This window comes from Bufo bufo, chromosome 2 (assembly GCF_905171765.1).
Source record: "Bufo bufo chromosome 2, aBufBuf1.1, whole genome shotgun sequence".
NCBI lineage: Eukaryota > Metazoa > Chordata > Amphibia > Anura > Bufonidae > Bufo > Bufo bufo.
In genome coordinates, this window is record NC_053390.1 from 772419688 (window position 1) to 772491776 (window position 72089).

General features: G+C 45.2%; 1 protein-coding gene across 1 annotated transcript; it reads left to right on the forward strand.

Moving 5' to 3' along the window:
* The first annotated feature begins 549 nt into the window (after nt 1–549).
* On the forward strand, nt 550–34415 carry HS3ST1 (heparan sulfate-glucosamine 3-sulfotransferase 1). The gene is made up of 2 exons (XM_040419099.1): nt 550–851; nt 32613–34415. Exon 2 carries the CDS (start codon nt 32727–32729, stop codon nt 33642–33644), a length of 918 nt encoding a protein of 305 aa, XP_040275033.1. The 5' UTR covers nt 550–851; nt 32613–32726; the 3' UTR covers nt 33645–34415.
* The last annotated feature ends 37674 nt before the right edge of the window (nt 34416–72089 follow it).

Here is a 72089-nt window from a genome sequence, read left to right on the forward strand (position 1 = left end):
CTTACACTGTATGCTCTTAGATGTGACAATTATCTTAGGTTTTCCTATCGCCCACCTTTGATGGCGCTGTGCCCACCGCTGAGCAGCTGCCAAGGCTTAGAGGGAACACTGGTGGTGGTGCCAGAGAAAGGACCCACCTTGGATGCCAAACACCATAGGCATACCACTGGGTAGATAGACAGGCAGACATGGTATGTATCACAGCCCTTTTGCACAGTTCTCGGTCTTTGTCAGCGCACTCGGAGCTTTGTACCTCTATAACTACCCCTGTCATTCTATATATACATAGCCTTTCTACATGACTGATAACTTGTAGTATCACAAGACGCAGGGTGTGAACGCTCATCATCCGCTCCCCCGCACGCAGGTGTAGTCCTGCCTTTGTGCTCCCGCTGCTGCGGTGCGCGTATACCCCGCACACTACGGTAGTAGAGGAGGCTACAGCCGGGAGCACCCCGCAGAGGTACAACACTAGTGCTGAGTGCGGGGCAGGCAGCAGGCAGCGGGCAGCGGGCAGAAGTCAGCAAGCAGGAAGGCAGCAGTCAGTCAGCAAGCAGGAAGGCAGCAGTCAGTCAGCAAGCAGGCAGCACATGAGCTGAAGACTGCACTCCCTCAGTCACCGGCCACTGTCACCTGGGCGCATTGTATCAGCGGCACTCCCGGCAGGAGGGGGCGGGGCGGCCTCCTGAGGTGCGGGGCTGACAGGATGGGCGGGGAGACCTGCGCACGTCACACAGCCCGGACCTAGAAGAGGGCGCACGTCTGCTCGTGACAAGGGCACCTGCATGAGGTGCCAGGAGAGGTGCCAGCCATGAGCACAGCCCCGGTGTAGACGGCTCCCAGCACACCAGGTAAGTTCTCGGAGTAACTTTCCGGCTCACTGGAGACATACAGTACACCTACAGCCAGGGCTAGCTATGTGGCTGCTGCAGAACATCTTTGTAGAGCTTTTTACATGGGACTCCACTTAATTCAGGCAATCTATCTATCTATCTATCTATCTCATATCTGTCTATCTATCTATCTATCTATCTATCTATCTATCTATCTATCTATCTATTATCTATGTGTTATCTATCTATCTATCTATCTTACATATACAGACACATTGATATACCATAGACCTGGGGTCTCCTGCATTCCAGCTGCTGTAGAACTACAACTCCCAGCATGCAGACATGCTGGTCTGTTCTTCTAACTCCCACAGAAGTGATTGGCGTGGAGTGCGGGAGGTTGCTGAGCGCTGCCATCATCTCTTATAATGACTGGACATGAATTCTATAAATCCATTGAAGTTTTATTATTGGCTCTTTATTGCACGTTTTTCTGTTTGGAAATGTATAATTGTGTAATAGTTCTGTGTGTGACGGATGAGTCAGTGACCTGGATGCACACGCCACATACCGACGGCTGCCGATGATCATTTTGCTTATGGAGCTCTCAGCCAGTACGTTATATCGTTTATTATCCAGCACTTCTAGTTTCTTACGCCTTTTCTTATGTCCTGCTGTATTAATACAGTAAATCTGACAGCCGCAGCCCCAGTGGTTGACAGCTGCTGCGTCCTTACTGTGTGAACGATACATTTATTGGCTGTATGGCTTTTATTATGGCTGGTCACTTTCCAGGACTGACGGATCAGTGGACTAATCCCACCGCTGACAGAGGCATGGGGTGTGAGGTCTGCCATCCCTACAGCAGGAGGGGAATGGGGTGTGAGGTCTGCCATCCCTACAGCAGGAGGGGAATGGGGTGTGAGGTCTGCCATCCCTACAGCAGGAGGGGAATGGGGTGTGAGGTCTGCCATCCCTACCGCAGGCGGGGAATGGGGTGTGAGGTCTGCCATCCCTACAGCAGGCGGGGGGGGAATGGGGTGTGAGGTCTGCCATCCCTACAGCAGGAGGGGAATGGGGTGTGAGGTCTGCCATCCCTACAGCAGGAGGGGAATGGGGTGTGAGGTCTGCCATCCCTACAGCAGGAGGGGAATGGGGTGTGAGGTCTGCCATCCCTACAGCAGGAGGGGAATGGGGTGTGAGGTCTGCCATCCCTACAGCAGGCGGGGGGGGGGGGGGGAATGGGGTGTGAGGTCTGCCATCCCTACAGCAGGCGGGGAATGGGGCGTGAGGTCTGCCATCCCTACAGCAGGCGGGGAATGGGGCGTGAGGTCTGCCATCCCTACAGCAGGCGGGGAATGGGGTGTGAGGTCTGCCATCCCTACAGCAGGCGGGGAATGGGGCGTGAGGTCTGCCATCCCTACAGCAGGCGGGGAATGGGGCGTGAGGTCTGCCATCCCTACAGCAGGCGGGGAATGGGGCGTGAGGTCTGCCATCCCTACAGCAGGAGGGGAATGGGGCGTGAGGTCTGCCATCCCTACAGCAGGCGGGGAATGGGGTGTGAGGTCTGCCATCCCTACAGCAGGCGGGGAATGGGGCGTGAGGTCTGCCATCCCTACAGCAGGAGGGGAATGGGGTGTGAGGTCTGCCATCCCTACAGCAGGCGGGGAATGGGGTGTGAGGTCTGCCATCCCTACAGCAGGCGGGGAATGGGGTGTGAGGTCTGCCATCCCTACAGCAGGCGGGGAATGGGGTGTGAGGTCTGCCATCCCTACAGCAGGCGGGGAATGGGGTGTGAGGTCTGCCATCCCTACAGCAGGAGGGGAATGGGGTGTGAGGTCTGCCATCCCTACCGCAGGCGGGGAATGGGGTGTGAGGTCTGCCATCCCTACAGCAGGCGGGGGGGGAATGGGGTGTGAGGTCTGCCATCCCTACAGCAGGAGGGGAATGGGGTGTGAGGTCTGCCATCCCTACAGCAGGAGGGGAATGGGGTGTGAGGTCTGCCATCCCTACAGCAGGAGGGGAATGGGGTGTGAGGTCTGCCATCCCTACAGCAGGAGGGGAATGGGGTGTGAGGTCTGCCATCCCTACAGCAGGCGGGGGGGGGGGGGGAATGGGGTGTGAGGTCTGCCATCCCTACAGCAGGCGGGGAATGGGGCGTGAGGTCTGCCATCCCTACAGCAGGCGGGGAATGGGGCGTGAGGTCTGCCATCCCTACAGCAGGCGGGGAATGGGGTGTGAGGTCTGCCATCCCTACAGCAGGCGGGGAATGGGGCGTGAGGTCTGCCATCCCTACAGCAGGCGGGGAATGGGGCGTGAGGTCTGCCATCCCTACAGCAGGCGGGGAATGGGGCGTGAGGTCTGCCATCCCTACAGCAGGAGGGGAATGGGGCGTGAGGTCTGCCATCCCTACAGCAGGCGGGGAATGGGGTGTGAGGTCTGCCATCCCTACAGCAGGCGGGGAATGGGGCGTGAGGTCTGCCATCCCTACAGCAGGAGGGGAATGGGGTGTGAGGTCTGCCATCCCTACAGCAGGCGGGGAATGGGGTGTGAGGTCTGCCATCCCTACAGCAGGCGGGGAATGGGGTGTGAGGTCTGCCATCCCTACAGCAGGCGGGGAATGGGGTGTGAGGTCTGCCATCCCTACAGCAGGCGGGGAATGGGGTGTGAGGTCTGCCATCCCTACAGCAGGCGGGGAATGGGGTGTGAGGTCTGCCATCCCTACAGCAGGCGGGGAATGGGGCGTGAGGTCTGCCATCCCTACAGCAGGCGGGGAATTGGGTGTGAGGTCTGCCATCCCTACAGCAGGCGGGGAATGGGGTGTGAGGTCTGCCATCCCTACAGCAGGCGGGGAATGGGGTGTGAGGTCTGCCATCCCTACAGCAGGCGGGGAATGGGGTGTGAGGTCTGCCAATCCCTACAGCAGGCGGGGAATGGGGTGTGAGGTCTGCCATCCCTACAGCAGGCGGGGAATGGGGTGTGAGGTCTGCCATCCCTACAGCAGGCGGGGAATGGGGTGTGAGGTCTGCCAATCCCTACAGCAGGCGGGGAACTTCTAAGGCAGATTAGGACTTTTAACTAACTTTTAACCAACCCTGTTAAGTAAAGAGGGTTCCTCACCAAATGCATTTATAGCATAGCCAAGGGGCATCTCTTCTGGGACCTCCGCTCATCGGGAGAGCGGGTACACCTTGACCTCCTGCATGGATTGAGTGGAGAGGTGCCAGTGCATGCCCATAGCAAACCATGCCAAGCCTATAGGGGGTAACGGAAAGAGGTGGGCATCAAGTGCAGCCAAGTGAAAGGGACACTGATCTGGAGGAAGGTAGAAAGCCTAATGACTTATCGTTAACCCATTCTTGAAGGGTAAATGCACGTTAGGAGGGAGGTAGATTCTCTAAAATTGTACCAAAATGGCCAATAAAGGGGTCGTGACTTGTGTTCCGTCGCCTGTCATTTTCCCAGGTGAATATTTGATAGATATGAGAGATAGATATATAGATATGAGGTAGATAGATAATAAATGGGTAGATATGAGGGAGATAGATAGATAGATATGAGAGATGGATAGAGAAGGTGAAACATATGATCATTAGGGATTTGTCTGCTGGAAACATCACTAATTATAAGAATGGGGGTCCTTGAGTCCTGTGTATGATTGGAGGGGTGTTCTCCATGAGTTATCACTGCTCCATTTACACAATGGACTTGCAGACCCCTGTTCTCATGATCGTTGGGGGTACCAGTGATCACACGTTTATTAACTATTATCGTCTAATAGGGGACACATGTTCATGAGAAAACAAATTTAGATGATTCTGTCTGCCTGGTACCACCACTAGATGGAGCTAACGGCATATGGGTATACATTGGGGGAGATTTATCAAACTGGTGTAAAGTAGAACTGGTTTAGTTGCCCATAGCAACCAATCAGATTCCACCTTTCATTTTCACAGCTTCTTTGGAAAATAAAAGGATCAATCTGATTGGTTGCTGTGGGAAATTAAGCCATTTCTACTTCACACTAGTTTGATAAATGACCCCCATTGACTTCAATAATATCACAACATGCAGTAAATGTATAAGCGCCCCCTAGTGGCAGCTGCAAGAAGTATCATTTGTCTCCATGCAGGAGTTTTGTAGCTCAACCTTTTTCTAAAGATTGAAATTAAAATTTTATCAGCCCAGAATGTGAAGCCTAAAACATGGTGTTACAATGTGGAGATGATCCTCATTAAGCCATAGAGTCCTTCCACTATGCTGCCCATTACCGTGCTGAGTGTATGGGGCACCGAGGTCTGTGTCATGTATGGTCCAGCAGATTTTGGGAACATTGGGTCTCCACCAGCCACGGTTCATTTTAGGAGTTTTTTTTTCCCTGCAGTTGGCTGTTCATTTACTTTATGGGACTTATCATTTAGCACAAACACATGGCGGTTAATATGCAACTGTGCAAAAGTTGTAAAAAAGCGTTCGCCCTTGTGTGAGTAAATCTGCTATCATTCATCATGAGCGGACCTTTGCTCTGCCAACAAGAATCCAGCCTGTGAGGCCATTAGAACGAAGAGGAGCTGCTAATGTATGGAAGTGTTTCTGGAGGCTCTGAGAACTGAAGATGTGGAGGTAGGACCGTCCTCTCCGCCATGTTTTACATACAGTCCTATCTCTGGGCAGCACGTTAGAGAGCAGGAGGAGCTGAGCAGACGGATATACTGTACAGTTTTGTGGGAAACATTTCAGGATAACTCGCCCGCCTCCAGCAATAGTATGGCAAGATGAACGAGCAAGTGGATTGTTTTTCTTTAATTACCCACAAGTCACAAAAGATGCCGAAAGTGCTCCCCGTTTACATCACGTCGGATTATCTTGGACGATACCGCTTGCAGCACTTTAACAGTTAATTCTTAAAGGGGCTATCCCATCTTAGACAATGGGGGCATATCGCTAGGATATGCCCCCATTGTCTGATAGGTGCGGGTCACACCTCTAGGACCCGCACCTACAAGGAGAAAGGAACCGGGGAAAGTTGTGGCTGAAGGACCCCGGCTTTCCCATTTCCCAGCTCACCACCAGGCGCAGCTTCCCGCCTCTCCCATTGAAGTGAATGGGAGCGCACCGCTCCCGTTCTCCTTGTAGGTGCAGGTCCCAGAGGTGGGACCCGCACCTATCAGACAATGGGGACATATTCTAGCGATATGCCCCCATTGTCTAAGATGGGATAACTCCTTTAACTGGGCCTGAAGACTGGCATCAAAGTGGGCAGACGGACACTTTTCACTGATCTGAATAAGTAACTGGTGTTTTTAAGGGGTTAAATGAAATCGGACCACTGATTTCGCACTGCCAACATACAGAGGGTGATGTCCAGCATCAGATACAGTGGAGTTCAGCCTGGCCCGAACAGGTTCTGGGCATGAAAACTGGCATCAAAGTGGGCAGAAGGACTTATTGGAGGCGGGCTACTTTTTTCGTAGGCCACCCTGTATTTTATTCATTTGGATCTCTGGTTATTATGCATTTAGGAGTCCAGTGGGTGGTCCTACTTCGTGATTGACAGTTTTCCCTACACGACCGGCAAACAGATTAGGACTGCCCAGTGGACTCCTAAACCTTTAAATCGATGAATTACAAATTACAATGAATCATTTTTCAAAAAACGATATGTCCATCTGCTCAGCTCCTCCTGCTCCATAACATGCTGCACATGCAACGTTCAGAATCCCTTTAAGCCGATCATGCAGCAGAAAAAGAGTGATTAAGACCATTTCTTGTTGGCCATTGGCCACTTTTCGCTGGCCGAACAGGCGTGACAGATGCCAAACAATGGCAATATCGGCGGTTGTCCGGTGCTGTAGCTCAAAAGTCGTTCGTGCCAAATGACCTCTGCGTTGCCGGATACACGTAGCCTTACAGACTATTACATTGCCATGACTAGAAGCGATGACCATTGATAAGTTGTCGATTTATTAACTCACGCCATTGTCATCCAAAATGTGAACGGTCACAGACCAACCCTTGAAGAACAAGTCGTTGCGAAACCGCCCGTTCAGCCTGGCTATAATGGCTGCTGTAGAGTTCTGCTCCGCTCAGCTTCGTCGTAGCCGTCTTTGTGGTCCGCAAAACAAAACACTGATATCGGCTGCCTTTTTTGCAGGGCCACAGAATGGGCTTCTGGATGTGGACAGCACGGGTCTGCTGTCCGCGATGAATGTATCCGCATCTGATCTGCCAAAAATGTGCCGCGTGCATGAGGCCTTAGTGTCTGGCTATTGTTCCGTACTACTATTCTGTTACTGTACTGCTCCTCTATAATACTTCTCACTACTCCAGACATGTAAAGCTTTAGGCTACTTTCACACTAGCGTTTTCAATTCCGCAATTGCGATCCGTCATAGGATCTGAATAGCGGGGAAAACGCTTCAGTTTTGTCCCCATTCATTGTCAATGAGGACAAAACTGAACTGAACGAAACCGGAGCGCACCAGAATGCATTCCGTTTGATTGCGTCCCATGCAAGCAGCGTTTTTTCTGTCCGCGATGTGGTGCGGAGCAAGACTGATCCGTCCTTACACACAATGTAAGTCCATGGGGACGGATCCGTTTTTCTCTGACACAATCGAAAACTGATCCGTCCCCCATTGACTTTCAATGGTGTTCATGACGGATCCGTCATGGCTATAGAAGACATAATACAACCGGATCCGTTCATGACGGATCCAGTCGGTTGTATTCTTGCAGGCATCCTCAAACTGCGGCCCTTCAGCTGTTGCAACCATTTTTATAATGGCAGTCTATGGTGTCGCACTGCAACATACTGCGACGCAACAGTCGCAGAAAATCCATTCGAGATGGATTTTTCTGCGACTGTTGCGTCGCAGTCGCAGCATGTCGCATGTTGCAGTGCGACGCCATAGACTGACACAAATGTCGTCGTGTAGACGTAGACTTACTCAATAACGCTTCCAGCAAGTAAACTTGCCCAGTGTGGTTTGCATACATTGTACCCTGGCTCATGTAGGCATCGCAAGCCCTGCGCTTGTAGGGATGCTGGGGGTTGGAATGCATGTGACATTCCTACATTGACAGCATTCCTGATGGGGGTTGCTGCATTTATTGCCTTTTTTCTTTTCTATTATTTTTTCTTTTTTTTTGCCCAGAAAGCTCTCCATAGCAGACTATTTCACTGATTATTGTTGATTGCAATATTTTTTTTGTAGCTTGTCTTGTTTTACATCGTTTGTGGTACTTATCAGATTTCCGTTTTGCATGAGGATGGAAATAGGATTATTATTGTTAGCTGACAGGACATGGAAGTCGTACCTCCGCCGCCGTAAGATCTGTTTCTACTTAGCCGATTACAGCAAGCTCTGCCTACATGCGAGCCGTCTGTATCATTAGATGCTGAGGTTTAGGGTCCTCGCTGTCAATCTGCAGCAGCTGGTTAAGGGGTTGACGGCCCTTTTGGATTGCATGGGTCCCCTGAATAAAGTTGACGTAGATGGGGGCAGGGGGTCTCATCAGCAGTGGACAGCAGCTTTATGTGCTGTAATAGGAGACTATATTACATTACTGTACCTCCTTTGAAGAGAACTGGCACCCATTGATTTCTATATTTGCTGATATCCCTCCAAACAAAAGACCCCACTCTGGTCATGCGTGACAAGCTATATGTCTCATCAAAAAAGTGGCGAGATGCTTACACTCAATAAGAAAAAATAAAAACATACAGGATGACCTATTTTAATTTTATTTATTTTTTTTAATCTCTCCTCGACATGCCTTACCATGGATTTCACCATCTGTATTGCTTGCATTAAAACCAGCACAGACCTAAAAACTTGTGTCCATCATAGATTAAATGATGGATCCTGCTTCTTGTCTTGGAGTAGAACATTGTCTTATTCTTACAACTGGAAATAGTTAATTTTTTATTATTAAAGGTGCCCATACATCTTCACTTGGCCCATACACATACATCTATCATCCAGCCTGGGCCCCTGTGATAAATCTGGTGCAGGTCTAGACACTAGCGGCAGGGGAGTCCGGCGGCGGAACAGGCTGTCGGATCCGTCCTGCCTCTAGTTCACGTGTGCCCCCGGACTGCCGCTCCGTCCCCCTTGACTAGCTCTACATGAGTGTACAAGTATGTATTCTGAATGGGGAGAGAGGAGAAAACCGCTGAAGGACACTTCTGGCGGTGGTTTATTGAAAGAGAGAGCCAAAGGATTGGGTGAAAAAATTCAATTTTCCCAACCCTTCTCTTTCCAGGGGAGAATCGTTGGTCCCCCTTTTACAATACTGCATTGGCCAGTCCTGACCAAATCGCTATGTTCAGCTGACAGTACAACTAATGTATATGGGGACCGTAAGACACAGAGGACCCTTCGGTGCTGGGAACCAGAAGAGGACACGAAGAAGAAGTGGATCTTTTTTTTAAATTTTTTTATTTCAGCAATGATTAACAACCCGTTTCAGAGGATAAAACCCCCTTCTGTAGGGTCAGACTGGCCAGAGAGGCTACCAGAGGCTTCTAAAAGATTTCCCCCTCTTTCCAATCTCTTCTTATGATGCTGGTTGGAGATTTTGCTGTCGGAGATCCCTCGCAGACATCAAACTGTTCTCTGAAGCCTCGGAGCACAGTGTACATCCTGCACAATGAAATAACCTCGGCTGAAAATTGGAAATGTATTTGCAGAACATCCATTTCATAGTGTGGGAAATGGAAAAGAAAACTGTAACAGGCTAGAGCACAAATCAATAACTGTACTTTACAAGTAGCATCTTTGTGCTTGTGTAATGTAAGACCTCTTGTCTACGGTGACCTTCAAACACGACCCACCGCGGCGGCAGTGCAGCTCAGTGCAGAGTGCAACGTTGGAAGCTACGAGACAATGGCGGTTTTAGTCGTATCGGCTCCTGATTCAGTTTTGGCAATGAAGCAAGGACAAATTACCGTATGTGGCTGAAGTAACTTTCAGATTTATTTTAGATTCAGTACCAACTAGGGAGTACAGCAAATCTCAAAACCCTGGTATACGGGGGCTTCAAGCCCTGGTTAAGCCTGATTCCCACATCCGTGTCCGTGCTCAAATCCGTGAGCAGGTGGTCAGTGATGCATCCGTGTTGGGTCCGCATGTCTGTTTTTTGCTGTCCGTGTTTCACTAACACTGAACAGCTGAAAAATAATTTTAAAGCATCTCTTCCTAATTTCCTGTGAAGCACGGATACAACACGGATGGCATCCGTGGTTTTTACGGAGCCATAGACTATAATGGACGTGATGGATCCGTGAACACGGACAAAATAGAGCGTGCATCCGTGCTGAAAACACGGACCGTGCTAAAACACTGATGTCTGAGAACACATATGTGGAGAACACATATAGCACACGTCCGTGGAACACTGAGGTGTGAATGAGGCTTAAGTAAAGTACAAGTTCCCTGTTGGAAATACTGACTAGATAGAAGTGCCATAAAGACATCTGTACATTTTGGTTTTTAGGGTGTCCATTTCCTTCTGATGTTACATTTTTGACTAGCAGGTGGCTAAGGATACTTTAACACTTGCGTTTTTCTTTTCTGGGTTTGAGTTCCGTCCTAGGGGCTCAATACCGGAAAAGAACTGATCAGTTTTATCCCCATGCATTCTGAATGGAGAGCAATCTGTTCAGGATGCATCAGGATGTCTTCAGTTCAGTCTTTTTGACTGATCAGGACAGAAAGAAAACCGCAGCATGCTACGGTTTTATCTCCGGCCAAAAAAACTGAAGACTTGCCTGAATGTATTTTTTTCCATAGGAATGTATTAGTGCCAGATCCGGTATTCATGAACAAAATAAATGCCGGATCCGTTTTTTCCGGATGACACCGGAAAGACGGATCCGGCATTTAAATGCATTTGTAAGACTGATCAGGATCCTGACTTGACTAGTGTTGAGCGAACTTGTGTTTTAAGTTCGGCGTCTAAAGTTCGGGTTATCGAAGTATCCCGTTATGGATTCCGCTACCACGGACCATAATGGAATTTAGAATCCATAACGGGATACTTCGATAACCCGAACTTTAGACGCCGAACTTAAAACACAAGTTCGCTCAACACTAGTTTTGACGGCTCAGACAGGCAGTTTTGGCGACGGAACTGCTTGCCGGATCACTCTGCCGCAAGTGTGAAAGTAGCCTAAGGGGTAGGGTATATCCAAAGGAGAGGCTACACATTATTTGCCTCCTATTGCAGACAATAGTGGGGAGGCTCTTTCTGCAGCCAGTTGTCTTAGGCTTCGTTCACACAGTCAGTGTTCGGTCAGTGATTTCCATCAGTGATTGTGAGCCAAAACCAGGTTCGGCTCTAAACAAAGAACAGGAGCAGATCCTTCCCTTATACCTTATGTCTGTGGAGGCTCTAATCCTGGTTTTGGCTCACAATCACTGATGGAAAACACTGACCGAAAACTGACTGTGTGAATGAGGCATTACAGCCAGAGGGCCAGACAGTGAGGAGAGGTAAAGCTGATCTACTATATAGAAGAATCCTCCATATGTTTCTCAGTTTTGATAGTATTTTTATGTATTTTATTTTTATTTATTTTTTGTCGATCCCTGTTTTGGGGACTTGAAGTTATGATTTCCGCTTGGGTAAATTTCTATCTGGATAAAGCGGTAATATGTAGACTAGCTTTCTGAGCAGATCTCAGTGTGGTGAAGCTATAGTACATGGAGCGTATGATATGTAGATGCTAGGACACATCTCTGCCCTCAGCATGTCTAGCCCTGTCAGTCAAAGTTAAGGGGGGAGTGTGCAGAGCACAGGGGGTGTTACAAAGCAGTGCTCAAAGGATTCAGCCCCACCCCCTGGTGCTCCAACGTGCTCATTTGCATATGAATACAACAAGTTTAGCACACAGACAAAAGAATTAGTGGCAGTATTTCTGGTTTAATAGGGTTGATCCTGGTGACAGAGCCACTTTAATATGCAGATTAGGCCTTTGGTGCAATGAGGTTGTCACCTTTGCACCAGTGTTTTTATCAGGTGAACCACAGCTATGTGTCTGTGCAGACATTTTGATTGAGAGGTCGCTGGTGACATGTTCCCTTTAACTTTATCTGGGTGACAACCATTTGAGTCAATGATGCTACATGTACTGAAGTGGTCACAGGAGGATTTGCCTGCCAGGCTGCTCCGCCATGGTGGCATATCATAGGCAGGATCACATCATTGCCATCTATTGTAGAGTGTAGTGAGGCCCTTAGGCAGCTCTGCAAGTGGGGGCTGCACATAAAAGAATTCCTATTGTACAAAATATTAAAATGACCTCTATAAATGAATAGAATTGACGGTAAAGTGCATTCAGACTTCATATATTGCTATGTCAGTATGAAGTAGTAAAGATTTAGTAAACTGTAACAAAACCTATTTGTAACGTAACAATCGATGTGAGTGATGAATATCCTATTGATCCAAATAAGTCACATTGGGCCTGAGAACCCCAGGGATTAATCCATCCTTACACGTCCAACCAGAGATATAGGGACGCTAGCAATTGTTGTCCGGGCTGTTGAATGAAAAAGTTCTGCTGCCGCAGTGTTGGATCCACTGATGGCCGATGGGTGTGCAGAATCTCCGCGCTTTTAGTCTTTCATGGAGATAAGTCAATGAATTGTGTGTGAATACTGCACTAATCCAAATCAAGGAGGTAACTGTCCTGCAATTACACACATCAGTCAGTAACACCTATATCCATCAACAGGTAGTGGATCCAACTAGCCTTCCGAGTAGCATTATGGCTCCGGCTACATGGCGACACTGGTCGCAGCCAGGATTGAAGTATAGTATAGCAATGATCCCATTCAAATGAATGAGATTGCAGTAAGAGGCTTGCGCTGTGATCCCATTCATTTCTATGGGATCAACGCTACGCTGCAATCCTGGCCACAACCAGTGTCACCATTTTGCCCTAGCCTTAAGGCGTTGTCTCACTTCATCAAATGGCATTTGTCACATAGACAGTGGTACCTTGGAATCAAACCAGAGTTTTTTCTTTTTTACAGTAGAAATTGATTTCTGAAGTTATTATGCAAAGTAATAACTTCGGCTCATAGGAGCCAATACATTCTAATACTGTACGGAGCGCTTGCTTCGTACAGTATTCAAAGTATTATGCGAATTGACTTCAGATGTTTCATCCGAAGTCGTTTCGCTCATCCCTCGTCGTGACGTCACTGGCCTGTGACCAAAGGAAAGATCATCAGTAAGAAAAAGGCAGAGCATCCCTTTAAGGCCTCATGCACACGACCGTGCCGTTTTTTTTTGCGGTCCGCAAACCGTGCGGAATGGAACGGGCGGCCCATTGTAGACATGCCTATTCTTGTCCGCAAAATGGACAATAATAGGACATGCTATATTTTTTATTTTTTTTGCGGGGCCTCAGAACGGAGCAACGGATGCGGACAGCACACGGAGTGCTGTCCGCATCTTTTGCGGCCCCCATTAAAGTGAATGGGTCCGCATCCGAGCCGGACCATAACTACGGTCGTGTGCATGAGGCCTAACTTTGTCTACATGATAAATGCATGATAAACTGAAGTGAGACAACCCTTTTAGGGTGGAATAATCTAATTATATTAAATCCTTGCTCTCAGTGTCTGTGCATAGGTACTCGCCATACCATTACGTTTTCAGAAGCTTGTACTCTGAGGAGGAGAGGAGATCCCAGCAGTGCTTGGAACTACAGCGGGTCGTAGGAAATCCTCACACTATCCATAGGTCACACATTCAGCCATACAGTCTATAAGGAGTTATCACCGATCCTGGGGGTGAGAGCAGATGGCCAGCTATATAATATATATAATATAATACAGCTGATGCTGGCACAGCCTCTGAGCCATCCTGCTGTAATAGTACGTGTCAGAGCGCTGCCTATCTGCTTGCAACAAGTTTCTATTACGGCACTGAGCGAGAAGGGGTTAAAAATAGAGAACCCGTTAGTGTCGATTAGTCACAAGACAAGCCGTGTGCACTCAGGTCACTTACACAAATCTTCCCATAAATCAATCCATTCACTTTTATTTTTTTCCGGAACGATAATTCCACACCTGCAAGCGGTCCGTGCCCAGCATGAGGCTTTGATGCCAAGTTTACCCAGTGTTAAACCTGTTCCAGCTGCAGCGTGTGTTTTGTAGCCAACAGTTAGGCCCCTTTCACAGGGGCGAGTATTCCGGACCCATTCATTTCTATGAGCTGTGCACATGAGCGGTGATTTTCACGCATCACTTCTGCGTTGCGTGTAAATCGCAGCATGCTCTATATTGTGCGATTTCCACGCAACGCAGGTCCCATAGAAGTGAATGGGGCTGCGTGAAAATCGCAAGCAAGTGCGGATGCGGTGCGATTTTCATGCGCGGTTGCTAGGAGACGATCGAGATGGAGACCCGATCATTTTATTATTTTTCCTTATAACATGGTTATAAGGGAAAATAATAGCATTCTGAATACAGAATGCATAGTAAAACATCGCTGGAGGGGTTAAAAAAATAATAATTTAACTCACCTTAATCCACTTGCTCGCGCAGCCCGGCTTCTCTTCTGTCTCCTTCTTTGCTGATTGCAGGAAAAGGACCTGTGGTGACGTCACTCCGGTCATCACATGATCCATCACCATGGTAAAAGATCATGTGATGGACCATGTGATGACCGGAGTGACGTCACCACAGGTCCTTTTCCTGCAATCAGCAAAGAAGAGAAGAGATGCCGGCTGCGCGAGCAAGTGGACTAAGGTGAGTTAAATTATTATAATTTTTTTTTTTTTAACCCCTCCAGCCCTATTGTACTATGCATTCTGTATTCAGAATGCTATTATTTTCCCTTATAACCATGTTATAAGGTAAAATAATACAATCTACACAACCCCGATCCCAAACCCGAACTTCTGTGAAGAAGTTCGGGTTTGGGTACCAAACATGCCGATTTTTCTCACGTGCGTGCAAAACGCATTACAATGTTTTGCACTCGCGCGGAAAAATTGCGCATTTTCCCGCAACGCACCGCCTCTTATCCGGGCCAAAAATATGATGCCCTTGTGAAAGGGGCCTTAAAGGTGTTGTGTCCTAGGAAAGGGGATTTCTCCAGATCTCAGGTGGTAGGTTAAGGTAAGCCCTGCTGGTGCTGTGGATCTTGTGTAGCAATGCAATGCCGTGTACGTCAGTGACATCAGATACATGAATATGGTCTCTGCTGGGATTTTGACTACTTCTTGGGCACAGGGTTGCCAGCCAGAATTTTATCTTTTTTATGGATAACTTATGCAAAAATCACAGACATCAAAAAAAATTTACTGACAAATTGCTAAACCATAATGAATGATAAAGATTATAAGGATAATACTCCATCTGGCTGGGGTCTCGTGTAGGCCCCAGACCAGCCTTGAGTAATTTCCAGCGAGGCGCAGCCTGCTGGTCAATGTCAGAATAGCACTGACATTAAAATGCAATGCACTATAGGGATAGTGCATTGCATTTTAACCACCTCCGGACCGCCTAACGCAGGATTGCGTTCCGGAGGTGGCAGCGCTGCGCAGAGTCACGCATATACGCGTCATCTCGCGAGACGCGAGATTTCGCTCCAAGCCGGCCCGCGCATGCGCATCGCGGGCCGGCAAAATTCAAAGAACAAGTTCGTCACCAGCCTGCCAGCAACGATCATTGGCTGGCAGGCTGGCGATTTTCAAAAAATCCAATCCAAAGTCATATAACAGATCATATTAGTAAATATGATCTGTTATATGGCTTGTCTGCTCCTGTGCTGGTCCTTTTCGTCGGTTGGATCCAGCACAGGAGCAGACTGAACTGTGAGTACACCAAACACTACACCTTAGCCCCAGATCACCCACCTGCACCCCAATTAACCCTTTGATCACCCCTTTGATCGCCCCTGTCAATCACTAGTGAAAGGAAAAAAAGTGATCAGTGTAAACTGTCACTTTTTTTTTTTCACTGGTATTGGCTGTTAGGTTTTAGGGATAGTTTAGGCCCCTTGGTTAGGTAGTTAGCGTCAGTTAGCGCCCACCCCACCGCACCGCAGTCACTTTTATTCGCTGTTTAGCGTATCGCTAATCAGCATTTGTACTTTTATAGTATCTGTAAGTGATCAAAACTGATCACGGTCAGATCTATAATAGTATTAGTGTCACCTTAGCTCGCCCTCCACCCAAAACGCAGTGTTTGCCCGATCAGGCCTGATCGGTCGCCCACACGTGCGTTCACCCACGCCCGCCCCACCGCAGTGACAAAAAATTATTATTTTTTGATCACTGCACATTCATTTTACACGCACTGCGGCGATAAAAAAATCAGTTTTGATATTTTTTATCAACCGCAGCAGCCTCCGGTACTTCGCTAGCCTCCCCTTTGTAAGACAGGTTTGCTTTTTTTCTTGGGTAGTCTCAGGGAATACCCCTAAATTTAGTAGTCCAAAATGTCAAACAGGGGGTATTCTTCTGAAGAGGCCTACAGGATTCTGACCCAGTCGGATGAGGAGTGGGAACCCTCATCTGACGAATCTAGCGGGTCAGAATATGAACCTGTGGAAAGCAGTGGCTCTCTGACCCAAAGTTCGGACGAGGAGGTGGAGGTCCCTGGCAGCACCAGGCGTACCCGGCCCCATGTCGCTAGACCACAGGTTACGCAGGATCCGCTTCAAGAGCAGCAGAGTGGGGCTGTCGCTGCCGGATCACGTGGTGAGGCATACACCAGCAGCGCAGCCCTTCCTGGACCTAGTACCAGCACTGCCGTACAACCTGGTGAAGTAGCGAGCACCAGAAGGGCAGTTGAAGCTGGTACGGTGGCACGTGCAATAGTTACCCCGTCGCAGCCACCGCAAAGACGGGCCCGTAGAGCCCCTAGAGTCCCTGAGGTGCTGGCAAATCCTGATTGGCAGTCACCAACTTCAGCCGCACCAGTAGTTCCCCCTTTCACCGCCCAGTCTGGAGTTCGGGTTGAGACGGCTCAAATCGGTTCGGCCCTGGGATTTTTTGAGCTGTTCTTGACTGCGGAGCTCTTGGACTTAGTCGTGGCAGAGACCAACCAGTATGCCACACAATTTATAACCGCTAACCCGGGAAGCTATTATGCCCAGCCTTTCCGGTGGAAACCAGTCCAAGTTTCCGAGCTTAAAATTTTTTTGGGCCTTCTCCTCAACATGGGCCTGACAAAAAAGCATGAATTGCGGTCATATTGGTCAACGCACCCAATTCATCACATGCCCATGTTCTCTGCTGCTATGTCCAGGACACGATTTGAGACCATCCTACGTTTTCTGCATTTTAGCGACAATACCACCTCCCGTCCCAGAGGCCACCCTGCTTTTGACCGGCTCCACAAAATTCGGCCCCTCATAGACCATTTCAACCTGAAATTTGCAGATTTGTATACCCCTGAGCAAAACATCTGCGTAGACGAGTCCCTAATACATTTTACCGGGCGCCTTGGCTTCAAACAATACATCCCAAGCAAGCGTGCCCGGTATGGGGTCAAATTGTATAAGCTCTGTGAAAGGGCCACAGGCTATACCCACAAATTTCGGATCTATGAGGGAAAAGATCAGACCCTGGAGCCGGTCGGTTGCCCTGACTACCTGGGGAGCAGTGGGAAGACAGTCTGGGACTTGGTGTCACCCTTATTCGGCAAGGGGTACCATCTTTATGTGGACAATTTCTACACAAGTGTGGCCCTCTTTAGGCATTTGTTTCTAGAACGGATTTGCGCCTGTGGCACCATGCGAACTAGTCGCGTGGGCTTCCCCCAACGGCTTGTAACCACCCGTCTTGCAAGGGGGCAGAGGGCTGCCTTGTGTAACGAAGAACTGCTCGCGGTGAAATGGAGAGACAAGCGTGACGTTTACATGCTCTCCTCCATTCACGCAGACACGACAATCCAAATTGAGCGAGCAACCCGTGTCATTGAAAAGCCCCTCTGTGTCCACGACTATAATGCGCTCATGGGAGGGGTGGACTTCAATGACCAGATGTTGTCTCCGTATTTAGTTTCCCGCAGAACCAGACGCTGGTATAAGAAGGTGTCTGTATATTTAATTCAATTGGCGCTCTACAATAGTTTTGTTCTCTACAGTAAGGCTGGGAGAACAGGATCCTTCCTCAAATTCCAGGAAGAGATCATCGAGAACCTCCTTTACCCAGGAGGTTCCGTGGCCCCATCCACCAGTGTAGTTAGCCGTCTACACGAGCGACATTTCCCCAGTGTCGTTCCTGGTACCTCAACCCAACCGTCACCCCGAAAAAGATGTCGTGTCTGTAGCAGGAGTGGAATAAGGCGTGACACCCGCTATTTCTGTCCTGACTGTGCTGACCACCCTGCCCTATGCTATGGAGAGTGTTTCCGGAAGTACCACACACAGGTACACCTAGCATAGGGATCACATCTCACCAGGACAGGCACACAGGGCTATTAGAGCCCATTCACTCACAGCTGCTGCAAACCTCTCCTTTCACCTGGGATAAAGTGCATAATGTACTTCGCCGCATCTTTGGGCGATTTGCGCTTTGCACATTGTCCCATGGGGAAGGAGAGGTTTGTTCTATAAAAGGTAAAAAAAACTAAACAAAAAAAAAAATACCGGTAAGTAAAAAAGTTAAATGTTCAGTTAAAAAAGTTTAAAAAAAGTTTCTATGTTCTGTTCAACAGTTAATAAAGTTATTGCTTTGCGGCCTGGTTTTTTCTTTTTTGTTTTGTTTTTTTTACCTTTCAGGTGGACCAACCGATCGACTAGCTGCAGCACTGATGTGCATTCGGACAGAAGCATTGCGCTGCTGTCAGATTACACGCAAGTCGGTGTATGCGGCGCTGCAAGACGAGATTTCTCCTCTGCAGTAAAAGATACGTTTGCCGAGGCATATGAGCTGAGGAGGTGGCGGTGTTCATATACTTTGGCAAACACTTTGTATATATAAAAAAAAAAATCCCGGCAATGATTTATTCATCCACATCGATTGATGTGAATGGAGAAATCTGGTTTGCCAGGGCATACGAGCTGAAGTGGGTATGGATGTTGGGCGGAGCTCCTATGTCCTGGCAGACGCCTTTCCCCTCCTTTTTCTTTTTTTGGCAGAGATTTTTTCATCCACATTGATCGATGCGAATGAAGAAATCTGTGCCGTTCATTTTTTTCTTTCAGCCCAGAGGCTGAACGGAAAAAAAAAATCTCATTACCCGTATGCTCAATATAAGGAGAATAGCAGAAACTCCTAATGCTGGGCATACATGTAATGATTGCGGAGACCCTCAAATGCCAGGGCAGTACAAACACCCCACAAATAACACCATTTTGGAAAGAAGACACCCCAAGGTATTCGCTGAGGGGCATATTGAGTCCATGAAAGATTGAAATTTTTGTCCCAAGTTAGCGGAAAGGGAGACTTTGTGAGAACAAAATCAAAAAAATCAATTTCCGCTAACTTGTGCCAAATTTTTTTTTTTTCAATGAACTCGCCATGCCCCTCATTGAATACCTTGGGGTGTCTTCTTTCCAAAATGGGGTCACATGTGGGGTATTTATACTGCCCTGGCATTTTAGGGGCCCCAAAGCGTGAGAAGAAGTCTGGTATCCAAATGTCTAAAAATGCCCTCCTAAAAGGAATTTGGGCACCTTTGCCCACCTAGGCTGCAAAAAAGTGTCACACATGTGGTATCTCCGTATTCAGCAGAAGTTGGGGAATATGTTTTGGGGTGTCATTTTACATATACCCATGCTGGGTGAGATAAATATCTTGGTCAAATGCCAACTTTGTATAAAAAAAATGGGAAAAGTTGTCTTTTGCCAAGATATTTCTCTCACCCAGCATGGGTATATGTAAAAAGACACCCCAAAACACATTCCCCACCTTCTCCTGAGTACGGAGATACCAGATGTGTGACACTTTTTTGCAGCCTAGGTGGGCAAAGGGGCCCACATTCCAAAGAGCACCTTTCGGATTTCACAGGTCATTTACCTACTTACCAGACATTAGGGCCCCTGGAAAATGCCAGGGCAGTATAACTACCCCACAAGTGACCCCATTTTGGAAAGAAGACACCCCAAGGTATTCCGTGAGGGGCATGGCAAGTTCCTAGAATTTTTTATTTTTTGTCACAAGTTAGTGGAAAATTATGATTTTTTTTTTTTTTTTTTCATACAAAGTCTCATATTCCACTAACTTGTGACAAAAAATAAAAATTTCCATGAACTCACTATGCCTATCAGCGAATACCTTGGGGTCTCTTCTTTCCAAAATGGGGTCACTTGTGGGGTAGTTATACTGCCCTGGCATTCTAGGGGCCCAAATGTGTGGTAAGGAGTTTGAAATCAAATTCAGTAAAAAATGACCTATGAAATCCAAAAGGTGCTCTTTGGAATGTGGGCCCCTTTGCCCACCTAGGCTGCAAAAAAGTGTCACACATCTGGTATCCCCGTACTCAGGAGAAGTTGAGGAATGTGTTTTGGGGTGTCTTTTTACATATACCCATGCTGGGTGAGATAAATATCTTGGTCAAATGCCAACTTTGTATAAAAAAATGGGAAAAGTTGTCTTTTGCCAAGATATTTCTCTCACCCAGCATGGGTATATGTAAAATGACACCCCAAAACACATTCCCCACCTTCTCCTGAGTACGGAGATACCAGATGTGTGACACTTTTTTGCAGCCTAGGTGGGCAAAGGGGCCCATATTCCAAAGAGCACCTTTCGGATTTGACAGGTCATTTTTTTCAGAATTTGATTTCAAACTCCTTACCACACATTTGGGCCCCTAGAATGCCAGGGCAGTATAACTACCCCACAAGTGACCCCATTTTGGAAAGAAGACACCCCAAGGTATTCCGTGAGGGGCATGGCAAGTTCCTAGAATTTTTTATTTTTTGTCACAAGTTAGTGGAAAATGATGATTTTTTTTTTTTTTTTTTTTTTCATACAAAGTCTCATATTCCACTAACTTGTGACAAAAAATAAAAATTTCCATGAACTCACTATGCCCATCAGCGAATACCTTGGGGTGTCTTCTTTCCAAAATGGGGTCACTTGTGGGGTAGTTATACTGCCCTGGCATTCTAGGGGCCCAAATGTGTGGTAAGGAGTTTGAAATCAAATTCTGAAAAAAATGACCTGTCAAATCCGAAAGGTGCTCTTTGGAATATGGGCCCCTTTGCCCACCTAGGCTGCAAAAAAGTGTCACACATCTGGTATCTCCGTACTCAGGAGAAGGTGGGGAATGTGTTTTGGGGTGTCATTTTACATATACCCATGCTGGGTGAGAGAAATATCTTGGCAAAAGACAACTTTTCCCATTTTTTTATACAAAGTTGGCATTTGACCAAGATATTTATCTCACCCAGCATGGGTATATGTAAAAAGACACCCCAAAACACATTCCTCAACTTCTCCTGAGTACGGGGATACCAGATGTGTGACACTTTTTTGCAGCCTAGGTGGGCAAAGGGGCCCACATTCCAAAGAGCACCTTTTGGATTTCATAGGTCATTTTTTACTGAATTTGATTTCAAACTCCTTACCACACATTTGGGCCCCTAGAATGCCAGGGCAGTATAACTACCCCACAAGTGACCCCATTTTGGAAAGAAGAGACCCCAAGGTATTCGCTGATGGGCATAGTGAGTTCATGGAAGTTTTTATTTTTTGTCACAAGTTAGTGGAATATGAGACTTTGTATGAAAAAAAAAAAAAAAAAAAAAATCATAATTTTCCACTAACTTGTGACAAAAAAGAAAAAATTCTAGGAACTCGCCATGCCCCTCACGGAATACCTTGGGGTGTCTTCTTTCCAAAATGGGGTCACTTGTGGGGTAGTTATACTGCCCTGTCATTCTAGGGGCCCAAATGTGTGGTAAGGAGTTTGAAATCAAATTCTGAAAAAAATGACCTGTCAAATCCGAAAGGTGCTCTTTGGAATATGGGCCCCTTTGCCCACCTAGGCTGCAAAAAAGTGTCACACATCTGGTATCTCCGTACTCAGGAGAAGGTGGGGAATGTGTTTTGGGGTGTCATTTTATATATACCCATGCTGGGTGAGATAAATATCTTGGTCAAATGCCAACTTTGTATAAAAAAATGGGAAAAGTTGTCTTTTGCCAAGATATTTCTCTCACCCAGCATGGGTATATATAAAATGACACCCCAAAACACATTCCCCACCTTCTCCTGAGTACGGAGATACCAGATGTGTGACACTTTTTTGCAGCCTAGGTGGGCAAAGGGGCCCATATTCCAAAGAGCACCTTTCGGATTTGACAGGTCATTTTTTTCAGAATTTGATTTCAAACTCCTTACCACACATTTGGGCCCCTAGAATGCCAGGGCAGTATAACTACCCCACAAGTGACCCCATTTTGGAAAGAAGAGACCCCAAGGTATTTCGTTATGGGCATAGTGAGTTCATAGAAGTTTTTATTTTTTGTCACAAGTTAGTGGAATATGAGACTTTGTAAGAAAAAAAAAAAAAAAAAAAAAAATCATCTTTTTCCGCTAACTTGTGACAAAAAATAAAAAGTTCTATGAACTCACTATGCCCATCAGCGAATACCTTAGGGTGTGTACTTTCCGAAATGGGGTCATTTGTGGGGTGTTTGTACTGTCTGGCCATTGTAGATCCTCAGGAAACATGACAGGTGCTCAGAAAGTCAGAGCTGCTTCAAAAAGCGGAAATTCACATTTTTGTACCATAGTTTGTAAACGCTATAACTTTTACCCAAACCATTTTTTTTTTACCCAAACATTTTTTTTTTATCAAAGACATGTAGAACTATAAATTTAGAGCAAAATTTCTATATGGATCTCGTTTTTTTTGCAAAATTTTACAACTGAAAGTGAAAAATGTCATTTTTTTGCAAAAAAATCGTTAAATTTCGATTAATAACAAAAAAAGTAAAAATGTCAGCAGCAATGAAATACCACCAAATGAAAGCTCTATTAGTGAGAAGAAAAGGAGGTAAAATTCATTTGGGTGGTAAGTTGCATGACCGAGCAATAAACGGTGAAAGTAGTGTAGGTCAGAAGTGTAAAAAGTGGCCTGGTCTTTCAGGGTGTTTAAGCACTGGGGGCTGAGGTGGTTAAAGAGGACCTTTCACCGATCCTGACATTGTGAACTAAGTATCATGACATATACAGCGGCGCGCAGGGATCTCACTGCACTTACTATTATCCCTGGGCGCCGCTCCGTTCTCCCGTCATGTCCTCCGGTATGTTCGGTCACTGGGTTATAGTAGGCGGAGACTTAGGGGACTTGGTTATAGTAGGCGGAGTCTGCCCTTGTTCTGCCGGCGTCTCCTTCTCCCAGGCTGTAGCGCTGGCCAATCGCAGCGCAGAGCTCACAGCCTGGGAGAAAAAAATGGTATCCCTGTAATCGTACTGACACAGAGAATAAAGATATTGTGTTATTTATAACGAAAAATGAACGTCGTAAAATTTATAACGTAAAAACGCAGTGGCAGTATTGCTGTTTTTCCCATCTCCCACCCAGAAAGAGTTAAAGTTAATCAGAAAGTTATGTGTACCCCAAAATGGCGCCATTAAAAACTACAACTTGTCCCACAAAAAACAAGCCCTCCTACAGCTATATAGACGGAAAAATAAAAAAGTTATAGCTCTTAGAACGCGACGATGAAAAAGGGAAAAAAAAAAAACGCTTGGTCAGTAAGGCCCAAAATGGGCTGGACACTAAGGGGTTAAAGGGGTATTCCCACCTCAGCCATTTATGGCAGGCTGTGGTACACTGTCTCTGTAAAGCCTCATTCATATGTCCGTGCTCAAATCTGTGAAAAGGTGGTCAGCGATGCCTCCGTAAAGATCCCCGTGTGGGGTCCGTGTGTCATCCGTGTTTCACTGACCCTGAACAGCTGAAGAATAATTTTCAAAGCATCTCTTCCTAATGATCCGTGAAACACGGATGTCATCCGTGATTCTCACTGATCTATAGACTATAATGGGCGTGATGGATCCTTGAACACAGACAAAATAGAGGATGCATCCGTGCTAAAAACACTGACGTGTGAATACACACATTAAAATGAATGGAGAACACATACAGCACACGTCCGAGGATGAGGCTTAGGCCTCTTGCACACGACCGTATGTATTTTGAGGTCCGCAAAATACGTTTGTGTGCATGAGGCCACCTCTGGTCACCGCATACAGTGGGTATTCTGACCTTGGCCATGAGGACCTGTCATCTCTCCTTGTATTTCCTTAGAGCTGTGTGCAGAGAGTCTCTCTTATTCCTACTAGAATTCAATTCTCAAATAAATTGACAGCTAGGTGTTACCAGTTGGGGGGTGTCCCTGCACCTTCTCAGGTGTTGTACTCTCAACAAATTGTACGGTTAACATATAATGCAATCCTTTTTTAAGAATGAAAACAACTGGAGAGAAGCCAAGGGAATAGGTTCTTGTATACAGTACATGAGTGTACTGGGTGTTACCTGGTGGAGTTGCGGGAAGCAGTGATTCCGCCCCCGGGTCTGTAACAATTTAGTGAATCTATAAAAGATTTGGTTGTTCTGTAGTAAATGCAGGATTCCTCATGACCTTGGATGTAGAAAAGAGATACATGTCGTCTTATGGAATGGTGTGCTTGATCTTGCAAATATTTTCTTCTTTCTACTTCACGGCAATGGATTCTTCTGTATTTACGGTACTTTTTTTTTTTTTTATATATGGAAACGCGCAGTGTATAATGTGATGTAAAAATAAATCCAGCCAGAAAAGGAAGCAACATGTACAATCACAATACATTAGTAAGTGCCTTGTAGTAACTTTCTCTACATGATAAATGCCATTGGCTGAAATGAGATAACCCCTTTAAGGTAGCCATACACCTTAGATAGCTGGTTGTTTTTTCTTTATTTTCTAGGCTGAAATGGCCATACTTTTTTTAAACTTTTATTTTATTTAGACTTGGCTGGGCAGTTTCTTTATTTTTAGGTTGAATTGGCCAGACTTTTTATTTTTAGATTGAACTGATCGGTCTGTTTTAGGCTTAACTGGGTGGATTTTTTATTTTTAGGTTGAAGTAGCCGGACTTTCAAATTATTATTTTTTTTTTTTATAGGCTGAACTAGCCGGCCTTATTTTATTTTTTTTATGCTGAACTGGGCGGGCTTTTTCTACCTTCCTATATAGATAAACGGCTAACAATTTTTTTTCTAAGGTGACAGCAGCTAATTGCTGGGTCAGAGGTTGTTCCATTATATGTTCTGAAATTTCTAGAGGCTTGTAGAGCTAGAGATATTTAAGATAAAGTATGTAAGTAGCCAGAATTTTGTGTTAGTGATTCCATTGACACGGCTACTTACCAGCATTTACCTAATGTTCATGAGCACCATAATCTGTCACTGTCAAACTATCTACTATCTTCCAGGAAACAGGCCTTTATAGCTTTGTCCACTTCAAAATACAGGAGACTCAGACACGCCTGAGATAACGTACCACTATAAAAAGAAAGTATTTCAGAAGGAAGGAGACCTACATGGAACTGCAGATCAAAAAGGATATTCTTGTGTTATATATATATATATATATATTTAAGGCATATAAAAACAGTAAATGTGTATGTACAGAACATTTTAAAAAAACTGGCGTTGATGTAAAATGTCAGGCCTTAGTAAACTTTTTTTTGTAAGTTTAGTAACCTTCTTAATAAAGTAACTCGCTAATGTGTATGAGGATCAGCGGTACCGAGATGTACAATGGAGTCATTTGTCAATCAATTTTGAGACTCAATCCAGTAAAGCACTGGCAACGTTTCTCCACTATTGATTGTCTACATGTTAAAGGTAATTTAAGACTATGGGAGGATGTACACTTGTACAGTACTAAGGAAAAGTCGGAGATCTGAATGTCTCCAAGTCGTCAAGCATTAATTGGTTCTGTAGAACGTGAAAACTTATGGGACATTGATAAAGTGAAACCTACTGTGCTGTAGTCTTTTTAGTTCATTTTACAGTTATTAGATGCAATAATTATCATTTACACCCATCTGCAGTAAGGTCCATAAATATTGGGACATTGACACAATTCTAACATTTTTGTCTCTATACAACACCTCAATGGATTTGAAATGAACAAGATGTGCTTTAACTGCAGACTGTCAGCTTTAATTTGAGGGTATTTACATCCAAATCAGGTGAACGGTGTAGGAATTACAACAGTTTGCATATGTGCCTCCCACTTGTTAAGGGACCAAAAGTAATGGGACAATTGGCTTCTCAGCTGTTCCATGGCCAGGTGTGTGTTATTCCCTCATTATCCCAATTACAATGAGCAGATAAAAGGTCCAGAGTTCATTTCAAGTGTGCAATTTACATTTGGAATCTGTTGTTGTCAACTCTCAAGATGAGATCTAAAGAGCTGTCATTATCAGTGAAGCAAGCCATCATTAGGTTGAAAAAACAAAACAAACCCATCAGAGAGATGGCAAAAACAACTGTTTGGAAGATTCTTAAAAAGAAGGAACGCACCGGTGAGCTCAGCAGCGCCAAAAGACCTGGAAGACCATGGAAAACAACTGTGGTTGAAGACCAATTCTTTTCCTGGTGAAGAAAACACCCTTCACAACAGTTGGCCAGATCAAGAACACTCTCCAGGAGGTAGGTGTATGTGTGTCAAAGTCAACAATCAAGAGAAGACTTCACCAGAGTGAATACAGAGGGTTCACCACAAGATTTAAACAATTGGTGAGCCTCAAAAACAGGAAGGCCAGATTAGAGTTAGCCAAAACAACATCTAAAAAAGCCTGCACAGTTCTGGAACAACATCCTATGGACAGATGAGACCAAGATCAACTTGTACCAGAGTGATGGGAAGAGAAGAGTATGGAGAAGGAAAGGAACTGTGCATGATATAAGCATACCACCTCATCAGTGAAGCATGGTGGTGATAGTGTCATGGCGTGGGCATGTATGGCTGCCAATGGAACAGGTTCTCTTGTATTTTTTGATGATGTGACTGCTGACAAAAGCAGCAAGATGAATTCTGAAGTGTTTCGGACAATATTATCTGTTCATATTCAGCCACATGCTTCAGAACTCATTGACGACGCTTCACAGTGCAGATGGACAATGACCCAAAGCATACTGCAAAAGCAACCAAAGAGTTTTTTTAAGGGAAAGAGGTGGAATGTTATGCAATGGCCAAGTCAATCACCTGACCTGAATCCGATTGGGCATGCATTTCACTTGCTGATGACAAAACTGAAGGGAAAATGCCCCAAGAACAAGCAGGAACTGAAGACAGTTGCAGTAGAGGCCTGGCAGAGCATCACCAGGGATGAAACCCAGCGTCTGGTGATGTCTATGCATTCCAGACTTAAGGCTGTAATTGACTGCAAAGGATTTGCAACCAAGTATTAAAAAGTGAAAGTTTGATTTATGATTATTATTCTGTCCCATTACTTTTGGTTCCTTAACAAGGAGGCACATGCGCAAACTGTTGTAATTTCTACACCGTTCACCTGATTTAGATGTAAATACCCTCAAATTAAAGCTGACAGTCTGCAGTTAAAGCACATCCATTGTCCAAAACCCATTGTGGTGGTGTATAGAGCCAAAAGTTTTAGAATTGTGTTGATGTCCCAATATTTATGGACCTGACTATATATTTTGGAAGTAAGGTCACCAGATGGAACATGACTACAGAAGTCATAATAATGATAGCCTCCAGTAACCATGCTCTAGAGGTGTGTTCCTCAACAATGCCAAGCCTAAAGGTGGCCACACACCAGTCCAAATTTGGCGGAACCAGATGACCATCTAGTTTGTATGGGGGAGTTTACCAACTCTCCCACAAAGGCATATATCATTGGAGAAGGATTGGGCTTTTGGATTTCAACACGCTTGATCCTTTTGTTCTTAGGAAATAAGCCAGGAAAGTAAGCACTGGAAGTACACGGCTCCTCCATTGTATAGTGGATAGCGCTGGTAACTGCTGCGATGCTTCCAATGAAGTGAATGAGAACAGCGCCGCAGTAACCAGCTCCGTCCACTACACAATGTGTCCTAATAAGAGCTGCTGAGAAACAGCCCGGGGGCAGAGTGTTTGACCCCCAACAGTCAGATAGTGATGGCCTATCCTGAGAATAGGCCATCACCTGTACATTGTTGGATAACCCCTTGAAATCTCTCCAGGCGTTGCAAGGCCTGGAATTGTCTGCTCAGTGTAGGTTTTGTTTTTTAGCAATTGGCAAGCCAAAGCCTGGAGACCACAGCTCAACCGTCACTTTACAGGTCAACAAATGGGAAAGTACCATGATTTTTTAGTTTATCCTTGGAGTTAAAATACAAAATACAAGTTACTATTGATTTTGTACTATGTGAATGTTGTTGATGACACCCAAGGTCGGACTAGGGAGAGGAAATTATTATTGGGGCCTTAATTCCAATTCCAACTGTTTCCAAAGGCAACTTCAAATGTTTTTTTTTTTCTTTTTTTCTCCTGGACCTTTGTATCACTAAGGTATCACATTCTGGGCCCACCATAGGATTTTCTGGTACTATGGTAGGCCAGTTTCACACTGACAACATCTCGAAGTATTATGGGACTTGATCTAGAACTTGACTTCCATGACTGAAGAGCTTTTAACAGGGTTCTATTTAGGACACGGATGTGGTAGAAATATTCTCTTTTTAGAATGCAAAAAGTTTTAATTTATGGTTAAGCTTTTAGTGACTCACCAGAGCGCTCTTGAGCCTGCTTCGCTATGGGATATTACACAATCTTGAAATGGTTAAGTGCCTTGATATTTACTTTCTTTGATAAAGACAAAAAGTCAATCATTGACTTCTGGGGAATAGAATTCCCCCATTGTGTTTGACATTTGACACATAGTTTTATTCAGGTCTATGGCCAATCCGCCCCTGCATGAGACCCCTTTAACAAGTAGGTATTTTTCAAAGCGGAGAACCCCTTTAAGATAAGTTTCTAGTGTGATGAGTGGAATGGATCTGTGTGCTGTAAAAGAGCAGAAAGAGAGTACTGTCAAGGTGCTCATACACGTTAGCCACCTTCAGCACGCCAGCTGCTGTGAAACTACAGCTCCCAGCATGCACACTTATTGTCTCTTCTTTTTACCTCTCATAGAAGTGAAAGCAGGATTCTGGGAGTTGTAGTTTCAGAACAGCTGGCGCGCCAGAGGTTGCTAGTCCCTGCGTAGGTGGTGCCCAGTGATTTCAGTGACACCAGCCGACCATCGGATGTGCATGGGGTGCTCGACTTTGGGGAAGCGATGGATCTTGCGTTTTGCATTTCAACATACCAATCCTTTGTTCTTACAGGAGATAAGCCGCCACCAGAGGAGTCTAGCGGGGACTTATTTCCCTCTCTCTTTTGAGGATTTGGCTGAGCACAAGTCTTCAGATGACAACTATTCTAAGATGCATGGCTAGATTTGAAGGGATTATGTCATCAGAAAATGACTTATTGTTTAAATCACATTTTTATGTTTCCACGTCACTATATATAAAAATAAATCCGGCAATTTCTGCACTGGCCACTAGACCTAACGATAAGTCAAGACTTCCTATTCTGTAAAGATCACTTTTTTAGCAGTCAGCTCATTATCTCAGGCAGGATTATAACAACAGATATCACCTCTGCATAGATAACACAGTATCCTCCATTCCCAAGAGGTGATATCACAGTTTATCTACTCCATCCTAACCTCTACACAGGCCACAGAGCATGCCTAGAAAAACCTCAGAGAGGTCCCATCCTGTCTATTGTGTCCAGGGCCCATGTGGCTGCTGTAAAGCATATCTCCAACCAGAAGTCTTTGCACATTATTAGTTCTATTGGCCAGTGTGAATACTTCACAATTGTAAGATTGTTTTTAAATATAGTATTAAATATAGTGACATGGTAAATGTAAAAATCCCCCAAATTTTTTTTTAACATAAAAACTTGATTTAAACACTAGGTCATTTTCTAATAACACTTCCCTTTACTTGAAGGGGTTATCCAACCCCAAAAACCACTTACGTTTAACTTATAAATGACAGACCGCTGAAATAAACTCGCCTGTCTCTACTTTATTCTGCCTTTAGTATGGGCAGCATAAGGTTGATGACAGGCTCCCTTGATTATTGTCGTTTGCAACACAATGAATAAATGTAAATATATGTCCGACATCAATCTGTTAATTTTTGCAGAGTAATTTATTTTACCAAAATAAACTTCAGGAAAGTTACAACTTCACAGCAAGTAGAGAAGAAACCAGTTATGAAATAAAGACATTAATCCGCAATGTTGTGGGATGATGACATTTCTTCTGCTCATGTTCATGTTAGAACAGGGATCAGCAACCTCCGGCACTCCAGGTGTTCGGAAACTACAACTCCCAGAGTGCTCCATTCACTAGAAGAACAGCTGAGCATGTTTGCATGCTGGGAGTTGTAGTTCCACAGCAGCCGGAGTGCTGAAGGTTGCTGATCCCTGTGTTAGAACATCTAGACCTAGTAAACGTAGTACTTACACATTTGCTTTTCAAATGTTCTTTCTTTTAAGAAGCTGTGGTCTAATCTTATGATGAAAAACATGAATTGCTGGTGTCTTCCATTCTTTAGACCAAGCTATGTATATAGTGGTTCATGTGCATGTAAGGATCAGAGAGCAGAAAGAATTTCAAATATCTCGCCAAAAGGCATTCTGACAGTAGATGTTTATTTCCGATTCATAAAATAGCCGCTTTACAAGATTCCACACATTGCTCATTATTAGTAACTCTTTTGTTGTAAAAAAAATAAAATCCACTCCGCACAAATAGCAAACCTTAAAGGGGTCTTACCAGGATTGATGTAAAAAATGAAAATCGGACATCATATAGTACATGACACCATGCTAGCATCTTTTTGTAACAAAACTAGAACCAGCCCTGCACCTCACATGCATCCAGAGATCTCCCCATTCATTGCTGCAGTTGATCTGCTAGCTTATTTCAGGCTGCCAGCTCAGGGGGTGTGTCTTTTCCACTGCAGCTGTCTCCCTATCACAGTTCAGGGGGCGTGTCCATTCTCAGGAGGCTGGTCTTTTCTGCTGCAGCTTATCAGAGCTTCTAACAGTAGTTGCAGCTGGGGGTGAGCATGGAAATGAGCATGTGTGACCACCTCAGTTAGGTGGACGAATAAACATGGAAAAGAACAATCAATGGGTAGCGCTATACAGATACATTGTATTGAATAACTCAATGGCTATGCTAAATTTTTCATTACATGTAATAGATATTTCTTTTTTGGGTACAAATATAACTTAAAGAGGACCTTTCACTTGTAAAAACAATGTGAACTAAGTATGCTGACATGTAGAGCGGCGCTCGGGGATCTCACTGCACTTACTATTATCCCCGGGCGCCGCTCCTTTCTCCTGCTATGCCCTCCGGTACCTTCGCTCAGTAAGTTATAGTAGGCGGTGTCTTCCCTTGTCCTGTGGGCGTCTCCTTCTTCTAGGCTGTAGCGCTGGCCAATCGCAGCGCACAGCTCACAGCCTGGGAGAAAAAAACCTCCCAGGCTGTGAGCTGTGCGCTGCGATTGGCCAGCGCTGCAGCCTAGGAGGGGGAGACGCCCACAGGACAAGGGAAGATACCGCCTACTATAATTTACTGAGCAAAGGTACCGGAGGGCATAGCAGGAGAAAGGAGCGGCGCCCGGGGATAATAGTAAGTGCAGTGTGATCCCCGGGCGCCGCTCTACATGTCAGCATACTTAGTTCACATTGTTTTTACAAGTGAAAGGTCCTCTTTAAAAGGATTATCCGCTTGCTTTATATAATCAGATTTGTTAGAAGAGCCCCACCATTAGCTGATTACAGGACCCCCATTTACCATCTGTAATCTGCAGAGAAACCTGGCTGAAGGTTCCTGCAGCGCCACCACAGGTGAAATTAAGCATTGCAAGATAACGGTTGATGCCTCTGTAGCTTATGTCAGATCTTTCAAAGTGAGAGGTTTCTCCTCCACTTTGGCTAATAGTTGAAGATACTGAACAGGTCTTCCTCCCTTTTTAACTTATGCTGGAATATTGTAGATTATTTGAAAATGTGTTTTCTAAACCAGACAACTCTTTCATGCGATCGTTCAATTATTAGAGTTGCATAACTTTTAATAAGACTGTAGAAAAAGTGTGCATTTCCTTAAAGAGGTTGTACCATGACACACATTCCCCATCCACTGGATAAAGCATATGTTATTCACTGGAGTCCTACCAAACACGAGAACTGTGAGCCCCATGTTCCTCCATTTAAATGAAGCTGTGGTCACACATACGCACTGCTGCTCCATTGAACTCTGAGAATGCTGGAGATAACCGACTCAGCTATCTCAATCAGTCCCATAGAGCTAAATAGAGCAGCAGTGTGTATGGGTGGCTGCTGCTCCATTTAAAGGGGGAAGACACATCCCCTGTCCTGTGGATAGGGGTTATTCAGTAAAAGATATTTCTTAAAATCGGCGTCACACTGTGTATTTTCAGTCTGTAAAAAATAAATAAAGTCATAACGTACAAGTTGTCCATTCCATTACCTGCTGCCCATTTCTCTTTTGTGGAATCCAACGACAGTTAGATGCATAGTAATGACGGTAACCATCTGACCTTAGAGAATAGTAGCAAGACATGGTTTTTTGACCACATAGTTATAGACCTAGTCTTAAAGTAATAGTGTGTCCATATTTCATTTCTTTGTTTAAAAAAAAAGTTACATAAACATTCTTGCTTTCTAATGTTTTATATGTTTTATTTCTTCTAGGTGACTAACAAAAAGATTCTAGGCACAAAGAAGCAGGAAGACTTTACTAATTCTACAGTTCCAGACCTATGGAGAACCAACTTTCTAACTGAGACCAAGCTCTCGAAATTAGACATGGCCTTGCTACTTTTTGGAGCGTGCTTCTTCTTTATTCAGCCTCAAGGAGTGTTGTCTCGGCCAACCTCGATCGATGTAAGGATCTTTACATCACCCTCTCCAGCTTACGAGCTGAAGGACACCTCTCATCTCAATGGCACCTACCAGCATTTGCCGCACACCATTATTATTGGAGTACGTAAAGGGGGGACTAGGGCTCTGTTAGAAATGCTCAGCCTACATTCCGATATTGCGGTGGCTGAGAGTGAAATACATTTCTTCGACTGGGAAAACCAGTACGTGAAAGGTCTACCTTGGTACTTGAGCCAAATGCCTTTCTCCTACTCTCACCAACTTACAGTGGAGAAGACTCCAGCCTATTTCACATCAACTCATGTTCCTGAACGCATATACAATATGAACAGCACCATTAAGATCTTGCTTATCTTAAGAGACCCTATTGAGAGAGTCTTATCAGACTATACCCAAGTCTATTATAATCACTTGCAGAAAAATAAGACCTATCCTCCGGTGGAGAGTCTACTTCTAAGAAATGGTGAACTCAATATCGACTACAAAGCCATAAACAGGAGTTTATATTACAGTTATATGGAAAACTGGCTGAAATACTTCCCACTCCGAAACATTCACATTGTTGATGGTGACTATTTGATTAAGGATCCGTTCCCCGAAATTCAGAAGGTAGAGAGGTTTCTGAACCTTTCCCCTCAAATCAACGCATCCAATTTTTACTTCAATAAGACCAAAGGGTTTTACTGCTTACGGGACAGTGGTCGGGAGCGCTGTTTACACGAGTCCAAAGGACGGGCTCACCCACACATAAGCTCTGTTCTTTTTGGGAAATTATGTGACTACTTTTATGAACCCAATAAGAAATTCTTTGAGCTTGTCGGGAGGACATTCGATTGGATGTAGATAAGAGGTTAGGTTGTAACATTAACTTTTTTTTAGAAATGTTGCATTGTATTTAATAAGAATATTTAAGCTATAAGTTATTTATAAATTGCATCTTCTGGAAAGGACTCGGATATGAAGAAATAAGCTAGTTATATTTTTATACTGTAACTGTGAATACTCTTTGTATAGATTTTCTTGGATAATAAACGATAATTTTTGAATATAACAAAATCCTAATTTTTTTTGATACTTCTGTTGCAAAAAAACCTATTTTTCTATTTGTCTTGTTAGATTTTATTTTCCATCTTTATAGTTTCTAGATTGATATGCAATGTTTTAACCTGACCATATCCAAAAGCTAAGCAATTAGAGGGCACAGTAGCTCTGTTTGCAGATTACTAGGCAAGTAAAAGTTCTTAAATGAAGGGTGAATCGGTTTGCCAATTTTGATATACATTTTTCAGTGCTTCGACCTCAGTCCTGTGCAGGATTTGTGGTGTACAGATCTGTAACACAGCCCACATAGAATGCCAAAGGCCCATAATGTACCTCGGCCCATGCTGTATTTCAGAAGTACTCTACCCTAGAAGCTTTGAGATCAGTAGGGACTCTGTGTGCTGAAGTACAGGCTATGTGCATGTGAAACTGGGAAGTTGTCAAATTCATCTTACCTGACAAATGAATAAAGATTTGGAATTTGATGTGAGAACAGTAAATTGGGTACTTGAAAATCATCTTGTAACCTTTTAGCAATGAATTGTTTTTTTAAAGTAATCTGAACTTACATAATAAAGAATATCACAGAATGCAGTTTTCTCTAAGACGTGATTCTTTCTCTATATGAAAGAAAAATTGAGACGTTAGATATCAGATAATCATAAATATGATAGATGGATAGGTAGAGAGAGATGTGAGATAGATAGAGATTAGATGGATAGAGAGAGAGAGATATATGACAGAGATATGAGATACATGGATATGAGATTGATACATAGATATCCGATAGATAAATGGATATGAGATAGAAACCAGATAAATATGGTATAAGATAGATAGGTAAAGAGAGATATGAGATAGAGATGATAAATATTAGAGAGATGTGAGATAAATAGATATAGTATGAGATAAATATTAGATAAAGGCAAAACCGTTAACAGATTTATTTAACCAATCATTAGTAACAGGAGTCGTCCCGGAAGATTGGAAATTGGCAAATGTCGTGCCCATTCACAAGAAAGGTAGTAGGGAGGAATCGAGCAACTATAGACCAGTGAGTCTGACATCAATAGTAGGCAAATTAATGGAAACCCTATTAAAGGATAGGATTGTGGAACATCTAAAATCCCATGGATTGCAAGATGAAAAACAACATGGGTTTACTTCAGGGAGATCATGTCAAACAAATCTTATAGATTTTTTTGACTGGGTGAATAAAATAATAGACGGTGGAGGTGCAGTAGACATCGCATATCTAGATTTTAGTAAGGCTTTTGACACTGTCCCACATAGAAGACTTATCAATAAACTGCAGTCATTGAGCATGGACTCCCATATTGTTGAGTGGATTAGGCAGTGGCTGAGTGACAGACAACAGAGGGTTGTAGTCAATGGAGAACATTCAAAACAAGGTAATGTTACCAGTGGGGTTCCACAGGGATCTGTACTGTGACCGATTTTGTTTAATATCTTCATAAGTGATATTGCAAAAGGCCTCGCTGGTAAGGTTTGTCTTTTTGCTGATGACACAAAGATATGTAACAGGGTTGATGTTCCTGGAGGGAAACGCCAAATGGAAAAGGATTTAGGAAGACTAGAAGAATGGTCAGAACTCTGGAAACTGAAATTGAATGTGGATAAGTGCAAGATAATGCACCTGGGGCGTAAAAACCCAAGGGCAGAATATAGAATATTTGACACAGTCCTGACCTCAGTATCTGAGGAAAGGGATTTAGGAGTAATTATTTCAGAAGACTTAAAGGTGGGAAGACAATGTAATAGAGCAGCACGAAATGCCAGCAGAATGCTTGGATGTATAGGGAGAGGTATAAGCAGTAGAAAGAGTGAAGTGCTTATGCCGCTGTACAGAACACTGGTGAGACCTCACTTGGAGTATTGTGCGCAGTACTGGAGGCCATATCTCCAGAAGGATATAGATACTCTAGAGAGAGTTCAGAGAAGAGCTACTAAACTAGTACATGGATTGCAGGATAAAACTTACCAGGAAAGGTTAAAGGACCTTAATATGTATAGCTTGGAATAAAGAAGAGACAGAGGGGATATGATAGAAACTTTTAAATACATAAAGGGAATCAACTCGGTAAAGGAAGAGAGCATATTTAAAAGAAGAAAAACTACCACAAGAGGACACAGTTTTAAATTAGAGGGGCAAAGGTTTAAAAGTAATATAAGGAAGTATTACTTTACTGAGAGAGTAGTGGATGCATGGAATAGCCTTCCTGCAGAAGTCGTAGCTGCAAATACAGTGAAGGGGTTTAAGCATGCATGGGATAGGCATAAGGCCATCCTTCATATAAGATAGGGCCGGGGGCTATCCTTAGTATTCAGTATATTGGGCAGACTAGATGGGCCAAATGGTTCTTATCTGCCGACACATTCTATGTTTCTATATACATTATATTAGATAATGAGGAAATAACACATTGTATTGGAGCTTCATTCACAAACCAATTTTAAAGTAAGGCATAAAGAGCAATTCTCTGATAAAATATTCTCATTTGAATTGCTCTTTTTTCACATGTTTGAAGTACACATTAAGATCCTTAAGGAATTTGAGATTCCCAGGGTTTTCCCCTGCTGGACACAGCAGCAGGCACCATTACCATTAATCCTGTGTCTGCCTCTGCAGATACGAGCTGTCATGATCTTCTGTCAGCACATCACGATAGACTGTGCCTGCACTGCATCCAGATAACATTGCATTCTGCTGGCAGCCCCTGCAGGGTGAGCGCAGTACATGGAGTCTGGAGATCTCGGTTGTCCTGTCTTTTATCAAAATCATCCTGCACTGTATCCATCATCCATAGCACTAAGACTCTGTACCATGTTAAAAGAATTCGCTAAAACCCAGTGTTAAACTCTTACACACAGTGCAGACATAGAAGCATGCATAAAAACTAAAAATGGAGTACTCTGCTGGGGCATATGCTTAGTAGGGTACCTTCATACTGCGTTCATCAGAGTCTCTTTCAGCAGACCCTGCACACAAGTTGAGAAGAAAAGCACTGCAAGAAACAGTATTTCCCATCATTTCGATGGACACCATCACGAAGCCTGACACAAAGGGGTCTACTATAAGTCAGTGGTGTCTGTTGGGTGCTGTTGACATCCATCATACTGTGGACCGATCACTTTGTTTTTTTAACAGAGCCTACTCCATCCTACCCAGTAAGAAAAAAAAACTTGACATTAGAGATCAGCGAATCGAAGTTGACAAAGTGGAATTCGATCCGAAATTCAGGAAAAATTTGATTTGCACCGAAGCCGAATTTCCTCACGCTTCGTGGTAACGAATCACATTTTTTGCTAAAAATGGCTGCTGCACGTGTTAGGACATGGAGCATGGAACTCTCGGAAGGCGGGATCACCCACAATGCCATGTATGCAGCCAATCAGCAGCCAGCCAGCCCTGTGATGTCACAGCCCTATAAATAACCTCAGCCATTTTGGATTCTGCCATTTTCCAGTGTACTTAGTGCAGGGAGAGACGTCAGCAGCCGCTAGGGACAGTGCTAGGAAAGACTTCATTGTGCTGAAAAAACTATTTACAAGTTCAGGTAAAGATTAATCAAGGTGTAGGGAAAGGATAAGGAGGAATCATCTACACTATAAAAAGAGAACAGGGTGCAATAGTGTACAGCCTGGGTAATAGGAGCGATTCTATTACACCTTGCTGCACTAATTGGGGATCCAAATTGCAGTTATTATACTGCTTTTAGGTTGTTTGCACTATATGATACATCACTAATTCCAGCAAACCTTGCTTGTTATTGGGGTGCAAGTTCTGTGATACAGCCATTTACGGGGTGTATGAATAGGACATTTACGTACATCCTATTAGCCGTTCTGTGTTGATTTTTACATTGTATAACTTTTTTTTGAGGGTGTATTAATTGGGGGAAAAAAATATATGACATAATTGCCGTTCAGCTGTGAAGTTACATTGTACTACAGCCATTTATGGAGTGTATTAATAGGAAAGAGAGAAGATACGTATGTCCTATTAGCCATTCTGCATTGATTTTACATTGTTTTACTTTTTGGGGGGGTTTATTAATAGTAAAAAGAAAACGTCTTAATTGCCGTTCTGCGGAGAAGTTACATTGTACTACAGTTATTTACATGGTGTGTTAAAAGAAAATATATACGTACGTTCTGCAGTGAATAGTGATTGTTATTTCTTTTTTTGAGGTGAAGTAATAGGAAAAAGAATACGTCTTAATTGCTGTTCTGCAGTGAAGTTACATTATACTACGGCCTTTTTTGGGGGTATTATTTTAATTTAATTATTTTATTATACAGTATGTCAGACAGACAGGTGACAGGCCCTTCAAAGGAAACGGGCAGTGGCCAAAATGTTTCTGTCACAGGCAGAAGAAGGGGAGTGGCAGCAGGAGTCACAGCAAGAGGTCTGAGCTCCTGGTGTCATCTAGCGGTCGTGTCTGGACCAGCAACTCAGCAGTGCTTTAACCACCTCAGCCCCCAGTGCTTAAACACCCTGAAAGACCAGGCCACTTTTTACACTTCTGACCTACACTACTTTCATTGTTTATTGCTCGGTCATGCAACTTACCACCCAAATGAATTTTACCTCCTTTTCTTCTCACTAATAGAGCTTTCATTTGGTGGTATTTCATTGCTGCTGACATTTTTACTTTTTTTGTTATTAATCGAAATTTAACGATTTTTTTGCAAAAAAATGACATTTTTCACTTTCAGTTGTAAAATTTTGCAAAAAAAAACGACATCCATATAGAAATTTTGCTCTAAATTTATAGTTCTACATGTCTTTGATAAAAAAAAAATGTTTGGGTAAAAAAAAAATGGTTTGGGTAAAAGTTATAGCGTTTACAAACTATGGTACAAAAATGTGAATTTCCGCTTTTTGAAGCAGCTCTGACTTTCTGAGCACCTGTCATGTTTCCTGAGGTTCTACAATGCCCAGACAGTACAAACACCCCACAAATGACCCCATTTCTGAAAGTACACACCCTAAGGTATTCGCTGATGGGCATAGTGAGTTCATAGAACTTTTTATTTTTTGTCACAAGTTAGCGGAAAATGATGATTTTTTTTCTTTTTTTTTTTTTTCTTACAAAGTCTCATATTCCACTAACTTGTGACAAAAAATAAAAAGTTCTATGAACTCACTATGCCCATCAGCGAATACCTTGGGGTCTCTTCTTTCCAAAATGGGGTCACTTGTGGGGTAGTTATACTGCCCTGGCATTCTAGGGGCCCAAATGTGTGGTAAGGAGTTTGAAATCAAATTCTGTAAAAAATGACCTGTGAAATCCGAAAGGTGCTCTTTGGAATATGGGCCCCTTTGCCCACCTAGGCTGCAAAAAAGTGTCACACATCTGGTATCTCCGTACTCAGGAGAAGGTGGGGAATGTGTTTTGGGGTGTCATTTTATATATACCCATGCTGGGTGAGAGAAATATCTTGGCAAAAGACAACTTTTCCCATTTTTTTATACAAAGTTGTCATTTGACCAAGATATTTATCTCACCCAGCATGGGTATATGTAAAAAGACACCCCAAAACACATTCCTCAACTTCTCCTGAGTACGGGGATACCAGATGTGTGACACTTTTTTGCAGCCTAGGTGGGCAAAGGGGCCCATATTCCAAAGAGCACCTTTCGGATTTCACTCCTCATTTTTTCCTGAATTTGATTTCAAACTCCTTACCACACATTTGGGCCCCTAGAATACCAGGGCAGTATAACTACCCCACAAGTGACCCCATTTTGGAAAGAAGACACCCCAAGGTATTCCGTGAGGGGCATGGCGAGTTCCTAGAATTTTTTATTTTTTGTCACAAGTTAGTGGAAAATGATGATTTTTTTTTTTTTTTTTTTTTCAAACAAAGTCTCATATTCCACAAACTTGTGACAAAAAATAAAAACTTCCATGAACTCACTATGCCCATCAGCGAATACCTTGGGGTCTCTGCTTTCCAAAATGGGGTCACTTGTGGGGTAGTTATACTGCCCTGGCATTCTAGGGGCCCAAATGTGTGGTAAGTAGGTAAATGACCTGTGAAATCCGAAAGGTGCTCTTTGGAATGTGGGCCCCTTTGCCCACCTAGGCTGCAAAAAAGTGTCACACATGTGGTATCTCTGTATTCAGGAGAAGTTGAGGAATGTGTTTTGGGGTGTCTTTTTACATATACCCATGCTGGGTGAGATAAATATCTTGGTCAAATGCCAACTTTGTATAAAAAAATGGGAAAAGTTGTCTTTTGCCAAGATATTTCTCTCACCCAGCATGGGTATATGTAAAATGACACCCCAAAACACATTCCCCAACTTCTCCCGATTACGGAGATACCAGATGTGTGACACTTTTTTGCAGCCGAGGTGGGCAAAGGGGCCCATATTCAAAAGAGCACCTTTCGGATTTCACAGGTCATTTTTTACAGAATTTGATTTCAAACTCCTTACCACACATTTGGGCCCCTAGAATGCCAGGGCAGTATAACTACCCCACAAGTGACCCCATTTTGGAAAGAAGAGACCCCAAGGTATTCGCTGATGGGCATAGTGAGTTCATGGAAGTTTTTATTTTTTGTCACAAGTTAGTGGAATATGAGACTTTGTATGAAAAAAAAATAAATAAAAAAAATAAGCATTTTCCACTAACTTGTGACAAAAAATAAAAAATTCTAGGAACTCGCCATGCCCCTCACGGAATACCTTGGGGTGTCTTCTTTCCAAAATGGGGTCACTTGTGGGGTAGTTATACTGCCCTGGCATTTTCCAGGGGCCCTAATGTGTGGTAAGTAGGTAAATGACCTGTGAAATCCTAAAGGTGCTCTTTGGAATATGGGCCCCTTTGCCCACCTAGGCTGCAAAAAAGTGTCACACATGTGGTATCGCCGTATTCAGGAGAAGGTGGGGAATGTGTTTTGGGGTGTCATTTTACATATACCCATGCTGGGTGAGAGAAATATCTTGGCAAAAGACAACTTTTCCCATTTTTTTATACAAAGTTGGCATTTGACCAAGATATTTCTCTCACCCAGCATGGGTATATGTAAAATGACACCCCAAAACACATTCCCCAACCTCTCCTGAGTACGGCGATACCAGATGTGTGACACTTTTTTGCAGCCTAGATGCGCAAAGGTGCCCAAATTCCTTTTAGGAGGGCATTTTTAGACATTTGGATACCAGACTTCTTCTCACGCTTTGGGGCCCCTAGAATGCCAGGGCAGTATAAATACCCCACATGTGACCCCATTTTGGAAAGAAGACACCCCAAGGTATTCAATGAGGGGCATGGCGAGTTCATAGAAATTTTTTTTTTTTGGCACAAGTTAGCGGAAATTGATATTTTTAATTTTTTTCTCACAAAGTCTCCCGTTCCGCTAACTTGGGACAAAAATTTCAATCTTTCATGGACTCAATATGCCCCTCACGGAATACCTGGGGGTGTCTTCTTTCCGAAATGGGGTCACATGTGGGGTATTTATACTGCCCTGGCATTCTAGGGGCCCTAAAGCGTGAGAAGAAGTCTGGAATATAAATGTCTAAAAAATTTTACGCATTTGGATTCCGTGAGGGGTATGGGGAGTTCATGTGAGATTTTATTTTTTGACACAAGTTAGTGGAATATGAGACTTTGTAAGAAAAAAAAAAAATAATTCCGCTAACTTGGGCCAAAAAAATATCTGAATGGAGCCTTACAGAGGGGTGATCAATGACAGGGGGGGGATCAATGACAGGGGGGTGATCAATGACAGGGGGGGTGATCAATGACAGGGGTGGTGATCAATGACAGGGGGGTGATCAATGACAGGGGGGTGATCAATGACAGGGGGGTGATCAGGGAGTCTATATGGGGTGATAACCACAGTCATTGATCACGCCCGTGTAAGGCTTCATTCAGACGTCCGGATGCGTTTTGCGGATCCGTTCCATCTATCAGTGCATCCGTAAAAATCATGCGGACATCTGAATGGAGCTTTACAGGGGGGTAATCAATGACAGGGGGGTAATCAGGGAGTCTATATGGGGTGATCACCACAGTCATTGATCACGCCCCTGTAAGGCTTCATTCAGACGTCCGGATGCGTTTTGCGGATCCGATCCATCTATCAGTGCATCCGTAAAAATCATGCGGACATCTGAATGGAGCTTTACAGGGGGGTAATCAATGACAGGGGGGTAATCAATGACAGGGGGGTGATCAGGGAGTCTATATGGGGTGATCACCACAGTCATTGATCATGCCCCTGTAAGGCTTCATTCAGACGTCCGGATGCGTTTTGCGGATCCGATCCATCTATCAGTGCATCCGTAAAAATCATGCGGACATCTGAATGACAGGGGGGTAATCAATGACAGGGGGGTAATCAGGGAGTCTATATGGGGTGATCACCACAGTCATTGATCATGCCCCTGTAAGGCTTCATTCAGACGTCCGGATGCGTTTTGCGGATCCGATCCATCTATCAGTGCATCCGTAAAAATCATGCGGACATCTGAATGGAGCTTTACAGGGGGGTAATCAATGACAGGGGGGTGATCACCACAGTCATTGATCATGCCCCTGTAAGGCTTCATTCAGACGACCGGATGCGTTTTGCGGATCCGATCCATGTATCAGTGCATCCGTAAAAATCATGCGGACATCTGAATGGAGCTTTACAGGGGGGTAATCAATGACAGGGGGGTAATCAATGACAGGGGGGTGATCAGGGAGTCTATATGGGGTGATCACCACAGTCATTGATCACGCCCCTGTAAGGCTTCATTCAGACGTCCGGATGCGTTTTGCGGATCCGATCCATCTATCAGTGGATCCGTAAAAATCATGCGGACGTCTGAATGGAGCTTTACAGGGGGTTGATCAATGACAGGGGGGTAATCAATGACAGGGGGGTGATCAGGGAGTTTATATGGGGTGATCAGGGGTGATTAGGGGTGATCAGGGGCTAATAAGGGGTTAATAAGTGACGGGGGGGGGGTGTAGTGTAGTGTAGTGGTGCTTGGTGCTACTTTACTGAGCTACCTGTGTCCTCTGGTGGTCGATCCAAACAAAGGGGACCACCAGAGGACCAGGTAGCAGGTATATTAGACGCTGTTATCAAAACAGCGTCTAATATACCCGTTAGGGGTTAAAAAAAAACACATCTCCAGCCTGCCAGCGAACGATCGCCGCTGGCAGGCTGGAGATCAACTCTCTTACCTTCCGTTCCTGTGAGCGCGCGCGCCTGTGTGCGCGCGTTCACAGGAAGTCTCGCGTCTCGCGAGATGACGCGTATATGCGTGACTGTGCGCAGCGCTGCCACCTCCGGAACGCGATCCTGCGTTAGGCGGTCCGGAGGTGGTTAATGGTTGACTCTGTCTTCGACTTCATTGCAAGTGACATCAGACACCCCCAGCCAAGTCGGTGGGTTCCTATGACACGATGCTTAGTTGGCATGGCCCGGGAGCTAACCCTGTTCCCCACCTGTCCTGAACCTTTCTCTGTCATTTTCAGTTCCCTCAGCGCGAGAAGTATTATATGCCGTAGGCTTGGCTCCACTTTACTGCGAGGACGAGCTATTAGAGCAGGGGTGGGGAACCTCCGGCCCGAGGGCCGTATGCGGCCCACGGTATCATTTCATGTGGCCCCCGGCCCCCTGCCAGAACATAATGTGAAAATGCTTATGACCCCTTCCATTATGGAAGCGGTCATTAGCATACGGGAGGCACAGGAAGGTGAGAACAGCACTGCACTGGCTGTCCTCACCTTCCCTGGTCTTCTTTCAGCCCCACACTGTGTCCTGACACATCCAGCGTCAGGACGCAGTGCACGTAGACGTGCACTATGACCTGACGCTGTGCGGTGTGAGGTGACAATATAGTGCGGCAGGAAGAAGAACAGGGAGGGTAAGTGAATCTGCCAAGAGGCAGCGCCGTACGGAGCTGGAGAGGTAAGTTTATTTGTTTATCTTAAATACAGTATCTGATCTGATGTCTGATTGGGGCTGATCTGAGGCTAAAGGAGGGTGGGGAGGGTCTGATGGGGGTCTGATCTGAGGCTTGGGAGGGTCTGATCTGAGGCTGGGGGTGTCTGATCTGAGGCTGGGGTTTGATAGGGGTCTGATCTGAGACTAGGGGGGCTGATGGGGGCTGATCTGAGGCTGGGGAGGGTCTGATGGGGGCTGATCTGAGGCTAGGGAGGGTATTATGAAGGTCTGATCTGAGGCTGGGGGGTCTTATAGGGGCTGATCTGACCCTGGGGGGTCTGATGGGGGCTGATCTGAGGCTGGGCGTCTGATCCGGGTCTGGTCTGAGGCTGGGGGTCTGATGGGAGTCTGATCTGAAGCTAGGAAGGGTCTGATTGGGGTCTAATCTGAGGCTTAGAGGTCTGATGGGAGTCTGATCTGAGGCTGATGTAGGCCTGGGGGGTCTGATAGGAGGCTGATTTCAGGCTGATGGAGGTGGGGGCAGATATTTTGCTGAGAAAGGGACAAAGGCAGGGACAGTTGCGAAGAAAGAGGCAGGGAGAGTGAAAGCTGGGTGAACCCCTCTCTGGACCCCCTGGGTTTAGCTTCCTGCCATTAATGTCAAATAAGTAACATTCTGAACTTAAAAATTAGACTGCTATGTGTGGTCAATATGGCGCCTGTATTGTATGTAATATACTGTATATATATAGTGCAGGCGCTATTTTGTGCTGCAAAAATACAGCCCTCTAGATTATTTTAATTGAAGTGCAATTTCTGTAACTTATCCCTAAGTCAATTATATGTTTGACCAAATACAGCAGTAAAAAAATTTTATTGAGAATTTTGTATGGCCCCCGAATGATGTTACAAATATCCAAATGGCCCTTGGCAGCAAAATGGTTCCCCACCGCTGTATTAGAGGATAGTCAGCAGCTACTGCCCAGCCAAGATCTGGAGGAAACATCCGCTGCTTCCTCCGGTCGGCTGGAGAGAGTTCAGAGAAGAGCTACTAAACTAGTACATGGATTGCAGGATAAAACTTACCAGGAAAGATTAAAGGACCTTAACATGTATAGCTTGGAAGAAAGACGAGACAGAGGGGATATGATAGAAACTTCTAAATACATAAAGGGAATCAACAAGGTAAAAGAGGAAAGAATATTTAAAAGAAAAACTGCTACAAGAGGACATAGTTTTAAATTAGAGGGGCAAAGGTTTAAAAGTAATATCAGGAAGTATTACTTTACTGCGAGAGTAGTGGATGCATGGAATAGCCTTCCTGCAGAAGTGGTAGCTGCAAATACAGTGGAGGAGTTTAAGCATGCATGGGATAGGCATAAGGCCATCCTTCATATAAGATAGGGCCAGGGGCTATTCATAGTATTCAGTATATTGGGCAGACTAGATGGGCCAAATGGTTCTTATCTGCCGACACATTCTATGTTTCTAAGTAGTGATGATGAGTCGCGTGGGAGCAGGTGTTGTGAGCGAATGAAATGTTCGCGAACCGTGCGTTTGTGGAGGGCCCCATTGACTTTAATGGCAGGCGAACCTAAAAAACCTTCAGGTCATATTTGCAGCCACCAAATACTTACTAGAAGTGTACAAATAGTTCCACAACATGGACAGTGATATACCAGAGGGGGATCATTGGCAAAAATTCCCACAAAAAATATGTATTTTCATCAGGGGCCATTTTTATGCGTCTTAAAGGGAAACTCTCAAGAAAAAATTAGGCATTCACCTGACAGAAAAGAACTTGTAATGGTGTGGCTGGAGGTACATAGGTACATAGTCACTGGATAAAACTTTTACTGTAGGCCACTGGAGTACAGGTCCCAAAAATTAGTCATTCACCTGACAGAAAAAAACTTGTGAAAAGGCCTTTTATGCCGCTGTATATACATAAGGACCATTCTTTGTTCTGTGTGGTGGCGGATATGTGTGGGCTGGCATGAGGAAATGAAATTACACGTGGTCGTCAAAGGTGTTGAACTCCTCCAAGATCCATGCCTCATTCATTTTAAGAAATGTGAGGTAGTCATGAGCTAGGCGAGTGCGATTATCGGTCACGATACACCCTGCTGCGCTGAACATCCTTTCGGACAGGACATTCGACGAGAGGCAAGCCAAAAGTTCCATGGCAAATTGTGCCAGCTTTGGCCACAGGTCAAGCATGCACACCCAGTTGTCCAGGGGTTCCTCGATTCTCAGAGCGACCACATTGGCCGTTAACCCGATGTAGTCGGACACCTGTCGGTCTAGGCGTTCCCTGAGGCTGGATCCGGAGGGCAGCTGTCGATAGGTTGGCTGCAAGAATGATCTCATATCCGAAGTGACCAACACATCTTCAAACCGCCCTCTTCTTGCAGGCGCGGTAGGATTGGTACCCGCATCTGTTTCTCTGTGGGTGTAAATTCCGCAGCCATTGCCGGCAACAGCAGAAAGCAGCATCTCTAGCAGCAAGGCCTGGAAATGCTGCATTCTGCCAGCCCTCTGTGATGCTGGTAACATGTCCACCATTTTGTGTTTGTACTGGGGGTCTAAGTACGTTGCTACCCAGTACTGGTCCTTGCCCTTTATGCTTTTTATACGAGGGTCCCTCTGCAAACACTGGAGCATGAAGGCCCCCATTTGCACTAAATTGGAAGCGATGGAGCGCCCTGGCTCCTGCTTATCGCCCAGGAGAATGTCGTCCTCGGTCTCCTCCCCCCAGCCACGGACAACACCAGGGATCTCCGAAAAGTTTAAAGTCCCCCTCAAAGCCTACTCTTCTTGCTCCTCCTCCCCCCAGCCACCATCTTCCTCTGACTCCTTTTCAGACTGCTGCTGACTTGTGTCAGATGGAGTTGCGCCCCCTGGAAATTCATTCAGCATTGCGACTTCCTCATCTTCCAGCTCCTGCTCCTCGACAGCTTGATCAATGACACGACGCAATGTACGCTCCAAAAAGAAGGCGTAAGGTACGATGTCACTGATGGCGCCCGAGCTGAGACTAACCAGTTTGGTGATCTCATCAAATGGCCGCAGAAGTCTGCATGCGTCGCGCATGAGCAGCCACTGGCGCGGTGAAAAGAAACCGAGCTCCCCAGAACCTGTCCTGCTGCATAGTTTGTACAGGTAGCCGTTAATGGCATGTTGCTGCTGGAGCAATCTATCAAGCATATACAATGTGGAATTCCAGCGCGTCGGGCTGTCACAAATCAGACGTCTGACGGGCAAGTGGTGTCGCCGCTTAACATCAGCAAGGCGAGCCATGGCCGTGTAAAATCTTCTAAAATGGCCAGAGATTTTCCTGGCCTGCTGCAAGATGTCCCGGACCCCGGGGTATTTGGCAATGAATCGCTGCACGACTAAGTTCAGGATGTGTGCCATACACGGCGCATGTGTCATTTTGCCCTGTTTCAACATGCTCAGCAGATTGGCACCGTTGTCGCACACCACTTAACCAACTGTCAAATTGAGCGGGGTTAGCCATTGATCGGCCTCTGACCGCAGAGCTGAAAGCAGTGCAAGACTGGTGTGGCTCTTAGCTTCCAGGCACAGCAGCCGCAGCACTGCATGGCAATGTCTCACCTGGCTCGTTGAATAGGTTCTGGGGAGCTTTGCACAGCGGAAGAGGCGTTAGCAGTGAAAGAGGAGGATTCAGCCGAGGAGGAGAAGGAGGATGGAGTAGGAGGAGGAGAAGAAGTGGTAGGCCTGCATGCAATCCTTGGCGGTAACACCAAATCCACACGGGAGCCACAGGTTACATGCTTGACGGCCATCAGAAGGTTCACCCAGTGGGCAGTAAAAGTTATGTGCCTTCCCTGCCCGTGTTTGCTAGATCACGTGTCTGTGGTCAGATGTATCTTGGCACCGACACTGTGTGCCAGAGATATATTCACTTGCCGCTGAACGTGGCCATATAGCTCTGGGATTCATTCCTTCTGGGAGAAATATTTCCTTCCGGGGACCTCCTATTACGGTGTGCCAATGGCCACAAATTTTCTAAAGGCTTCTGAGTCCACGAGTTTATATGGCAGCAGTTGGCGGGCTAGCAGTTCCGACAAACCAGCATTCACCCGTTAGGCAAGAGGGTTATCCGGCGTCATCAACTTTTTACGCTCGAACATTTGGGCCACAGAAGCCTGCCTTTTGCAAGATGAACGTGACGACTACACGGTGGAAGGAGAGAGGAGAAGAGGCAGGACGTGGAGCGCCGGGAGTGTGGCTTTGTGTGTTTTGACGGTGTTTCTCCCACTGGGCTCGTGATGGGAGGCCAGTTGCCTTCTTAAGGCAGTCGTCCTTAGGTGAGTGTTGGGCTTACCGCGACTTATACGTTGACAGCACAGGCTGCAGATGGCAACACTATTTTCAGCAGCTGACATGTTAAAAAAAATCCCACACTCCAGAGCTATGTGCCGGCGTCTTGGGAGTGCCAGAAGTGACTGTGCATGGTGGATGGCTCACTCCAGATAAATTTGCAGTCTGCTTTTTGCCTACTGTGCCCTATGAGCTCTGCTTGCTTCTCCTCCTTCTCCTTCCTCTCTGCTGCTCCGTCTCTCCCTCTGAACTCCCCTCCTTTTCCTCTCTTGTGGGCACCCACGTGACGTCCATCGACATGTCATCATAGTCACCTTCACCACCACTGACATTTGAGATCTCGGAGTAGGCAGCAAAAGCGGGGACCACCCTCCTTGGGATGATCTGGGTACTTTCGTCAGACCACTGGTTGGCGGCCGTTGCTACCTCCTCTTTATCATCCGATGTCAAGAATGGCTGCTCATCAGTAAGGTCTGTGGATGGATGGGAAAATAATTCCTCTGACTAGAGTGGAGGAGCTATGGTGGTGGTGGTGTATTTGGGGGTGCACACAGCAGAGTGAGGAGGGTGCAGATACAAAGGATGAGGAGGGTGCAGAAGCGGAACTCTTTGAAGTAATCGCACTCGCCTTCTCCAACTTCCCACTAAGGCTCCGGCATGGTGCACCTTTTTCCTTTGCCTGTCATTTTCAAAATGACCCTATGCCTAAGTCCCTAGAAAAGAGCAGTATTTGTGGGAGCAGTATTTGTGAAAGCAGTTATATCAAACCCCTTAATCAGTATTTTGTGGAAGCAGGTATATCGCACCCCTCAATCTATATTTGGTGGAAACAGGTATATCGAACCCCTTAATAGGTATTTTGTGGAAGCAGGTATATCGCAGGCATCAATCAATATTTGGTGGAAACAGGTATGTCAAACTTCTTAATCAGTATTTTGTGGAAGCAGATATTTCGCAGCCCTCAATCAGTATTTTGTGGAAGCAGGTATATCAAACCCCTTAATCAGTATTTTGTGCAAGCAGGTATATCGCAGCCCTCAATCAGTATTTTGTGGAAGCAGGTATATTAAACCCCTTAATCAGTATTTTGTGGAAGCAGATATATCGCAGGCCTCAATCAATATTTGGTGGAAGCAGGTATATCAAACCCCTTAATCAGTTTTTTGTGGAAGCAGGCATATCACACCCCTCAATTATTATTTTTTCCACAACAGTTATATCACACCACCCTGTTTATTTGGGGCAACAGGTATATCGCAGCCCTTAATCAGTATTTTTTGGAAGAAGGTACAGTGGCGGAAATAATTATTTGACCCCTCACTGATTTTGTAAGTTTGTCCAATGACAAAGAAATGAAAAGTCTCAGAACAGTATCATTTCAATGGTAGGTTTATTGTAACAGTGGCAGATAGCACATCAAAAGGAAAATCGAAAAAATAACTTTAAATAAAAGATAGCAACTGATTTGCATTTCATTGAGTGAAATAAGTATTTGAACCCCTACCAACCATTAAGAGTTCTGGCTCCCACAGAGTGGTTAGACACTTCTACTCAATTAGTCACCCTCATTAAGGACACCTGTCTTAACTAGTCACCTGTATAAAAGACACCTGTCCACAGAATCAATCAATCAAGCAGACTCCAAACTCTCCAACATGGGAAAGACCAAAGAGCTGTCCAAGGATGTCAGAGACAAAATTGTAGACCTGCACAAGGCTGGAATGGGCTACAAAACCATTAGCAAGAAGCTGGGAGAGAAGGTGACAACTGTTGGTGCGATTGTTCGAAAATGGAAGGAGCACAAAATGACCATCAATCGACCTCGCTCTGGGGCTCCACGCAAGATCTCACCTCATGGGGTGTCAATGGTTCTGAGAAAGGTGAAAAAGCATCCTAGAACTACACGGGAGGAGTTAGTTAATGACCTCAAATTAGCAGGGACCACAGTCACCAAGAAAACCATTGGAAACACATTACACCGCAATGGATTAAAATCCTGCAGGGCTCGCAAGGTCCCCCTGCTCAGGAAGGCACATGTGCAGGCCCGTCTGAAGTTTGCCAATGAACACCTGAATGATTCAGAGAGTGACTGGGAGAAGGTGCTGTGGTCTGATGAGACCAAAATAGAGCTCTTTGGCATTAACTCAACTCGCTGTGTTTGGAGGAAGAAAAATGCTGCCTATGACCCCCAAAACACCGTCCCCACCGTCAAGCATGGGGGTGGAAACATTTTGCTTTGGGGGTGTTTTTCTGCTAAGGGCACAGGACAACTTATTCGCATAAACGGGAAAATGGACGGAGCCATGTATTGTGAAATCCTGAGCGACAACCTCCTTCCCTCTGCCAGGAAACTGAAAATGGGTCGTGGATGGGTGTTCCAGCACGACAATGACCCAAAACATACAGCAAAGGCAACAAAGGAGTGGCTCAAGAAGAAGCACATTAAGGTCATGGAGTGGCCTAGTCAGTCTCCGGACCTTAATCCAATCGAAAACCTATGGAGGGAGCTCAAGCTCAGAGTTGCACAGAGACAGCCTCGAAACCTTAGGGATTTAGAGATGATCTGCAAAGAGGAGTGGACCAACATTCCTCCTAAAATGTGCGCAAACTTGGTCATCAATTACAAGAAACGTTTGACCTCTGTGCTTGCAAACAAGGGTTTTTCCACCAAGTATTAAGTCTTTTTTTGTTAGAGGGTTCAAATACTTATTTCACTCAATGAAATGCAAATCAGTTGCTATCTTTTATTTAAAGTTATTTTTTCGATTTTCCTTTTGATGTGCTATCTGCCACTGTTACAATAAACCTACCATTGAAATGATACTGTTCTGAGACTTTTCATTTCTTTGTCATTGGACAAACTTACAAAATCAGTGAGGGGTCAAATAATTATTTCCGCCACTGTATATCACACCTCTCAGTCAGTTTTTTTTTGGGGCAACACACCCGTTGCAATTTGTTCTTTCTATAGCGTTTGTCCCTCTGTATAGCTGCGGTATCGCAGCAGAACCGCACACAACTGCAGCACAATACAAATGCACTATAATATACTTTCTATGTTAGTAAGTATATTATAAGTATATCACACCTATCGATAGCACACCTTTACCAATCCTTAAAAGGACTTTTGTGGCTCTATTAGCTAGCCACAAAAATCCACGGTGAGCAAGGGAGAAATGGACAAATTCATTAAGAAAGCTGCCTCCTCTTATGTAGCTAGGGAGAGCAAGATGGCGCCGATCTCCCCGCGCTCGAGCAGCCGCTCACAAAAAGAACTGCCCGAAGCTGCAGCAGAAGGAGATGAGGAACCGAATACACTTCCTCTATCCAGGGCTTATTTCAAAGATACGCTAATGTCCTCTCTATCAGCAGCCCTTGAACCCATAAGCTCTGACCTATCTACCATCAAACAGAATATTAAACATGTAGGACGGAGGGTAGAGGCTCTAGAGGACTCTCAAGCTGCTATTATAAAGCACCAACAAGCGGTCTCCCTACACGTCGGCTCTATTCAGTCGAATCTAAACGCCTTATACTGTGCCATGGAAAATCAAGAAAACCGCGGCAGACGCAACAACTTGCGCTTCCGCAGTATACCGGAATCGGTTGCTACGGGTGATATCCCGCATACAATAACACAAATCTGCTTATCCTTCCTGGGTCCTGATTCTGCCCACGATGTGATTCTAGAGAGGGCACACAGGGCGTTAAGACCTAAACCGGCCACAAACGCCCCTCCGAGGGATATAATAAGCAAATTTCTTGCCTTCCCAGTTAAGGAGGCCATCCTTACTAAAGCACGACAATCTGGAGAGATTACCTGGAATGGATATATCGCATCATTTAATGTCAAAGGCTTTAATTATCCTTCTAAAATATGTCAAATACTATCCTTCATGAAAAAAAAACTGACTTCAATCCTATTCCTACAAGAAACCCATTTTAAATTTAACAGATATCCCGATCTTTCTCGCTCCAACTTTCCCGAATGCTATCATTGCGGATCCAATTCATCTGCCTCTAGAGGGATCAGTATTGGTTTCAACAGAAATACTCCCTTCCAATACTGTTCCCATCAACAATGATGTTGAAGGCAGATATTTGTTACTCAAAGGCTCCATTGACAAATGTATGTACACCTTTGTTAATATATATGCCCCAAATGTCGACCAGGCTACTTGGCTCAAAGACCTTATCCCAATTATATCCCCCTTTCAAGAAGGCATATTGATCCTAGGCAGTGATTTTAATGTCACCTTAGACCCGTCTTTAGACTCATCCACTAGTAAATCTGCTCTATCCAAACGTGCTCTACGCACAATTAATAATTCACTAGCGGAATTACACTTGGTCGACATTTGGAGAGTATTAAACCCATCTGTAAAGGATTATACCTTTTATTCAAACTTGCATGGCTCTTATCAAAGACTTGATTATTTGTTAGTATCTAAGGAACATATTCAATCATGTAAAGACCCCTGCATTGACTCTATTTACATGTCCGACCATGCCCCTATATTCATTTTCATCTCCCCTACAATACCCCTTCCCAGAACATTTAGATGGAGACTCAATGAACAACTCCTCTCCAACCTAAATTATGTCTCCAAACTAAAAAAAATCCTAGAAGATTTCCTCACTCTAAACGCCCTCCCTGAAACCTCCCCCCATTTGCTGTGGGATACTCATAAGGCCTTTATGCGAGGGCAACTTATCAGTATAGGCTCCTATGCTAAAAAGTTAAAATCGGCCCAAATAGATACTCTGCTCCTTCATATAAAAAAACTAGAGACCCAACATAAACAAACCCTCTCAGACACACAATTAGTTGAACTCACCAGACTTCGATCCGAACTAAAAAACCTTCTAAATAATGCTTCAGCCAAACATTTTCTCAACTCCCAATTTAAGTTTTTTGCCCACGGAGACAAAGCATCGAGATTCATTATGAACAGGATAAAGCAAAGGAGATCCCATAACCATATATGTAAACTGCATACCAAAAGAGGGGAAATTGTCACCAAGACCAAAGATATAGCCTCTCAGTTTCGAGACCTTTACCACACTTTATACAACATCCCCAAAAATACTCCCCAAATAGAGCCTCCCTCTCATCTAGAAACAATCCAAAAATGTCTCCAATCCTTATCTCTCCCAAACCTGAACCATTCTCAAAAGTTCTCCCTAGAATCCCCTTTTACACTTACTGAAGTGAAAGAGGCTATAAAACAACTCCCCAAAAACAAAGCCCCCGGACCCGACGGGCTATCAGCCATATACCACCGCACCTTTAGTGAACTCCTTGCTCCCCACCTACTTTCACTCTTTAACCAATCCCTGAAAGGAACACCCTTAACTCAAGATATGACCAGAGCACATATTTCAATTATCCCCAAAACAGATAAATACCCCGCTTATTGTGAAAATTATTGCCCCATTTCACTGCTAAATTTGGACCTAAAGCTAATGGCTAAAATTCTCACTAACCGCTTATCCCCGTTACTCCCCTATTTAGTACACAAAGACCAAACGGGTTTTGTAATCTGGCAGGGAAGGTAAAGATAATTCAACGAGAATTATAAATGACATCTTCTATGCTAAAAGAAAATCTTGTCCATTAGTCCTTGTCAGCACCGATGCCGAAAAAGCATTTGACATAGTCAATTGGGACTTTATGCGTCTCGTCATGATAAAATTTGGGCTTCCAGACCCCTTTATACAAGCGGTCTTCTCAATGTACCTTAATGCCTTGGCGTCGGTGCTGGTAAACGCCACATTCTCCCCCCCTTTCCCCATCAAAAATGGTACTCGCCAAGGTTGCCCGCTATCCCCCTTGGTTTTTGTTCTGGTCATGGAACCTCTACTACAATCCATTCGCCAAGACCCATTGATTAAAGGCATCGACTTAGGAGGCCATAAACATAAAGCCACCGCTTTTGTTGACGACCTTTTACTTATAACTACCAATCCCTAAATCTCTCTGCCCCGTATCTATGATCATCTAGAAAAATTTAGCCCCCTATCTAACTTTAAAATGAACATGAAAAAATCCCACGTCCTAGCTATAGGTCTACCCCCACATACCAGATTTAAGCTCGCTTCACGCTCACCCTTTAACTGGGACTCACCCACCATCACATATTTGGGAGTCAAAATTGGCCTGGACCTCTCCAACTTGTTCAATCTCAACTATATCCCTCTACTACATTCCATGCAATCCCAAATTGATAACTTGTATTTCCCAACACTTTCTTGGTTTGGCCGAAAAAACCTTTTCACCTCCCTGGTTTTGCCAAGATTGAATTATTTACAACAGGTCCTACCCCTCCCTATCCCCAACACCTATTTCCAATCTATTAATAGGAGTGCCCGAAACTTCATCTGGAATAAGAAAAAAGCTTGCATTAGCTTCCATATCCTACAGAGACCTAAATCCTCAGGCGGTATTAACCTTTCTGATCCAGCGATCTATAATATGGCTAGCTTAATGTCCAGAGTCGTAGACTGGTTTAGGGAACCATCATCCAAATCTTGGTTTGGAACTGAGTCCTCTTTATTCCTTTCATCGTTTAGAGTTCTCCTAATTCACCCTAAAAAAAAAACTCCCAAATTGCATTCACCACAATCTAAATATCAGGGCCACCCTGGAAGCTTGGGATAAATTTCAAAAATCGGCCCTAGCAGTTCCCACACCCTCCCCCCTTATTCAGGTGAGAGACCTTTTGAATTTGGCTCCGTTAGAACTGTCACAAAGCCTCCCACTCTCGATCAGAAACTCTACATTACCAGTAAGCTCCCTTTTCGGAGAAGATGGAAAACTGATGGATAGACTTAACATCCAAAGCCTTTTCCCCACGGTCACTCCCTCCATATTTTTCATAGCTTTTCTTCAATCCTTTATCTCTAAAAATGTCCAATATAGTGATATGCTCAGGCCTCTAACATGGTTTGAAAGCCTTATTTGTGCAAACCCTTCCCCCCCCCCCAAAAAAAAAAAACTCATCTCCCTCATTTACAGGAGACTCACATCTCCTGTTAACATGCCTAAACCATCCTTTATTGGCTCTTGGGAGAAAGACCTGGGCATGCCACTTAATGTAGAGGAGCAACACCGCCTCTTTATGGAACCCCATTCTTCATCCAGATGCGTCAGAATCCAGGAAAACGGATACAAAATCCTTACCAGATGGTACAAAACCCCAGAAATAACCTGCAGTTTTTCATCCTCGGGTTCTGACGTATGCTGGAGATGTGAATCTGGAAAGGGGACGTTTTACCACATCTGGTGGACTTGTCCACTAATTATATCATGGTGGTCAAAAAATTTAAGCATTGCAACTTAATTTGCAAAACACATTTCTCCCCTTGTCCCAAAATTGCTCTCCTGGGACTTCACTCACATCTACTCAGTTCCTCACCACTAAAGCTGTTCAAAAAATTACTGACGGCAGACCGTCTATTGATACCCAGGTACTGGCTAACCCATGACCTTCCCCCGCTTGAGCACTGGCTTAATAAAATTGACTCCATTTACAGGTTTGAAGAAATGTCTGCATGGGAAAACCACTCTTACAGAAACTTCAGCGCCCTCTGGAAACCTTGGCAGGACTTTAGGAAACTTCCTCTGTGACTCTAATCACATGGGTACCACAACCCATATAGTGTAAGATTCGCATTTGATGTATAGCGCAGAACTCCACTTGTTCATGTTATTATTATTGTCATAATACCGAATGTAAGGTGATGCTGTATGACACTCATACGTGTCCATCACAATTAGCTTGTACCTTTGCTCTTATGGTTAAAATATAATAAAAATAATTATAAAAAAATTAAAAAGGTAGTACCAGCCCTGCCCACATATGTAGAACAGAAGGTGGGCTAGTCCTTGAACCTGTCTGTGTCTGCCAAAGTTTATGTCTGCACCGATGTGTGAAGCTGTAACTATGGTCAAGAACAATATCTGTCCTTTATGGACCACTGGGTAAATGTGGTTCCTGCCCAGTACACCAGCAACTTGGCCAGGTGACGCCGCTTCGGCCTCCGCGTTCTCATGCCATTGGTACTGTGACAATGTCCGCCTCTGCCTCCTCATCCTCCACCGTGTCCTCAGCCTCCACTGCAGGGACAATTCACAGTGCTCGTCCAGCATACCACATGTGCAGGACATGGCGGTGTCAAGCTGTTCTGCACCTAGTTTGCCTGGGCGAACGGAGTCACACAGGGGAGGAACTGCTCCAAGTCCTTCATCAAGAAATCGAATCCTGACTTTCTGCTCGACAACTAAAAATTGGAACCATGGTGACCAACAACGGGAAGAATATGGTGTCGGTGCTGCGTCAAGGAGGGCTGAGCATGGCGTATGTGTTCAATCTGGTTGTAAAGCAGTTCCTGAAGTCTTCACCCCATCTGCAAGACATCCTGAAAATGGCCAAGAAACTTTGCATGCACTTCAGCCACTCGTACACCGCAAAGCACACCCTCCTTGAGCTGTAGCGGCAGAACGGCATCCCCAACATAGGCTGATATGCAACGTTTCCGCCCGTTGGAATTCCACCCTCCATAAGTTGGACCGATTATATGAACAGAGAAAGGCCATAAATGATTTCTTGATGATACAGGTGTACTTAGGTACTCCCATTTGTAACTTCGATGTTAGCCAGTGTCAGCTCATGTGTGACACCTGCCCATTGAGGAGGCCACTTTATTTGTCAGTCGCCAGCACTACGGGTTGAACAACTTCATTCCACTGATTCATGTCCTGGAGCACATGCTGCTAAATCTGGCTGGCCAGGGGACAGGAGATGTGGTGACTACATCTCATGGCCACATGAGACGGGGCTGAGGAGGAGGAGGACATTCGAGCAGTACCAGCTCCATCAACAGCAACTTAAGTCTAGAGTCGTTGATGAGCAGTTTTCTTCACCCGCCTACTGAAGAAGCTACTCATCTGCAGCATCAGCTAGACATAGAGCAGAACATGATCCAGCAGGTTGTGGCATACTTGGAGTATACCCTGCCACCCCACATCTAAGATTCCCTGGACTACTGGGCAATAGTTATGAGCGGCAGGGGCAATATTCAAATTTGTGATATTTCATGAATATTTGGGCAAATATTCGTCATATATTCGAGAATTCACAATTATTTTCTTGATTGCGAAAATCGGCAATGTAATATGCGCATATTGCGCGCGCAATACAGGCATAGGTCACTGCTGCTACATTTTTAAAGCTGTTAGTTTCCTGAGACTGGAGAAAATGGTTGGCATGGCAGATAGAGTGCTCCAATATATTCGCGATTGAGCAAATTGACAAGTAATGATACGCATATTTTTGCACAATACGTGCAACTTCACATTTTAAGAGGTCTGACTACATATTACTGATTGGTGCACTAAGTATTGTTGTGAACTTGTGACATCACAGCACTATGTCTGTAGCATGCATGTATGGACAGCAGAACCTATCAGCTACACTATATCACGATCTAACCTACACTGACTATCTCCCACTAACTATATGTATTATATATATAAGCTAACTATCTAATGCAATTAAACAGTAAAGCACAGAGCACAGCAATGACACCGCTGTCTCTCTCAGAACTCCATAAAACTACAGAAAATGGCTGCTGGGAAGGTTCTTATATAGTAAGGGGTAGGCAACTTTCCTATTGGTTGCTAGGGATGTTGCTAAGCTCTGACAAAGACATTGCAGCCTTCTAATTGGCCCACAAGCAAGAAGGGAGGTTACTGATGAAAAAATACAAATATATAGCACTATATTCTAAATCTTCGCGAATTCTTGAAGTGGCGATATTCGCGATTAAAATTAGTGATTCTAATATTTGCCCCCAACACTACTGGGCAGCCAAACTCGATTTGTGTCCGCAACTGGCCGAGTTTTCCCTGGACAAGCTTTCCTGCCCGGCCAGTAGTGTGGCATCAGAGCGGGTGTTTAGTGCGGCGGGGGCCATAGTTACCCCAAGGAGAACTCGCCTGTCCACCCACAGTGTGGAGAAACTGACCTTTGTGAAGATGAATCAGGCGTGGATCATCCAGGATTTTCAAACACCAGTGCCTGATGCATCAGACTAGATCATCCATGGTGCCACACCTACACTTCTGGCTACCTGCATCAGCTACTAGTCTGATGCTGTCAACCACCTGATGCCACACCTGCTGCCAGGTGCTCCTTCTGCCACCCGCCATCTTCAGCTGGTACTGGTATTGTCCCCCACTGCAACACTATGTCACTGAGCCACTGTGTGGTCTTCCTCATGCTGCTGCCACCTCACCACTCTGTAGTCTACTCATGCTGCTGCCACCTCAACACTATGTCACTGGGCCACTCTGTGGTCTCCTCATGCTGCTGTTACCTCAACACTATGTCACTTGGCTACTCTGTGGTCTCCTCATGCTGTTTCCACCTCAGCACTATGTCACTGGGCCACTGTGTGGTCTCTTCATGCTGCTGCCACCTCAACACTCTGTGATCTCCTCATGCTGCTGCCACATCACCACTCTGTGGTCTCCTTATGCTGCTGCCAGCTCACCACTATGTCACTGGGCCACTGTGTGGTCTCCTCATGCTGCTGACACATCACCACTCTGTGGTCTCCTCATGCTACTGCCACCTCAACACTATGTCACTGGGTCACTCTGTGGTCTCCTCATGCTGCTTCTACCTCAACATTATGTCACTGGGCCACTGTGTGGTCTCCTCATGCTGCTACAACCCTCCCGACTCCATGAGTGGGCCACTATTTTGCCTTTTTGGCCTGGTTGACATCATCATTTATTTGACCTATCTTCTCTTCTGATCTGTCAGAAGGAAGGAAAAATGAGACGCACAACGGTTCCTGTCTATGTAGCAGCTGTAAGGCCTGCATGACATGGTCCCTATTTTGCATCAGATTTGGCTTATAATTTTGTAGCCAAAAGCAGGAGTGGGTACAAAACACAGAAAACATGCAAATATTCCATTCACGTGTCATCTCTGTTTTGGATCCACTCCTATTTTTTTGTTTTAGTAATACTGATGGATTACTGACAAAATGCTGACCGAGTGAAGGCGGATGTTCAACAGACAGGATCTGTTTTTTGGCGGGTTATTGTTCTGACAGAGGAAGGGCAAAATAATCAGTGACGTCGACACAAACTTACTGCTGACACCCTCTCCACTCTGTCGTGGGGCTCTACTTGTATAAGCATTTAATAACACAGGTTCTGTAGAAATCTATATGGAATCAGCTGGTGACGGTGTAAAAGGAGTGCACTCTTTCAGGCTATAGTAGGATCTTGGGCCTCTGCATGGTTCTTTATACCTGGCGCTAACATTGACCTGTAAGGCTGAGTTCACACCAGCCAGGAAATAGCTGTTTTTTAACGCAATTCACCACAAATAAATTAGGATCGAACCAAAACTTTTCGGAAAATTTGGCGAACCGACCAAATCATCTCTAGTTGTCATATTTGGGGAATTTGTCAGCATCTCAGACAAGCCCTTTAATATTGCAGTTGTAATCCTATGCATTTTTATGTGTCAGCGCTTCCATAGAGATGATGTGTTCACGCTAGACCTTCACAAGCGCAAAGATAAACTCCACATTCCAGAAAAATTCATTTAGTGACAGACATGCAGATCTTCTCACACTCGGGCATAATATAGTTATCAAAGTTTAAAGCAAGCATATAAGTCGAAGTTCAGAAGCCTCATCATTACAAATACTGTATGTGTAAAAACTGCATGAGTACATCTATCGAGGAAGCAAGTTCTCTAACAATACATCTAGTCATAGTACTTCGTATGGTAGATGACATTAAAGGGGTTTTCTGAGATTAGCAAAAAGTGGGGTATAGAGAGGGAATAGTGTAAAATAAAAGCGCCAATACTGACCTGTTGAGTCAAGTCCTCCCACCATTCTTTGCAGTGTTGACACTAGAGATGAGCGAATCGAAGTCCAATCCGAATTTCAGGAAAAATTTGATTCGCAACGAATACTAATTTCCTTGCTCTTCGTGGTAACGAATCACAATTTTTCCTAAAACTGCGGCTACATGTGTGAGGACATAGGGCAAGGAACTCTGGGAAGACGGGCTGACCCATAATGCCATGCATGCAGCCAATCAGCAGCCAGCCAGCCAGTGCTAGAAAAACCTGATTGTAAAAAGAAAAGTGATTTACAAGTGCAGGGAAACATTATTTGGGGATCCAAATAGCCATTATACAGCTCTGGCATTCTAGAAATGTGTTCTTTTTATTGGGGTGCAAGTGCTATGTTGAACAGCCTTTAGTGGCTTATATCTGTGGAAAAAAAATATATATACGCATTTCACTTTTGCAGTTACAGTGCCTTGCAAAAGTATTCACCCGCGCCCTTGACTTTTTTCATATTTTGGTGCCTCACAACCTGGAATTAACATGGATTGTTTGAGTATTTGCATCATTTAATTTACAGAACATGCCCACAACTTTGAAGATTTTTTTAAAATTATTTATTTTGAAGCAAACAACAAATAGCACAAAATAACAGAAAAAGTCAATGTGCATAACTATTCACCCCCATAAGGTCAATACTTTGTAGAGCCACCTTTTGCGGCAATCACTGCTCCAAGTCACTTTGGATACGTCTCTATGAGCTTGCCACATCTTACCACTGGGATTTTTGTCCATTCCTTCTTGCAAAACTGCTCCAGCTCCTTCAAGGTGGATGGTCTGCGCTTGTGAACAGCAATCTTTAAGTCTGACCACAGATTTTCTATTGGATTGAGATCTGGGCTGTGACTAGGCCATTCCAACACATTTACATGTTTCCCCTTAAACCACTCAAGTGTTGCTTTAGCAGTGTGTTTGGGGTCATTGTCCGGCTGGAAGGTGAGCCTCCATCCTAGTCTCAAATCACGCACAGAGTGGGACAGGTTTTGCTCAAGAGCATCCATCCATCTTTCCCTCAACTCTGACCAACTTCCCAGTCCTGACTGCTGAAAAACATGCCCACAGCATGATGCTGCTACCGCCACCATGTTTCACTGTGGGGATGGTGTTCTTTGGGTGATGTGATGTGTTGGGTTTGCGCCAGACATAGTGTTTTCTTTGATGGCCGAAAAGTTCAATTTTAGTCTCATCAGACCAGAGCACCTTCCTCCATACATTTTGGGAGTCTCCCATATGCCTTTTCACAAACTCACAACGTGCCTTTTTGTTTTTAGCTGAAAGTAATGGCTTTCTTCTGGCCACTCTGCCATAAAGCCCAACTCTATGGAGCGTACGGCTTTTTGTCATCCTATGTACAGATACTCCAGTCTCTGCTCTGGAACTCTGCAGCTCCTCCAGGGTTACCTTAGGTCTCTGAGCTGCCTCCCTGATTAATACCCTCCTTGCCTGGTCCGTAAGTTTTGGTTGACGACTGTCTTTTGGCAGGTTTGCTGTTGTGCCATGTTTTCCTTTTGATTATGATAGTTTTGATGGTGCTCCTGGGGATCATCAAAGATTTTGATATTTTTTTTATAACCTAACCCTGACTTGTACTTCTCAACAACATTGTTTCTTACTTGTTTGGAGAGTTCCTTGGTCTTCATGGCAGTGTTTGGTTAGTGATGCCTCTTGCTTAGGTGTTGCAAACTCTGGGGCCTTTCAAAAAAAGGTGTGTATATGTAATGACAGATCATGTGAGACTTAGATTGCACACAGGTGGACATCATTTCACTAATTATGTGTCTTAATCGGTTGCACTGGAGCTTTTTATGGGCTTCCTTACAAAGGGGATGAATACATACACACATGCCAATTTTCTGTTTTCTATTTCTAAACAATAGTTTAATTTATATATTTTTCTCATTTCACTTCACCAACTTAGACTATTGTGTTCTGATCCATCACATAAAATTTAGATTAACAAAACATTGAACTTAATGCTGTAATGTAGCAAAATCCAAAAAAAGTCAAGGGGGGGGTAAATACTTTTGCAAGGCACTGTATTTGTGTTGAAAGAGTTTAGTGGTCTATTTCAGTACAAAAAGGAAAAAATACAGGCATTTCACTTCTGCAGTTATCTGTGGTGAAAGCGTTCAGTGTCCTATTTCAGTACAAAAAGGAAAAAAATATACGCACTTCACTGTTTCATTTATTTGTGAAAGAGTTTAGTGGCCTATTTGAGTACAAAAAAGGAAAAATATATACACATTTCACTTCTGCAGTTATATGTGGTGAAAGCGTTTTGTGTCCTACTTCAGAACAAAAAGAAAAAAATATATGCACTTCACTAGTGCACTTATTTGTGACAAAAGCGTTTAGTGGCCTATTTCAGTACAGAAAGAAAAATATATACGCACTTCACTGGTGCATTTATTTCTGCTAAAAGCATTTACTGGCTTATTTCAGTACAAAAAGATAAATATATTCTCAGTTCACTTCTGCAGTTATATGTGTTGAAAGCATTTACTGGCCTATTTCAGTACAGAAAGAAAAACATATACGCACTTCACTGGTGCACTTATTTGTGACAAAAGCGTTTAGTTGCCTTTTTCAGTACATAAAGAAAAATATAGACGCACTTCACTGGTGCATTTATTTCTGCTGAAAGCGTTTATGTCACGGCCTATGGTTTACGCTGTGATACTGTTGCCACACTTGTGGTTGCCCGCAGCAACGTATTTCTGTGAGAGCATGCGGTGGCAGTGTCTCGGCCTTCTGGGTGATATGGTTGCCACACATGCTGTTGCCGGTGGTTACGTGGTTTGGTATGCTTGTGTGTGCACTTCCCCTTTAAGTGGCTTTCTTCCCCTGTCTGGTGATGTAAGGGTTAACTACCTTGCTGGGTGTGGTCACTTGTGCTTCTTATACCTGTGGCTTTAGGTCAGGAGTCTGTTGTACTCCAGCCTTGGTGTGTGCTGGAAGTAAGCTCCTTGTCTGGCTGTTACATCTGTCCAGTGAGGGCCACTCTAGATGTTCAGTGTTATCCCGGTGTCTCCTTCCCTTCCTGTCCCTATTTGTATGGAGTGGGTTGTGTTCAGGGTGTTTGTGTGTCTAGTTTGGTGTTACATGTCTGGTGGTGTTTGGTGTCCAGCATGTTTGCTAGACATTCCCCTGTCTCATGTTTATTGCAGCTATGGTTGTCCTGGGTTCCTGTGTGGTTTGTGGTGTGTGCTGTGTCCTTTAATGTTGGTGTGGACACCAGCACTTGTGCACGGGTTCCAGTCAGTCTGTCTGTGGCAGGTAAGTGTGTTATTGGTTTCGCTTACCTGCCATCTCCATATGCTGTATGTGTTCCCCTCTCCTTGCAGCCTGGCCTAAGATAGACTCTTGTTCCTCCATTACTGGGATAAACAGTATCTGGGATAAACTGCTCCTTGGTGAGGGATTATTAGGGCGACTTAGGGTTTCTAGGAATACTGAGTATGAGTCGTCCTACCATCGGGGTCCGCTCATACGGTGAGGAGTCAGGGAGAGGATTAGGTAAGCTGTAGGAGGTGACCTGCTCCCTTATTACTCCTTTTGGCCAGGCTGATTCCCTTTTACCCTTTGACACCGCACGGTGGGGGGTTTCCCCCACTTCCCGCTCCCTGACAGTTTACTGGCCTATTCAAGTACAAAAAGAAAAATATAGTCTCAGTTCACTTCTGCAGTTATATGTGTTGAAAGCATTTACTGGCCTATTTCAGTACAGAAAGAAAAACATATACGCACTTCACTGGTGAATTTATTTCTGCTAAAAGCGTTTACTGGCCTATTTCAGTATAAAAATAAAAATATTTTTGATGTTTTTACGGGTGTTTTAATTTGCTTTTAATTTATTTAGTCCAGTTAAAAGTATGTCAGAGAAGTGCCAGGCCATGCACAGAGGAGTGGCAGAGGCATAAATGTTTCTGGTGCAGGCAGAGGTCACAGCAGAGTAAGGGGGTGTGACAGCAGGAGTCGCAGCGAGTGGCCTGAGCTCCCGGTGTCATCTAGCGGTCGTGTCTTGACCAGCAACCCAGCGGTTCTTGATTGGTTAACTCCGTCATCCACTTTACCCCAAGTGACATCAGATGCCGCCAGCCAAGAGTCGGTGGGTTCGTCAGACACAACCCTTAGTTGGCATGGCCCGGGAGCAAGCCCTGTGCCCTCACCTGTCCTCACCTACATCTGTCCTTTGCTGTTCCCTCAGCCACAGAAGTATTGTATGCTGTGGGCTAAGCTCCACTATACAGCGAGGACGAGCTACTTGAGGACAGTCAGCAGCTACTGCCCAGCCAAGATCTGGAGGAGACATCCGCCACTTCCTCCGCTAGGCGGGCAAGTAGTGATGAGGAGAGTGGCATAGGAAGTGGTATTGCGAGCGGTCAGGCTCCTGACCCAGAGACCGTTGAAGAGGACATCAGTGACGTGCAGACATTACTCGCTGATGATGAAGCCGATCGCACTTGGAAGGCGGGTGCAGAAGGGGCTTCATCATCATCAAGAGAAGAGGGTGGCAGCTTGCCTGTGAGGCAGCGGCTGAGCCAGCAAGGTGGTAGCATGGCTGGGAGTCAGCAGGGTGGCGGCAGTGGGAGGTTGGGAGCCAAACTTGTCCAGGGTAGACCACCTGCTTCGCAGCAGCCTACCTGCCTGAGAAGTAGTGGTGCAGGGATTTACAAAGGCAGCGGCGGTTGCAGTCAGTCAGTGCGCCCTGACAGTTTACTGGCCTATTCAAGTACAAAAAGAAAAATATAGTCTCAGTTCACTTCTGCAGTTATATGTGTTGAAAGCATTTACTGGCCTATTTCAGTACAGAAAGAAAAACATATACGCACTTCACTGGTGAATTTATTTCTGCTAAAAGCGTTTACTGGCCTATTTCAGTATAAAAATAAAAATATTTTTGATGTTTTTACGGGTGTTTTAATTTGCTTTTAATTTATTTAGTCCAGTTAAAAGTATGTCAGAGAAGTGCCAGGCCATGCACAGAGGAGTGGCAGAGGCATAAATGTTTCTGGTGCAGGCAGAGGTCACAGCAGAGTAAGGGGGTGTGACAGCAGGAGTCGCAGCGAGTGGCCTGAGCTCCCGGTGTCATCTAGCGGTCGTGTCTTGACCAGCAACCCAGCGGTTCTTGATTGGTTAACTCCGTCATCCACTTTACCCCAAGTGACATCAGACGCCCCCAGCCAAGAGTCGGTGGGTTCGTCAGACACAACCCTTAGTTGGCATGGCCCGGGAGCAAGCCCTGTGCCCTCACCTGTCCTCACCTACATCTGTCCTTTGCTGTTCCCTCAGCCACAGAAGTATTGTATGCTGTGGGCTAAGCTCCACTATATAGGGAGTGCAGAATTATTAGGCAAATGAGTATTTTGACCACATCATCCTCTTTATGCATGTTGTCTTACTCCAAGCTGTATAGGCTCGAAAGCCTACTACCAATTAAGCATATTAGGTGATGTGCATCTCTGTAATGAGAAGGGGTGTGGTCTAATGACATCAACACCCTATATCAGGTGTGCATAATTATTAGGCAACTTCCTTTCCTTTGGCAAAATGGGTCAAAAGAAGGACTTGACAGGCTCAGAAAAGTCAAAAATAGTGAGATATCTTGCAGAGGGATTACTCGCTGATGATGAAGCCGATCGCACTTGGAAGGCGGGTGCAGAAGGGGCTTCATCATCATCAAGAGATGAGGGTGGCAGCTTGCCTGTGAGGCAGCGGCTGAGCCAGCAAGGTGGTAGCATGGCTGGGAGTCAGCAGGGTGGCGGCAGTGGGAGGTTGGGAGCCAAACTTGTCCAGGGTAGACCACCTGCTTCGCAGCAGCCTACCTGCCTGAGAAGTAGTGGTGCAGGGATTTACAAAGGCAGCGGCGGTAGCAGTCAGTCAGTGCGGACTATTGGGGGGAAAATCATCTACTCGGCGGTGTGGCAGTTTTTTATTAAGCTGCCAGAGGAGATTAACGTGGCCATATGTAGAATATGTGGGCAGAAGGTGAAGCGTGGCCAAGGTGCCAACATATGCAGTGTCGCCATAAAGTAACCTGGGAGAACCATGGCTCCGATATGGTGATCCAGCCCGCTGCAGCTACCGCTGCTTCACCCAGTGGCACGCACCCGGTTTCAGCCAGTCAAGGATCCACCACCTCAGACGAAGGGAGCTGTCTGTCATTACCATCTTCTGCTGGTCCAGATGCTGGTCGTCAGCAATCGATCACCAAAGCAATTGCCAAGAGACAGCAGTATGCATGCACGTATCCAACGACGCAGAAGCTAAACGTGCTCCTGTCCAAGTTGCTGGTGCAGCAGTCCCTCCCTTTCCAAGTGGTGGACTCTACACCTTTCAGAGAACTGATGGCTTGTGCCGAGGTGGAGTGTCCCAAGCCATCATTTCTTTGACAAAAAGGCAGTACCAGCCCTGCACACACATGTAGAACAGAAGGTGGGGCAGTCCTTTTAGCCTGTCTGTGTCTGCCAAAGTGCATGGCAGTGCCGAAGTGTGGAGCTGTAACTACAGTCAGGGACAGTACATGTCCTTTACGACCCACACCAGCAACTTGGCCAGGTCACGCCGCTTCCAGCCTCCACGTTGTCACGCCTTTAGTCCTGCGACAATGTCTGCCTCTGCCTCCTCATCCTCCACCATGTCCTCCACTGCAGGACAAGTCACAGTGCCCCTCCAGCATACCATATGTGCAGGGCACGGCGGTGTCACGCTGTTCTGCACCTCGTTTCCCTTGGCGAACTAAGTCACACAGGGGAGGAACTGCTCCGTGTCCTTCGTCAAGAAATCGAATCATGGCTTTCTCCCCGAAAACTTAAAATCGGAACCATGTTGACCGACAATGGGAAGAACATTGTGTCGGTGCTGTGTCAAGGAGGGCTGAGCCATGCGCCCTGCATGGCACTCGTGTTCAATCTGGTTGTCAAGCGCTTCCTGAAGTCTTCCACCCATCTGCAAGACATCCTAAAAATGGCCAGGAAACTTTGCATGCACTTCAGCCACTCGTACACCATAAAGCACACCCTTCTTGAGCTGCAGCGGCAGAACGGCATCCCCAACATAGGCTGATTTGCGATGTTTCTGCCCGTTGGAATTCCACCCTCCATATGTTGGACCGACTTTACGAACAGAGAAAGGCCATCAACGATTACTTGATGATGCAAGCGGAAAGGAGTACTCCCAGTGTAACTTCGATGTCAGCCAGTGGCAGCTTATGCGTGACACCTTTCATTTGCTCAGGCCCTTTGAGGACGCCACGTTATTTGTCAGTCACCAGGACTACGGGCTGAACGACATCATTCCACTGCTTCATGTCCTGGAACAGATGCTGGTCACAATGGCTGGTCAGGGGACTGGAGACGTGGCGCCTAGATCTCATGGCCACATGAGCTCTGTGGGGGCTAAACTGGAAGAGGAGGAGGAGTGGAGGAGGACATTGGAGCACAGGCAATGTGTAGCCAAATGGGTGTTTTTTTTACTCAGGTGACAGGAGAGGCGGAGCAGGAGCAGCCAGAGGAGCTCCAGGGCAATGAGGAAGATGAGACAGAGGACCCAGACACACCGTGGCAGTATGCAGTAGAGATGGAGGCAGGGAGTCCCTCTGAGTCACTTGCGCAAATGGCTCGATGCATGCTCACTTGCTTGCTGTCATGCCCCACTCTGACGATGTGTGGAGGTCGGCCAGGATTGCAGCACGAGTTTAGTGTTTGTTTTGGAGTCGTGCTAGATCCGCCCCTCATCAGGTGCACTGGGTGGAGTCATTAGTTTAAATAGCTCCTCTGCCCAGTGCCCTGAGCGGATTATACTCATCATTGTGATCTTGGAAGCTAGGAAGGAAGGTTTGCTGTCTGCTCCAGCTCAGGAAGATAAGTGTTGTTTCTAGTTGGTTGTTTTGTGTCATCTATCCCATCCAGGTTCTGTGCGAGCAGGCTGCTCCTATTTCCCACTTCACCATCTCAGGGAATTCAGGGTTTTGTCAGCCCAGGCACGGGGACATCTCAGATCTACCTTCAAGGTCTGTAGATGGGCTGAGTAGTGCAGAGAAAGAGGTCAGGGATTAGCTAGGAGGTGACCCTTCCCCTGTCTCTCGCCCAGAGCCTGGTTGGTTCGTTATCTGTTATACTGAGTGCACGCCCGCCGTGACATTATAATCCGCCATACTGTGACTGCCAACACTCAGCGCTTTTGTGATGGCGTCAATTGATGCACTGAGTGACCGCATGCAGGGTTTATCCCTAGAGGTTGTGGATCTGCGCAGTACGGTCACACAGTGTCAGAGGTTTCTGGCATCAGGTACAGGTCAAATTGGTCGGGAGCCTAAAGTCGCTCTTCCCGACAGATTTACAGGGAGTACGGATGATTTTTTCCACTTTAAAGAGTCATGCAAATTGTACTTTCGACTGCGTCCATTTTCGTCAGGTAATGAGGATCAGAGGGTTGGTATCATCATGTCTCTGCTTAAAGGGGACGCTAAATCCTGGGCTTTTTCTCTGCCGCCCGGTTCTCTGGCTCTCCGGTCAGTGGAGGAATTTTTCCAAGCCCTGGGATTGATTTACGATGACCCAGATCGGGTCTCGATGGCAGAATCGAAATTGCGTAACTTACTGCAGGGTGAACATACTGCAGAGGGTTACTGTACTGAGTTTAGGAGGTAGGCTACTGAGTCGGGGTGGAACGACCCCGCGTTACATAGTCAGTTTTGTCAGGGGTTATCTGAAAGGTTGAAGGATGCCCTGGCTTTTCATGAGTATCCGGATACTTTAGAGAATGCAATGTCTTTGGCTATACGGTTGGATAGACGTATCCGAGAGAGGTGTAAGGGTCCCTCCGTGCAGGGGGATCCCTCCTGCGTGTGGTTTTGTTTCTTCTACTGCCCAGGGTGATATTGCTTATAACTCTGGAGTAGGGGAGGAACTCATGCAGTTTGGTCAGATGTCTTGCCATTCTGATAGTAGAGACTTTAGAAAAGTGCACAATCTATGTTACTTTTGTGGAAAGAGGGGTCATTTTATTTTTTCTTGTCCTCATGTTAAATCACAGGTGGAAGAGAAAAAGAAAAAAGAAAAAAAAAACTCCCTCACACTTGGTAGTATGAATGGTGTGGTGGAGCAGACAGGTATGCAAGCTCCCTGGAGTTCCCGTTTTCTCCTTTCAGCTATGGTGGCGCTAGAGTCAAAAAATGTGTTTGTTGATATATTCCTTGATTGTGGTGCTGGGGTAAACCTAATTGACTTTCTTTTTCTTCAAGGCCTGGGACTAAGTACTTGCACGTTAGAGAACGAGATTCGTGTTTTTGCAATTGATTCTTCCCCTCTTTCTCAAAGGAGTCTCACTCACATTGTTCATGGTATTCATTTAAGGGTGGGTGATTCACATGCTGAAATTATTTCTTGTTTTGTCATGAAGGATTTGCCAGCTCCTATAGTTTTGGGGTTGCCATGGTTGACTAGACATAACCCAATTATAGACTGGCAAGCGAAACAAATCATTGGTTGGAGCGAGTTTTGTTCGGATAATTGTCTTGTCACATCTATTTCTGAAGTGTCCATTACGGCTTTACCTCCGTATCTCTCGGATTTTGCGGATGTCTTTTCGGAGGGTGGGGCTCAGGAATTGCCCCCTCATCGGGACTATGATTGTCCAGTTAATCTCATTCCTGGCGCTAAGTTGCCAAAGTCTCGGCTTTACAACCTCTCTCAACCCGAAAGAGAGGTCATGCGAAAGTATGTCGCCGAGAGTTTGGCAAAGGGTCATATTAGACCATCTAAGTCTCCAGTGGCAGTAGGTTTGTTCTTTGTGAAGAAAAAAGATGGATCACTGAGACCGTGTTTGGATTTCCGGGAGTTGAACCGTATTACAGTCCGGGATCCATATCCCCTTCCCTTGATCTCTGATCTTTTTGATCAGATTGTTGGAGCCAAGGTGTTCTCCAAGTTGGATTTGAGAGGAGCCTACAATCTGATCAGGATCAAGGAGGGGGATGAGTGGAAAACGGCCTTCAATACGCACGAGTGTCATTTTGAGAACCTGGTCATGCCTTTTGGGTTGACGAACGCGCCAACAGTATTTCAGCGATTCGTCAATGACATTTTTCATCACTTGGTGGGGAGGTTCGTAGTAGTTTACCTGGATGACATTTTAATTTATTCTCCTGATCTGAAGACCCATCAGGATCATGTGAGACAGGTTTTGACGATCCTTCAGGAGAATAAGTTGTATGCCAAATTGGAGAAATGTTTGTTTGCGGTGCAAGAGCTTCCGTTCTTGGGATACATGCTTTCTGATTCCGGTTTTCGTATGGACCCTGAAAAGGTCCGGGCGGTTCTGGAGTGGGACCGACCAGAGAATCAGAAAGCTTTGATGCGGTTCTTGGGGTTTACAAATTATTATAGGAAATTTATTTCGAATTATTCTACCCTAGTAAAACCTCTTACTGATATGACCAAGAAGGGCGCCGATGTCTCTGTCTGGTCGGATGAGGCGTTGCAGGCCTTTTCGGCTGTTAAGGAGCGTTTTGCGTCCACTCCCATTCTGGTGCAGCCGGATGTGTCTCAACCATTCGTAGTGGAGGTTGATGCATCAGAGGTGGGGGTTGGGGTGGTGCTGTCACAGGGTTCATCTCCTGGCAAGTGGGTCCCGTGTGCCTTCTTCTCCAAGAAGCTCTCGGTTGCCGAGAGGAATTATGATGTTGGAGATAGAGAGTTGTTGGCCTTTGAGGAATGGCGCCACTGGTTGGAGGGGCCCTCTCACCCCGTTACGGTGTATACTGACCATAAGAATTTGGCTTACCTGAAATCTACCAAGCGTCTGAACCCTAGGCAGGCCAGATGGTCACTGTTTTTTACCAGGTTCAATTTCGTGGTTACCTTTCGCCCAGGGGTCAAAAACGTCAAGGCAGATGCCTTATCTCGTAGCTTTCCTGGGGGAGGTGATTCAGAAGATCCGGTGCCGATTTTGGCGGATGGGGTGGTGGTCTCCGCTCTGTACCCTGAATTGGAGATGGAGGTGTTGGGAGCCCAGGAGGGGGCTCCTGGTTCTTGTCCCCCAGGGAGGTTGTTTGTTCCTGAGGGCCTACGATACAAGGTGTTCAAGGAACATCACGATACTGTTCTCGCATGACATCCTGGTGGTAAGTCCACCTGTGATCTGGTGTCCTGGAGGTTCTGGTGGCCAGGGTTGCATAAGAGTATTGAGAATTACGTGAAAGCTTGTGAAACCTGCGCTCGGTCAAAGGTTGCTCATACTCGACCGCCTGGTTCACTTCTTCCATTGTCTATTCCATCTCGTCCTTGGACGCATTTGTCTATGGACTTTATTACGGATCTGCCGAGTTCCTCCGGGAGAACAGTGATTTTGGTGGTGGTTGACCGTTTCAGTAAGATGGCTCACTTTATACCACTAACTAGTCTGCCTAACGCTAAGACTCTTGCGCAGATTTTTGTGGATAATATTGTGAAATTGCATGGTATTCCCTCGGACGTGGTCTCTGATAGGGGCACACAGTTTGTCTCCAGGTTTTGGAGGGCGTTCTGCTCTCGGCATGGTATTCAACTTTCATTCTCTTCGGCTTTTCATCCGCAGTCAAATGGTCAGACGGAGCGTACTAATCAAAACCTGGAGACCTACTTGAGGTGCTTTGTGGCTGAGAATCAGGAGGACTGGTCCTCATTCTTGTCTTTAGCAGAATTTGCGTTGAATAACCGTAGACAGGAGTCCACGGGTAAGTCGCCATTTTTTGGCGCATACGGTTTCCATCCCCAGTTTGGTACCTTCTCTGGGTCTGGTTCCTTTGGGATGCCAGAGGAGGAGAGATTCTCTTCTGCCTTATCCTCTATCTGGCGGAGGATTCAAGGGAATTTGGAGAGGATGGGTGAGAGGTATAAACGAATGGCTGACAAGAGACGTATGACTGGTCCGGACCTGTGTGTGGGTGATCTGGTGTGGTTGTCCACTAAAAATATCAAATTGAGAGTCCCATCTTGGAAACTGGGTCCAAGATTTATTGTGGCGTTTCGGCTGGATCTTCTGCAGACTTGGA

Coding starts and splice junctions, on each gene's coding strand:
- HS3ST1 (XM_040419099.1), top strand. CDS start 32,727: ATGGCCTTGCTACTTTTTGGAGCGTGCTTCTTCTTTATTCAGCCTCAA.